General features: G+C 45.0%; 3 protein-coding genes across 3 annotated transcripts; 1 reads left to right on the top strand and 2 right to left on the bottom strand.

Annotated features, from left to right (window-relative positions):
• Positions 1–24269: 24269 nt before the first annotated feature.
• On the bottom strand, positions 24270–27333 carry LOC125524367. Its single transcript, XM_048689426.1, has 5 exons — positions 26346–27333; positions 25395–25452; positions 25201–25284; positions 24978–25119; positions 24270–24848 (listed from the first exon to the last, which is right to left on the bottom strand). Exons 1-5 carry the CDS (start codon positions 26878–26880, stop codon positions 24453–24455), a joined length of 1215 nt encoding a protein of 404 aa, XP_048545383.1. The 5' UTR covers positions 26881–27333; the 3' UTR covers positions 24270–24452.
• A 7520-nt stretch (positions 27334–34853) lies between these two features.
• Positions 34854–40232, bottom strand: LOC125521288. Its single transcript, XM_048686349.1, has 3 exons — positions 39862–40232; positions 38406–38521; positions 34854–38004 (listed from the first exon to the last, which is right to left on the bottom strand). The coding sequence occupies exon 3, from the start codon at positions 37917–37919 to the stop codon at positions 35157–35159; it is 2763 nt and encodes a 920-aa protein (XP_048542306.1). The 5' UTR covers positions 37920–38004; positions 38406–38521; positions 39862–40232; the 3' UTR covers positions 34854–35156.
• Positions 40233–68300: 28068 nt separating this feature from the next.
• Positions 68301–70105, top strand: LOC125524122 (serine carboxypeptidase-like 34). The gene is made up of 4 exons (XM_048689194.1): positions 68301–68583; positions 68708–68815; positions 68920–69015; positions 69123–70105. Exons 1-4 carry the CDS (start codon positions 68301–68303, stop codon positions 70103–70105), a joined length of 1470 nt encoding a protein of 489 aa, XP_048545151.1.
• The last annotated feature ends 1984 nt before the right edge of the window (positions 70106–72089 follow it).

The raw sequence follows: 72089 nt of genomic DNA, 5'->3' as shown, positions 1-72089 counted from the left end.
GTTCAATATCGGGAGCATAAGTATGCTTACGGATTGGAGGGATAAGATTTTACGCTTCATGAATTGGTGCAGCTACTCGCTTGTTTTGATTGTCATAATGGGCTTGATAGTGAGACAAGTCTGCTTCTTCAGCCAATTGACAAGCTAGCGGACGCGCCTCCCGGTTTATTGCTCGCAGATCCGCTTCACCAAACTCTGACCCATCTTCCTTCAGGCTGGGATAGCCCTGAGCTGCTTCAATAGGATCAAAATCCGGCACCCAAGCTTTTGCCTGGATTAAGGCATTGATCACACCGGTTCGAGCAGCAGATTTCTTCAGTTCTTCAACCCGGGCAGGAAGCACCGACAGTTTCATCAGAGTGTCTTGAATCAAAGTGGGCGCCGGTTTGTTGTGGGATGTAGTACAGATGATACGTTGTGCACCAGTGTATAGTTGTTCGATCAACGTATAAGCGGCTTTCAATTTCTTCCGCACATCTGACCCCAAGTGACCAATGCGTGTCCCTGAAATATCATCAAGGGTTAACAAACCGGCAGCTCTGTAAGAAGGCAGAATCAATTCAGAAGTCAAACTGGCTTACCAAAGATAGCAGTGGTCATGGCATGCACGTGCCGCTTTATGCTGGTCAGTTCATCCGCCACCGGTTTTAGGGCAGCCTCGGCATCCTCTGCTCGTTTGATTAAAGCAGATTTTTCAGTGGCCCAATCCGCCCGCTCTTTCTTGAAACCCTCCTTAAGCTGTTCCATGGCGCTTAAAGCGCTGGTTAATTCCTCTTTTGCTTTGGAGGTTTCAGCTTGTTGGGATTTCACATTTTCTTGGAGATCAGTGACTTGGCTTTCTTTCGTCTTCAGCTCAGCCTGCATGCAGACAGTTATATGATTCAGCAAAACGGTACAAGGATTGAAGTACCAACCACATAACAAGTTATGCACTTGGCACTTGGGGGCTAATGCATATTCGATCTTCATCTTTCAATTGCTTACAAAGTCCCAAGATCAATACAAGTATTCAACTTGGCACTTGGGGGCTAATGGCTATTTGCTCGTATATATATTCTGATGCGGCGATCTCAATTACTTAAAGTCCCGGTTTAACTACGCTAAGTTGAACCGGCCCTTGGGGACTACAACAGCGAATTTCAAAGCATTAAGATTTATATTAGTAAAGTCCCGGTTTGAAAGAAGATTAGAAACCGGCCCTCGGGGGCTAGGAGTGTCAACAAGAATTGAAATATACAAGCAGGAAAGAGCATATGGAAGTTACCTCATATTTATCTTTCATCATATTAACCAGACCGGCTTCATAGTCACGACTGGTATACAGCCGGCTCAGGTAGCCGGAATGGATATCTTGGGCGTTCAGAGCAGCGTAAGTTGCCAGATCAGCATTCCACTTGCCTTTGCCAAAGGCAGCAAATTCTTCCTTGGCAGAATGTTTGGACAAAGCGATAGGATTGCTTGGCTCTGTATGGCCAATGCCAGTAATGACAACCTCGTCATCCTTAGTATCGCCGGTTTGCACTGGGGCTGTTGTCTTGTCAGTAGGCTTTGCTGGACCGGTGGATTTCTCAATCCGAATGGAGCTTGTGGGCTGATTGACAGGACTTGAGGTATCAATAGGTCTCTCTTCAGCAATAAGATCGTCGTCTTGCTGCGGTGGATCATTGGGTATATCCTCAGGAATAGCCGCTTCAAGATCTGGTGTCTTGCCTGGTTCAAGGACGGCATCTTCTTCGGCCGCTTTGTCCAGGCGAGCTTTCTTGCTTGGCCTAGGTTTGGCCCTGAAAGGAATAACAAAATCAAATACAGCATATGTTCCAAGGCGATGTGCTGCAAATATTATGGTAAGTATAGCTTACCCAAGCACCGTTTTGAGCGGTGGCAGCTGAGTAGCCGATGACTCGCCAGAGGATGAGTGGGAAGTAACCTGGTAATCGGAGTCAGATGGATTAAGAGGTTGACGAAAGCAACCCGCTTTAGGACAAGCATTGACAAGCAAATTAGAGACCTCTGAGCGGCGTTTCCGAACCAGACTGTTCGGTAAACCGGCGGAGGTAACTACCTGGCCGCTATGCCGAGTGGTGTGACGAGCTTCGTGCTGTTGGGTCTTCATAAGAAATTTGGGATCCAAATAAGCAAGAGGATGAGAAAATTTAACTTTCCGGTTTGCCTGACGGATTTTTAGTGAAGGCAAAGGTTCTGAATCGGAAGAGAGAATAATTACCTCTGCAGCATCAGCGTGGCTGGCTTCGGCATCATCCTGACAAATATCATCATCAATAAGACACATGAAAAATAACCCAAGTGAGTCAAGCCCTACCTCAAGGTCCAGATTATCCACATCATCATCACGAGCCGGATTAGAGGATGCAGTGGTTCTTTTCCTGTGGGCAGTCTTCTTCACAGCTTTAGTCTTTTGCCGGGTTGCTCTTTCTGGTTTGTCTGGTTTTTTCTGGTTTCTCCTGCGGCAGTTTCTTGCTCCAAAACGGATCATTCCCCTGGTTACACAGACACTGATATTAAACAATGACCAGATATATCAATAACAGATTCAGCAAAAAGAAAAATCAAAGTCTTACAGCTGGCGGTTTGTTGGTGGCACAGAAGGGAAGCAGGCCGTTTTTAGCACAGATGTGTTCCGGTTCATTTAGCATCTTATTCACAGCCTCTGTGATTTCTTCATCGGTGATCTGGATGTTGGAATGTCGCAATGGGTCATCAACACTGCCAGTATACTCGCACATCAAACGGAGCGCTGACTAAGAGGCAGTATGCTCCATGATATCCAACAGCGAGCGAGATCAACCCCTGTTAAACCGTTGGCCATAAAGGCTCTGAGCTTCGACAGTTGAGGAGCATATTTGCTTCTCTCCTGGGCAGTCAACCTTTGCGGAAAGGGGTGTGTATTGCTGAGCCGCTCCGGACGAAAGCCAGGCAAGGGATTCTCACCAGCAGGGGAGGTGTCTTTGCAATAGAACCATGTCTGATTCCACTCTTTGGGGTGGCTGTGCAGTTTGGCGTGAGGGTATGTGACCTCTTTCCTTTTCTGAATCGCCACGCCACCCAACTCCGTATTAGAGCCGTCAGTAAACTCAGTACGGCGGTTTAGATGGAAAAGGTCTCTGAACAATTCCACTGTGGGCTCCTCTTGAAAGAACGCCTCACAGAGCACTTGAAAGTGACACATATTTGTAACAGAGTTGGGGCCAGTGTCTTGTGGATGGAGTTGGAAATCGGCTAAAACATCCCGGTAAAATTTAGAACCGGGCGGCTTAAAGCCCCGGGCTAAGTGATCTACGAAAACAACGACCTCTCCTTCTTGAGGTGTGGGAGGGCATTCTTTGCCAGGAGCCCTCCAATGGATGGTATCTTTGCTGCCTAAAGCACCGATCAGGACTAAATCGTCCAGTTGAGCCTCTGTGACGCGAGAAGGAACCCAATTGCACTCATATACTTGCTTGGCCATGATGAAATCTACAAGGTAGAAGATCCCGGTTCAAAAATGCATTGATCAAGGTACATTGGTATGTGCAATGTTAAACCGGAGTTTTATGAAGCAACAACATCTGACGGTTCAACAAGGGGACTAATGGTATATATCGGTTTGGCAATTTTTTCTACAAGGTTAAACCACCTAATCTAAGCATTGGAACAGCTGAGATTGCGGATGGATAAGTATGCAGAAACAGATTTCACAAGATTTCTCTACAGCGTTGGATCTGAAGCAAGTTCAGAAAATAAGAAAAATATTCAAAAGCTCAAAGTAGAACAGTATTGAATCAATGGGCAGAAATATATGCGAGATCTATGGTCTTGGGCATGAAACTAAAGGCGGATACTAAAAGCTACCGCTACACAGAGCAGGGGTCCACAGATGCATCCAGGAGCTAGTATATGAACAGGAACAGGTGATGAACACTGCAAGAACACGAAACCCTAGAACAGATCTGTGTTGAGAAGAGCAGAAGGTTTACCAGAGTTGAGGAAGACGCGGAAGGTTGCCGCGGTGCTCTGGTTCGTTCAGGTTGATGCAGCGGCCAAGGTTGGTGCAGAAGTTGACGGCGGCGGCGGAGCTCTGAGGCTGGCGACGCGAGGAAGACGAAGAAGAAAGGCACGAAGGGGAGGAAAGAAATGACCCTTCGGTCCTATTTATAAGGCAAAAAGACATGTGTCAGGCGCGACAATCAAGGGGCCACGAAACGGAACTGTCGCCTTGATTCCCGCAGATCTATTAAACAAGGAAGCATAATGGATAGCTTCGGTATGACAGGTGACATCACTCCGGTTTACAGCAATCAGAGAAGATGACATCATGGCGGTTTACACTAATCATGAGAAGATGTTGAAGATGAAGTTTTTGCTAAAGGATTGACATGAACCCGTTCAAATCAATCTGGGGCCTAATGTTGGGGATATTACTGCTGGGCGTAAACCGGCCTATCTGGGCCGGGTTAACTTCGTCAGTAGTTAAGTATGTTAAAGCCCAAGAAGGCAGATGAGGGCTCAAGGCCCATGGTCAGTTCAAGGCCTATAGCCGTAAACCGGCATTGGTAGTTAACTTGTATTGTAAGTTAGGAATAAGTAGAGACCGAACCAAACACATCTATGAGCCGGTATGGGGACTCTATGAACCGACGGGCGTCACCCGTGTATATAAGGGGACGACCCGGTGGCGGTTCAAGGACAACAGACAACAACTCGAGACTTAGGCGAAGCTTGTTTGCTCCCTAGTCATCGAAACCCCATCAATTCCATCACAACTAGACGTAGGCTTTTACCTTCATCAAAGGGGCCGAACTAGTATAAACTCTCTTGCGTCCCTGTGTCCACTTTAACCCCTTCAAGCTAACCCGTTGCGATGGCTCCACGACTAAGTCCTTTCTCTAGGACATCTGCCATGACAAAACCACGACAGGCGGGCAGTCCCTTTAACCAAGTACGGGTCGTCCCATCCAGCATCATGGTGAAGTACTTAGCACATGCGGTATCGTTGACCTCCAACAGCTCCATGGCCATCTCGTAACTCTCAATCCACACCTCAAGGGGTAAGTCGGCTGTGTAGTTAGGCACCTTACGAGGTCCTTTGAAATCCTTGGGCAGGCGCTCATTACGCAGAGCCGGCACTAAACATGGTACACCCGTGCTTCTAGAGGTCATGCCTACTTCCACCGAAGTTGTTGGATAAACCGGAGATGGTTGATGAGCCGCGTACTGAGCCGCCAGCTCAGCCTCCCGATGTGCTCTATCCTGATCCATCAGGGCCAGAGTATCACGGGGCGGGTCATGTCCATGGGGCGGGTCATGTCCACGGGGTGGGTTACAACGCTGCTCACTGCTTGACACCGTCGGGGAGTCCATGTGTCTGATATAACTCCGGCTTGGGTGAGGGGTTGAATGGATCCTCTCACGACTGTAAGAATAAGCCTCCTACTGTACCAATGCTGTTTGAAGAAGCTCTCTGGCCCTCCGCGTTTCAACCGCAGCTGGAGACTCGCCTTCAACTACGAGAGCCGCCAATCGCGATGCTGTGGCGATCATGTTATCCAAAGGGTTAGAATAGTGACCCGGTGGTGTCGGCACATGTTGTGGCGGGATATTGTTCTGATGAGGCAGGTCCGTGACGCGTGGTTGAGCCGGCGCTCCATCCCAGGCGCGGCTACTGCCCGGTTTACCCCTGGCGGGTCACTGGTCCTCGCACCAGGTGTGTTGAAGAGGTTCCTTGCCTCGTAAACCGGAGGCAGATGACTTTGGTGCCTTCTCCAAAAGACCTCGTTTGAAGCATTCTGATACAACGAGAGCCGGAAGGAATCGGCCTGGATTCGTTGCGCCTAAGCATCCAGAACGGCTCGTTCCGCAGTCATCCTTGCGTCCTCCGCTGCCAGATCTTCCTTGGCCTGAGCTATCTCATCTCGTAGTTTTGCAACTTCCGCATTATGCTGAGTTTGATTTGCCGGGTTAACCTCTGTCGTCAACAATGCTGTCAAAGCATCTAATAAGTCGGACAAGACCTGAGCCGGTTGGCGCGCAGGGCCTCCTGCCTCGGCCGCCGTTGCTGCTGCTGACCCGGAAACCGTTGTCGTTGCAGTCGAAGAATTCAGTCCTGGCTGTGTACCAGCCATGAAAATTGCGACCCTATTCGGCGGATCATAGGGGTCCGGAATACTGTCGCCATCGGAATAGCCCCCAAGCCGGCTGTCTTGCAGCTGATACATTGAATTAGTCTCGCATGTGGACGATTCACCATGAGAGTAGATGGTCGTCTCACCGCCAGACACGGATCCTTCCTCAAACTCCGCCCCATGGATGAACCCAATGAAGGTGCGCTTCATGGCGGGTTGAACTCGGGCGGGTCGCGCATGCTGAGCCATCTCGATGATGTCGGTGCAGATGTCCGGCTCAGGGCCCGGTTCGTCGATCTTGCCGGTGAAGACATGAATTCGGCCAAAGGGGACCCGGTACCCGTACTCAATTGATCCGGCCTCGGGGCCCCAGCCTGCATCGTCGATGTAGAGCTTGCCGTGATGACTCTTGGTCAACCGGCCCACAGCGTATCCCTTGATCCCTTAGAAGTTGCCCTCCAAGAACTCGAAACCACTATGCGAGAGTCCCACGATGGGCGCCAACTGTCGTGGAATTGTCACGCAGATGACCTAGTGTGAGGACTTAGTCGTGGAGCCATCACACTAGGTTAGCTTAAAGGGGTTAAACGGGACAAATGACATAGGAGTTTATACTGGTTCGGCCCCTTGCGGTGAAGGTAAAGGCCTAATCCAGTTTGAGTTGGTATTGCTTATGCCTCGATTACCAGGGAGCGAATATGCTTGACCTAGCTTTTGATCTCTCTTGTTTCTTACCCTAAGCCGTTGCTGGGTCGTCCCTTTATATACTCAGGTTAACGCCCAGTAGCTTACAGAGTCCCGGCCGGTTCGTAACAACGTGTCCGGCTCGGTGACCAAATACACATGCCTTACAATACAAGTCATACATATATGGCGGTTTACCCCTTATGGGCCTTAAGTCATCTTTGGGCTTCGGGCCCTTATCGGGTCTCCTTCATGAACCGCCATATTCAACACCTTCATGGGCTTCATCTTGATGAACCGCCATTGGGATAACCCGGCCCCTCCTGGGCAGGTCATACCCAATAGTCATATCCCCAACACCGTCGCCACGCCGTCGTGCTGACGGAACTCTCCCTCGACCCTCTACTGGATCAAGAGCTCGAGGGACGTCATCGAGCTAAAGTGTGCTGAACACGGAGGTGCCATACGTTCGGTACTTGGATCGGTTGGATCGTGAAGACATTCGACTACATCAACCGCGTTACCTAACGCTTCCGCTTTCGGTCTACAAGGGTACGTGGACACACTCTCCCCTCTCGTTGCTATGCTTCTCCTAGATAGATCTTGCCTGATCGTAGGAAATTTTTTGAATTACTACGTTCCCCAATAGTGGCATCCGAGCCAGGTCTATGCGTAGATGATATGCATGAGTAGAACACAAAGAGTTGTGGGCGAAAATAGTCATACTGCTTACCACCAACGTCTTACCTTGATTCGGCGGTATTGTTGGATGAAGCGGCCTGAACCGACATTACATGACCGCGTTCACGAGAATGGTTCTACCGACGTGCTTTGCACACAGGTGGCTGGCGGGTGTCTGTTTCTCCAACTTCAGTTGAATCGAGTTTGACTATGGCCGGTCCTTGTTGAAGGTTAAAACAGCGCACTTGACAAAAAATTGTTGTGGTTTTGATGCGTAAGTAAGAACGGTTCTTACTAGAAGCCCGTAGCAGCCACGTAAAACTTGCAACAACAAAGTAGAGGACATCTAACTTGTTTTTGCAGGGCATGTTGTGATGTGATATGGTCAAGACATGATGTGATGTATGTTATTGTATGAGATGATCATGTTTTGTAAAAGTTATCGGCAACTGTCCGGAGCCATATGGTTGTCGCTTTATTGTATGAAATGCAATCGCCATGTAATTGCTTTTACTTTATCACTATGCGGTAGCGATAGTTGTAGAAGCAATAGTTGGCGAGACGACAATGATGCTACGATGGAGATCAAGGTGCCAAGCCGGTGACAATGGAGATCATGACAGTGCTTTGGAGATGGAGATCAATGGCACAAGATGATGATGGCCATATCATGTCACATATTTTGATTGCATGTGATGTTTATCTTTTATGCATCTTATTTTGCTTAGTACGGCGGTAGCATTATAAGATGATCCCTCACTAAAATTCAAGGTATAAGTGTTCTCCCTGAGTATGCACCATTGCTACAGTTCGTCGTGCCGAGACACCACGTGATGATCGGGTGTGATAAGCTCTACATTCACATACAATGGGTGCAAGCCAGTTTTGCACGTGCAGAATACTCGGGTTAAACTTGACGAGCCTAGCATATGCAGATATGGCCTCAGAACACTGAGACCGAAAGGTCAGACATGAATCATAGAGTAGATATGATCAACATACATATGTTCACCATTGAAAACTACTCCATCTCACGTGATGATCGGACATGGTTTAGTTGATATGGATCACATGATCATTTAGATGACTAGAGGGATGTCTATCTAAGTGAGAGTTCTTAAGTAATATGATTAATTAAACTTTAATTTATCATGAACTTAGTCTTGATAGCATTTTCAAATTATGTTGTAGATCAATAGCTCGCGATGATGTAGCTCCCTGTTTATTTTTGAGATGTTCCTAGAGAAAACTAAGTTGAAAGATGATAGTAGCAATGATGCGGACTGGGTCCGTGATCTGAGGATTATCCTCATTTCTGCACAGAAGTATTATGTCCTTGATGCACCGCTAGGTGACAGACCTGTTGCAGGAGCAGATACAAACGTTATGAACGTTTTGCAAGCTCGATATGATGACTACTTGATAGTTTAGTGCGTCATGCTTTATGGCTTAGAACCGGGACTTCAAAGACGTTTTGAACACCACGGAGCATATAAGATGTTCCAAGAGTTGAGATTGGTATTTCAGACTCATGCCCGTGTCGAGACGTATGAGACCTCTGACAAATACTTTGCCTACAATATGGAGGAGAATAGCTCAGGTAGTGAGCATGTGCTCAGAATGTCTGGGTACTACAATCACTTGAATCAAGTGGGAGTTAATCTTGCAGATAAGATGGGCTTTTGGAATCACTGCCATTTGTGGCACTACCGTTTGATAATGATAGTGCAACATATTTGTGGCACTGCCGTTTAGGTCATATTGGTGTAAAGCGCATGGAGAAACTCCATGTTGATGGGCTTTTGGAATCACTTGATTATGAATCACTTGATGCTTGCGAACCATGCCTCATGGGCAAGATGACTAAGACTCCGTTCTCCGGAACAATGGAGCGAGCAACTGACTTATTGGAAATAATACATAGTGATGTATGCAGTCCGATGAGTGTTGAGGCTTGCGGTGGGTATCGTTATTTTCTGACCTTCACAAATGATTTGAGCAAATATGGGTATATCTTCTTGATGAAACATAAGTCTGAAACATTTGAAAAGTTCAAAGAATTTCAGAGTGAAGTAGAGAATCATCGTAACAAGAAAATAAAGTTTCTACGATCTGATCACAGAGGCGAATATTTGAGTTACGAGTTTGGCCTTCATTTAAAACAACGTGGAATAGTTTCACAACTCACGCCACCTAGAACACCACAGCATAATGGTATGTCCGAACGTCGTAACCATACTTTATTAGATATGGTGCGATCTATGATGTCTCTTACCGATTTACCACTATAATTTTGGGGTTATGCATTAGAGACAGCTGCATTCACGTTAAATAGGGCACCATCTAAATCCATTGAGATGACACTGTATGAATTGTGGTTTGGCAAAGAAACTCGTTTCTTAAAGTTTGGGGTTGCGATGCTTATGTGAAAAAGCTTCAGCCTGATAAGCTCGAACCCAAATCGGAGAAGTGCATCTTCATAGGATACCCAAAAGAAACTGTTGGGTACACCTTCTACCATAGATCCGAAGGCAAGATATTTGTTGCTAAGAGTGGATCCTTTCTAGAGAAGGAGTTTCTCTCGAAATAAGTGAGTGAGAGGAAAGTACAACTTGATGAGGTAATTGTACCTTCTCTTGAATTGGAAAGTAGTTCATCACAGAAAACCGTTCCCGTGATGCCTACACCAATTAGTGAGGAAGCTAATGATGATGATCAAGAAACTTCAGATCAAGTTACTACCTAACCTCGTAAGTCAACCAGAGCATGTTCTGCACCAGAGTGGTACAGTAATCCTGTTCTGGAAATCATGTTACTAGACCATGACGAATCTACGAACTATGAGGAAGCGATGATGAGCCCAGATTCCGCAAATTTGCTTGAGGCGATGAAATCTGAGATAGGATCCATGTATGAGAACAAAGTATGGACTTTGGTTGACTTACCCGATGATCGGCAAGTCATAGAGAATAAATGGATCTTCAAGAGGAAGACGGATGCTGATATTAGTGTTACTATCTACAAAGCTATACTTGTCGAAAAAGGTTTTTGACAAGTTCAAGGTGTTGACTACGATGAGATTTTCTCACTCATAGTGATGCTTAAGTCTGTCCGAATCATGTTAGCAATTGCCACATTTTATGAAATATGTCAAATGGATGTCAAAACTGCATTCCTTAATGGATTTCTTAAAAAAGAGTTGTATATGATGCAACAAGAAGGTTTTGTCAATCCTAAAACTGCTAACAAAATGCGCAAGCTCCAGCGATCCATCTATGGAATGGTGCAAGCATCTCGGAGTTGGAATATACGCTTTGATGAGTTGATCAAAGCATATAATTTTATATAGACTTGTGGTGAAGCCTATATTTATAAGAAAGTGACTGGGAGCACTATAGCCTTTCTGATAAGTATATGTGAATGACATATTGTTGATCGGAAATGATGTAGAATTTTTTGGAAAGAATAAAGGAGTTTTTCAAAGAAAGACCTCGGTGAAGCTGCTTACATATTGAGCATCAAGATCTATATAGATAGATCAAGACGCTTGATAAGTTTTTTCAAATGAGTACATACCTTGACAAGATTTTGACGTAGTTTAAAATGGAACAGTCAAAGAAGGAGTTCTTGCATGTGTTGCAAGGTGTGAACTTGAGTAAAGACTCAAAACCCGACCACGGCAGAAAATAGAAAGAGAATGAAAAGTCATTCCCTATGCCTCAGTCATATGTTCTATAAAGTATGATATGCTGTGTACCAGACCTATTATGTACTCACCATGAGTTTGGCAAGAGGGTACAATAGTGATCCAGGAATGGATCACTAGACAGCGGTCAAAATTATCCTTAGTGGAATAAGGCTATGTTTCTCGGTTATGGAGGTGACAAAAAGTTCGTCGTAAAGGGTTATGTCGATGCAAGCTTTGACACTGATCCGGATGACTCTAAATCTCAATCTAGATACATATTGAAAGTGGGAGCAATTAGCTAGAGTAGCTCCGTGCAGAGCATTGTAGACATAGAAATTTGCAAAATACATACGGATCTGAATGTGGCAGACCCATTGACTAAACTTCTCTCACAAGCAAAACATGATCACACCTTAGTACTCTTTGGGTGTTAATCACATGGCGATGTGAACTAGATTATTGACTCTAGTAAACCCTTTGAGTGTTGGTCACATAGCGATGTGAACTATAGAGTGTTAAATCACATGACGATGTGAACTATTGGTGTTAAATCACATGGTGATGTGAACTAGATTATTGACTCTAGTGCAAGTGGGAGACTGAAGGAAATATGCCCTAGAGGCAATAATAAAGATGTTATTTATATTTCCTTATATCATGATAAATGTTTATCATTGATGCTAGAATTGCATTAACCGAAAACTTGGTACATGTGTGAATACATAGACAAAACAAAGTGTCCCTAGTATGCCTCTACTTGACTAGCTCGTTAATCAAAGATGGTTAAATTTCCTGACCATAGACATGTGTTGTCATTTGATGAACGGGATCACATCATTAGGAGAATGATGTGATGGACAAGACCCATCCGTTAGCTTAGCATGTTGATCGTTCAGTTTTGTTGCTATTGCTTTCTTCATGACTTATACATATTCCTTTGACTATGAGATTATGCAACTCCCGAATACCGGAGGAACACCTTGTGTGCTATCAAACGTCACAACGTAACTGGGTGATTATAAAGATGCTCTACAGGTGTCTCCGAAGGTGTTTGTTGAGTTGGCATAGATCGAGATTAGGATTTGTCACTCCGTGTATCAGAGAGGTATCTCTGGGCCCTCTCGGTAATGCACATCATTATAAGCCTTGCAACCAATGTGACTAATGAGCTAGTTACGGGATGTTGCATTACAGAACGAGTAAAGAGACTTGCCGGTAACGAGATTGAACTAGGTATGATGATACCGACGATCGAATCTCGGGCAAGTAACATACCGATGACAAAGGGAATAACGTATGTTGTTATGCAGTTTGACCGATAAAGATCTTCGTAGAATATGTAGGAACCAATATGAGCATCCAGGTTCCGGTATTGGTTATTGACCGGAGATGTGTCTCGGTCATGTCTACATAGTTCTTGAACCCGTAGGGTCCGCGCGCTTAACGTTCGATGACGATTTGCATTATGAGTTTTGTGTTTTCGAAGTTTGTTCGGAGTCCCGGATGAGATTACAGACATGACGAGGAGTCTTGAAATGGTCGATGGGTAAAGATTGATATGTTGGACGAAGGTATTCGGACACCGAAAAGGTTTCGGGACGTTCCGGATATTTATCGGGGAACCGAGGGGCTATCGGAACCCCCCGGGCAAGTTATGGGCCTTAATGGGCCATAAGGAAGTAGGAGGGGGCAGCCCGCAGGGTGACGCCCCCCCCCCCCAAGGGAGTCCGAATTGGACAAAGGGGAGGGGGCGCGGCCCCCTCTTTCCTCTCCCTCTCCCTCTCCTTCACTCTTTCCCCCTCTTGGAATAGGAAAGGGATTCCAACTAAGATTGGGAATCCTAGTTGGACTCCCCCTTGGGGCGCCCCTTCATGGCCGCCGGCCTCCTCCCTCTCCTCCTTTATATACGGGGGCGGGGGCACCTCAAAGGTACATCAATTGTTCTTTAGCCGTGTGCGGTGCCCCCCTCCACAGTTTACCACCTCGGTCATATTGTCGTAGTGGTTAGGCGAAGCCCTGCGTGGATCACATCATCAACACTGTCGCCACGCCGTCGTGCTGATGGAACTCTCCCTCAACCCTCTAATGGATCAACAGCTCGAGGGACGTCATCGAGCTGAACGTGTGTTGAACACGAAGGTGAGGTACGTTCGGTACTTGGATCGGTTGGATTATAAAGACGTTCGACTACATCAACCGCGTTAACTAATGCTTCCGCTTTCGGTCTACGAGGGTACGTGGACACACTCTCTCCTCTTGTTGTTATGCTTCTCCTAGATAGATCTTGCGTGATCGTAGGAAAAAATTTGAATTACTACGTTCCACAACAATTACATCATCATGCCCACACCCGTTGTCCTCTCTAGCCTTTATCTTGCCAGCTCCCAGGTGGCTGGGTCGAACCTGGAGCTGGGCTTGCGCCTTCTCTTGGGCCGCGTCGTGCCTGTAGCAGTAGTTGGGCTCCCAGGTGTAGTAGTGCTTGAGAGGCATCGACAAAACGAGTGGGTTGCTCACAGTAAACATGCTCCTCAAGGTGACCATGAAGAAAGGCGTTGGAGACATCCATCTGATGAACTAGCTAGCCACAGGAGACCGCCAGCTAGAGGACAGTGCGGATCGTGCCCGGTTTGACAACCGGTGCAAACATCTCAGTGAAGTCAACTCCAATGCGCTGCCGAAACCCACGGACCACCCAGCGAGCCTTATAGCGCTCAAGAGTGCCATCCGAGCAGGTCTTATGACGAAAAACCCACTTGCCACTCATGGCGTTGGCGCGAAGAGGCCGGGGAACCAGTGTCCAAGTACGGTTCCGCTGCAGAGTATCAAACTCTTTCTGCATCGTAGCAAGCCAGTGAGGATCACGTAGGTCTGCTCTGGCGGATGCGGGAATCGGTGATGGCTCAGTGGTGGAGGCAGCGAGAAGATACTCGTCGCTGGAGTACCGCAGGCTCAGGCGAAGGACGCCGGCCCTAGCCCGAGTGAGAGGGCGAGACGGCAACTCCGGGACCACGGATGGCGTAGGCGGTGAAGATGACGCGCGGGGAGAGGGGGGCCTCACCAGAGGCCGAAGAGGCGGCCCCGCCCGAGGGGGAAGCCGCACCCGAGCGAGCGTCCGAGGTGGAGCCCGAGGGGGCGCCCGAGGCCGAAGCAGTCGGCGAGTCGGCCGTGGAGGCGGGCGACTCCTAGGCGCCAGACGGAGTCGGCAAGGGCGTCAAGGGCATCGAGGGTGTTGGAGTTGTGTCGTATATAGTGTACAAGGTAGGTTACAGTTGGACTCTGAGTAGTATTGTGTTTAGATAGGATATGGAGTCGTGTCCTGGTAGGACACTTGAATTTTAGGCCTCTCATATATAGCGAGGCTAGACACATGATGTAACATATGCCAACATAATAGCACAGGAACGCAGGGGAAGCCGGCGGCATGTGCCGGCGTCTAGGGCGACCGGGTGCAGTATGGTAGCAGTGTCATGAGGAGGAGTGTTCATAGTCAGGCCAACTCCACCGGCGACCCTATCATGTCCGCCCCCGTCCGTTTGGGGTAAAAGGGACAAACGAGACGGCCCAGCGCGCGGCCGCAAACGGACTTTTGTCCGCTTTGTGTCCGCTTTCGACCCATCTGTGGCTCAAGTTTGCGCCGCTTTTGGGATGAAACGGACACCACGCGAACGCGCGGGTCGTCTGCGCGTGTCCTCCCCTGGCCCGCCCATCGGTGGCACAACGCAGGCCTTTTTCTATCCGCTCCCTCCCTCCGGCTGCACCCCCTCCACTCTTCCCCACTCTTCCCCTCGCCGCCGCCGCTGCCACTGCAGCCGTGCAGTTCGGACGCGAGCTCGCCCAACCCCTTCCCCTCGCCGCCGCCGAGCTACCCAACCACGGCCACCTGGTTTGCGCACCCGCCGGCCGGTTTTGGGGCGGATCCGGTCGGTCTTGAGCTCGGCCGGCTGTGGGAGGCCGGGCCGCGCCATGGACTGGCCGGGCACCTCACCGGAAGGCCCTGGCAGGGCCGCAAGGCCACATGCAGGCAGTGGCTCCTCCTCTAGCCGCTCGGATCTGCACCGTCGGTGGTCCGCCGGCAGATACACGAATGGCGGCCGGTCGGGCTCGGTGCTTAGCCAAAAGCTCGCCGGCGCACCGTTGCCACTCATTAAGTGCGACCACTGCCCAAGGATGGTCGTGCGCCGCGTGTCTACAACGCCGGAACATCCCAGATGGGTGTTCATCAAGTGCTTAAACGATGGGGTATGCGCTTTTTAGCTTCGGTTTGTACTCTAGATTTGACTAGTTGTGCTAACTTCAAATTTTGTTGTGTAGAATGAATGCAAGTTTTGGTATTGAGAAGAAGAGTACATCAATATATTGATAGAGCGAAATTTAGTATATGTTCGTGCACTTTTAGCTAGCATAGAGGCTGTAAATGAGACAAGTGCACTTGTTGCTAGATTAGAGGCTAGACACGAGACTAGGTGTGAGGAGGAAGCAACATCGACTTCTGGCTTGAAGAAGAAAGGAGGACGCCAGATCGAGCCTTCTCCTCCACAGATCAACAACGAGTGCATCGAGAAGGCCCTAACCCAACTCAAGGGAGCAGTTATGGAAGTTGGGTATCTTCTAAAATGTATTTTTGTGGTTCTTGTTTTCTTTGATCTTACTTTACTAGTCAAAATGTGATGATGTATTTTTCATGTTGCAAAAATGAATGATGAAATAAAGTTAAGGACTTGCAAAGAAATAATACACGAACAGGATGCGGCCGGGATGCGTCCGCGCGCTGGGCGCACGGCCACCGCATCCCAAGACACGCCCGGACACGACCCCAAATTCCTACCCAAACGGACAGAATCCGGACAAAACGGACGTCCGTTTGGGGTCACGCGGTGGAGTTAGCCTCAGGCCCCGGGATGTAGCCATATCGGTGAATCTCGTTAACAAATCTCGTTGTCGTCTTTGTGTGATTGCGATGATCTAGAGGAGGTGAAAGATATCGTCGTGGAGTTCTGCTAGGAGCGATAAGCAGATCGTGTCGACGGTTGTAATCTCTGTGTGGCGATCATGGAGCAGCAGCGATCCAGGCTGATATCGGCAAGTTTTGTAAGCGTGCGGCGCGTGTAACTGCAACGGTGAGCGCGACTCAGAGCGAGACGCGCGCTGGCGGCGGTCGGGCAGCACGAGCGACTGCTCGATTCGGAACAACGGGCGAGCGAAACCGCGCAGGCTGCAGACAGGCAAGCGATCGGACAGAGATATGTTTTGGAGCAAAAGAGGACCGGGTCCTCGTATGTGTGACGCGGACGGAGGCAGCCAGATCGATTCAGCGGAAGAAAAAAACATCCATCAGGGAGCTTGGGCATTGGAAAAGCAACGGTTTGCATCGGGTCAGTGCGCGTGGCAGCGGGTAGAACAGCGAGGCAGCAGTACGAGAGGTCTTGGCTAAGCATCACTAGCGGGTAGTGCGCGGTGGCACGCCGCGCCATATGGACTAATCAGCTATTTTTAGTTATTTCGTAATTTTTGGTAAGTCATCCCAAATTTGATTGTGGTAAATTACTTCATACAATGGATGGTACATCAAGTTGGTACATAGGTAGGAGAAATTGTGGCAAAGTAGTTTATACAGGGAAACGGTTCATCTAGTTGGTACATACATTGAAGATTTATAGTACGTAGTAATATAGTGGGTACTGGGCGCATAGAGATGTTGATCCTCAGGCTGGATTTGTCTATGTAATGTAGTGGTAAAGAGACGAAGCTAGTTGTTTTGCTCTTGTTTGTGGTGGTTTGTTTCGAGTGTAAAAAAATGTTCAGTACTTGGATGCATGTCTTGGCTTTCGACGGATCGGCAAGATATCTTGAAATTGGAGACAAACTTTCTCGAGGATCCTTGTTCGTGTTGATTTGTCTTGCTGAAAACTTGTTTTTTGTTGTTTCTGTATTTCTAACTCTTCATCCTTGGTCCTGCTCTATTCTTACGCGGTCGAGTAGCGCCAGTACATTATCTTCAAAGCATTGTAGTTGTGGTCATCGATGATTATATTGTGAAGGCACGCCGCGCCATACTGATTGTTGTGTGTTGATTTTCTTTTTGAAGTTTCTAAAGTTCTGTGCCCAATCTACTCCAGTATGAAATTTTATAGGAAATACTAAGAAATGTACCCGTGGTGAAGAAAATATAGTCTGAACTAAAATCCATCTAAAAACCTTTTTTCTATGCATAGAATTTTTATTTTTATTTTTGCCGCGGATACGGTGTTACAAATCCTCTTCCCAAGACTGTGCCCCTACCATCTGCAGAATGCGCTACAATGGGCTCTGCCCAACACTACCAAATTTATAAAGAGATGGTCCAAGAAATGGCCCCAATTCTTTTTAGTTATGTCTAGTAATTAATGAACATATTGGTATTAAACTAAGGAAAAGAAACCGTCTGAATCCCCTTTATAATCCCAGAGACAAAAAGTGCAGCAGGTTACAATTACACACGAGTTGAGCAAATTAGGAAGTAGGTTTTACTGTCTTCTATGACATCTCCCTACAAAAGAGATGCAGATGATTAAGGAAAGAATGACACGGGAACTGGAAGCCCTCCACTGTTTTTCTTAAAGACACTTGCTCACCAAAAGGAGATTCAGACAATATACAATTGTGCGCAGTTTACCATTTGGCACTACCTCAGAAATGTAGTAACTACTCCATCCATAATCCATCTAATTTTCCTGCATTTCCTCCATGATTAGATCAGACCAAAGAAAACTACACTTGGCAAGATTGAACTTTCTCTTGACCGGCACCGAAATTTAGTGCCAAGATGGAGGTTTGGTTTCCATGGCGAAGAATGGTTCTAGGTTAGTTAAGCCCCTAAACCTGTAGAGAAAACATATCAGTGCTCTAGTCACAAATGCAAAACTGATAGAAAGATAGCTCACATTATTACCCAGAGAATTGCCTAGTGAATGGTGCCATACATTCGGTATTGAACATGAAAATGCTAACAATCAGCTCACACGATTCTCTTTCCGTCCTGCCGATCATTCACTTCAATTATCCACACTGAAGTTAAAAGAGCAACTCCTCCAAAAAAAAGGATCCAATTGACAAAGAAGAATCAATTAGGTAATCTGGATAAACGGAGAGACACCACTGCAACTCAACCAGTGAAGTTCAGCTACTGCCTCAAGATGCAACTTGTTCCATCAGGTTTTCTGCTGACTTCACGCCAACATTAACATCACCCTTATCTAATGAACTCTCTGAATTTGAGGCCTTGAGAACATTTGGGTTCTTGAAGTCCTCCATGATGTATACGCTCATTCAGAAAGCTGCTTCACAGATGCCTCAAATGTAGCAACCTAGGCATGTGTACAATAACAACCTGCCTCTCAAACTATTCATAAGAAAGCACTATGAGATGCAGAGTCACCGAGTGGAAGGCAAAACAAAATCCGACAGTGCATAGAAATTTCAAATTATTCATAAGAAAGCACTATATATAGATAAATTAAACAAAAATTCAGCAAACATATAACTTCATTCTCAAGTTTGTATCCCTGTCAATTTGATTTCTACTCCAAGGCATTAAAACAAACAACTAATGTGCATGGAAAGAGATGTGACAATTTTTTGTACAACCACACTTCAGAACATCAGCTCGAGGCGTGAATACAAACAAAAGAAGCACAATAAAAAGAAGAGAATTAGGGAGAGAGAATAATTTCTGAAATATCAATTTCTAGCTAGAGAATCGGAGGGGCGGGAGAGAGACCATACACATCAGCCACACCGACCTCGACATTGCCTGCTCCGCAACGTCCAACCTTCTCTGTCGGCGTGGTCAGCATGCCGTCTTCTGTGAGTTGCACCTGCTTTTCTTCAGGCAAGGAAGGGGAGGCCGCCCGGCAGTGGTGCGCGAGGTAGAACTCGCCCGGTGAGACAGCCAGTTGCTGGACCGAAGCAGCCGGCTAGAGCATGGCCCCGTGCTAAGTGAGAGACGGCCAACAAAGGAGGAGGATCAACATCAGGTGGTAGCCCCGCGGAGCGTCCCCTCCGCGGCTGCGCCATCGGTGGCCCCCTGTCCTCAACATTCGTGGCGGCTTCCGTGGCGGTCCATGAGCATACGCCGAGACGCCGAGGTGGACGACCACGATGTGCGCCGCGGGCCATCTTGTTCTTCGCATGCCTCCGCGCCAGTGGCGCTGTGCCAACGCCCTGCCGCCAAACTGGATGCGCGAGCTACGCGCCCTGCCCCCGCACCTAACGCCTGAGCAGCATCCCTCCCAACCAAAGCTGCTCTCGCAGTAGCCCAGAGCACCAGGCTGTGCCCTTCCCATTCCGGCGTAGTACCCTCCATCACAGCGCCGCCTAACCCTCTCGCAAGGGCCCACGACGACGGCGACGGGAACGACACGCCGTCACGGCGTAGACGCACTACTTCCATACTCCTGCGTGCGACGGCACGTCAGCCACGCGAAGAGGAGATGGGGGTCCTACATGGGAGTTGGGAGGGAGATATGGGGGCCTGGTGGTGGCATACAGCCCGCGGCAAGGTGAGGAGTGGGAGCCGCTCTAGTTTGGTAGCCGGGAGATGGAGAGGTGAGGTCGCCGGAGCGAGCGCTTTTATACACGGTGAGCGGCGCGAAGGGAGACTTCGAGAGAGATCACAAAGGCCAGCTACTAACATAAACCGATTTAAAAACTGAAACGTGGCGATGAAAGAAACAACCAGTCAAAATCACATAGTAACGTGGCCACATGCATGAGCCATGCATAGGCGCGTGGAACAACACCAATCCACATACCTCTAGAACGGCCACGTGAATTCAACCATCCCAGCTCACAGTGAATCAAACTTTTTTCAAAAAGAATAGGAACCTTCCAGGAGACCACACAAACTTTTTTCAAAAAGAATAGGAACCTTCCAGGAGACCACACAGCACACGCGTCAATAAACAAGAGCACACATCATGTCAATGTCAACAGTAAACAAAACGTGACCGCAGAAAAATAAACTCGATGGCATCCTAGGAGGCCATCACGCACGCGCGTCAATCAAAGAAACATGGTAAAAAAAATTCTGGAAAAACCAGAAAAATCTTAGACTTCTTAGTGTGGAGTAGAGTAGCTCCCGTGAGTTGCAAGTTCCATCAATTTTCAAGCTAGTGTTTTGCTACTTGTACACGGGAAGGGTACTGGAGACTTTGGGCTTTGCTAGACATACACGGGCTGCAGGGCAACGCGTCTGATAGCAGCTTGGTTAATTTTTCATGAGTCAGCCGTACAAAGAACCAGGGCATCAACAGATACTAAGTTTGAGGTAGAGAAGTTCAACATGACTGAAAACCTTGGGCTATGGCAGACAAGGGATAGATTTGTTGGCACGGTATGGATGCTTGAAGGCGTTGCGGAAAGTCATGTCAGTTAAGATGGAATTATCATGTCATGGACGAAAATTCACGGAAGACGATTTGGGAACCTTGAGCGTGTCGTACAGTCGAACGAGTTCGGCTGGGTCGGACTAGGCAGTCTGACGGATCGACGTGAGTCGATTGGTACAGAAGACGGTGGTGAGATCGACGACGACAACATAGAAGCGTGTTGCTGATGGTGACCGACTTCTGGGGCGTGGAAACACGTGGCACAGGTCTGGGGGCTTGTGTGGCTTCGACAAGAGTATGACGTGGGGTTGATTCAAGACGGTGCACATGAGAGCTTGGAATCGACGGGGCGCGGGGTGGCACGTACAACCACCATGAAGTCATGTTGAAGGTGGAGCTGAAGTCTCACGGAAGACTTCACTTGGTGCCGATTGAGGGGCTACGGCGTAAGTCGACAGAGAGTCGAAGCTTATTCAGCATGAAAAGCGAGTGACATGTAATTCGGACTGGAGCTCAGTGGTCTGATGGAAGCGTGAGACTCGTCATCGGTCGGTGAAAGATCGCTGGTACTCTGCAGTGGGGGTTGAATAGTGTGGGTTCGCGACCCTTGAGACTCGACCTAGACAGTGGAGGCTCGACGCGGTAATAGCGGTGAGGCGTGCGGTATGCACGGGACATGGAGACGGGCCAGGGCTCTGATGGTCATACATGTGGTGAGACAACTGCAAATTTGACTCGGGATGACCACAAGCAACGGTGAAATTCTTTCAAATTTCAGACAGACGGTCAAGAAAGGAGTGGTGATGTTGAGTTTAGGTAACTCTTATGTGTGACACCCAATATGTGAGTTGTTCACTTTCACGCAGGTCAGTGTTCAGTGTGTGATGGCGATGGACGGATACACTGGAAGTTGGGAGTACAAACTAAAGTAACAAGGAACTTAATTTTGCTCGAGGGTTGACTGTGGTCAAAAAAAGAAGAGACTATAAGTTGCAGTTGAACTCCGGTTAGTATTGTGTTTAGATAGGAATATGGAGTCGTGTCCTAGTAGGACACTTGTATCCTAAGCCTCTCATGTATAATAAAGCCAGACACACGATGTAACCTATGTCTAACATAATAGCACAGGAGTACAGGAGAAGCCTATAGTTCAAGTTATATCAATTGCAATCTCCCTTATTGTTGTCTCATGAAGAACCCTTCAGAATCCTCCCACCTTTACTCGATCCAGATGGGTGCCCTGGTGATTGTGTTTGTGGATGAAGCAACGAGCCAGAGTTCAAAATCCTATTGCAGGGCGGCAACTTTGAAGAGCAACTACCTTGTTTTACGACCTAGGACGTCAACAAGCAGAGCTGCTCGCAACAAGCTTCGTGAACAGAAAACTCCATAGGGAAGAGGGTGAACCGACTGTTATAACGGGAGCCTCGCCAACACCGTGTGCCTGTAGTTTCATGTCACCTTGCGCCTACTGCATCACAGAAGAAGACGTACCGATACATTGCACTGATTATGTCGCATTGGGAAAAGCCTACCCACTAACATGTTGGTTCTCTCCAATCTCTCACCTAAATGTTGTGATTATACTAGTACTAGTGAATGACACCATTCTAGAGAAATCTCTCACCTAAATGACTGATTTCTGGCTAACTAGCGGTAGTTGACACGAAATCTGGTGGCAAATGAAATCAGTTGGGGATATATATAGAGGCAGACTTCCCTGCAACGATCAATACTATCACACACATAAGCGTGAGCGGATAGAAATTTGAGGTGCATAGAGCATGACCAGCTATGAGAAAATAGCCATCCTAACTTTGTCGCAGATGTTTATCCAGTTCAGGTCCAACCCGAGAGAAAAGACACCTTATAAACATGCCTTGAATATGCACAATGCATGAGAGAACAAAATAGTTGATCTCATCTACATCACCGCATTGGTCTGAACAATTGAAATTATGTAAAATGAATAATGTATGATACAAGGTACCGGCTGGAAAAATGTGATGGTCCAGAACAAATGGAAGGGCACTTTTGTTGTGGTTTAAAGCTCTTGTAAGTTCTATATAAGATATGTAGGATAACTCTCTGCATGCCCAGCAGTTAAGTCCATGGAGTATATGGAATGTTCAACTGTAGTTGTACAAAGGTTTCCTTGAGAAAAATATCAATTCAAATTTGAGAGATGGGAGGAAACCAGAATATAAGAACCAAAGCTCCCCAATTTCTTGATCTTTTGTTTTAGGTGGGAAACATGAATTGCTAGGAAACCACAGCCTTGAGAGTTAGAAGTGGATATGAGCTGTTTGAAACCATGCCTTGGAGTTACTTTATAGTTACTTTGACCCATGTCATAGTTTGCAATTAGAATAAATAAGTTATTCATTAGATCTTGTAATAACTTGTAGTTGTAAAATTTAAGTTAATTTCTTGTGTGTAATCCCAAAGCAGGTTAATTTTCAGCAATAGGGCTGCTAGAAGTGGCAAAGAAAGATAACAGAGATATCAGTTGGCTTGAGAGCTAACAATCGTCGGGTAGCCCACGACCAAAGGCCACAAAATGAAAGGAGGCCATAGTAGAACACATCTACCGGTCAAAAATGCGCTGAGCAGGGAGGCCTGTCGGAGTGTGGATGCTTGTGCTTGTAACTGTGTGTAGCTAAAATCCTTCTGATGTTGCATAGTTGTAGTGTGAAACTTTGTTGGGTTTTGTTAAGTAGTTGTAGCTAGCAGCGAGCAATTGCATGTCAAGAATGATAAGTTCATGCTTGTAGAATATTAAATGAATACGATGGTTTGAAAACTTCTAAACGGGCGGACATGCCAAATTATATTGTGAGTTATTAAATTCCATGTACACAACAAAAATGTGCCCAAAAAAGGGCAATCCACAAGTATGCGGCGCGTTTCTGACAAAAGTTTTGGTACAAACTTTCACCATCCTCCACCCTAGATAGAATGTTATTACCCGCTAAATAGATTGACAGACAAGCCCAAAAGTATTGGTACAAACTGTGCACCATCCACCAAAGAAAAGAAACGTTGCAAAGTTAGAAGCTACTTGAAACAAGAGACCAGTTTCTTACACCTCCACACCGGAGCTCATGTGGGTAGTTACTTTAGCAAATAAGGCCGAATCAGGCCTGGAAAGGGCTGGAGGCTGTCCACTGATGGGCCAAAGCTTTCAACCGATTTCTGGTTGTTTCTGACGAAACAGACCTGCATTTCCGTTTGTCTGATGTTCTTATCATGATGAGATGCCTGGTTTGGTGGAGATGGTCCATGCCACGCGTTGCCTTACATATGCACGGCTTGAGTATCCAGTATTATTTCTCATCCCCTTTTTATCCTATTCTAGGAGTTTTTTGTTAGATACAACTGGATATAACATAATCAAGTTATACCGCTGCATATTCATCCTGCAGCTGCAACTCTGCTGTGAAGATGCATCCTGTATTTTCTCATGTTTAAAATAGTTTACAGGTCCTTGGCATGAACCAGACAGACCGACCAAGTATAGTTGTTGCTGTCCTCACACGGAGGCAGCCTTCCTGCAGTTCAGCATATGCATAACTGCCTCTGCTGTTAGGTGACTGGGCCTCACAGGCAATTTCAGGTCGATCCATCTGCTTGCTTCAATGTGCCCTCAAGCAAGCGCCACAGGGAATGCAGGTAATGATGCAGAATGCAGCCCCCACATCATAGCATGAGAAGGTTTTCACAACTTCTGCATCATCACAAAAGATAATGGTCCTTCGCCCCGGTAGTAATATATACTCACAGACCGAGTCGCATTACTGACACAAATGATCTATACACAATCCCTAGACTCATTTCAAGGGGCAACCTAGCACAAAATCTACAGAGGTAACACAACCACAATGCCGGCTCACAACGCCGCTGCTCCTCGTAACGCTACGAAATGGTGAGCGTGTCGATCGCCGTCGACGGGTCCGAGTTTACGGTCATCTCCTCCCCGTGGGCTTTTGTTCTCGGCTCCTCCGTTTTTCGTTCTGCCTCTGTCTTCACCCTGTCGGCGTCGCTCGTGCCAAGGGTTGGAGACGGCTTGCATTCTTTGAAACGGAAGCAACTGACCAGGTGATCATTGGTTAGCCCTGCTGCCTGCATGAAGGAATATATGACTGTTGGGCCCACGCCTCGGAGTCCCCTTCGCACCATGTCCTTGCTCATCATGTCTGCCTTGGGGCTCTTGACAGGGACTTGCCTTGGATATCGGATTTTGCTTACTATCGGTTTGTGGTTCAGAAAACCCCAGCAGTATTGACTGAAGGATCCAAATTCATCTGCAATCTGCATGGGCATTTTGTTTGAAAAAATTTTGCATCAGTATAAATAAGCCATGTAACAAACAAGTTCCCAGACAAAAGACATAGATCACAGCTAGCATCAGTTAATGGTGATGCAGCAGCGATTCCGAACCTTAACTATCTGGCGAGCGTTTTCGAGGACTGCTCGCAGCTTTTGCTCTGACAAAAGGGACCTGGCAATGCTTCCTGGCGCTACCAGCTTCTTTTCATTTATATTGGAAACAGCAATCAGATCGAAGTTCGTGAAAATTTCTCTAGAATATATGGCACAAACATCAGGAAACAAACTATACATACAATTACATTATTTACTTGTAACGTTAGAGAACCAATACCTGAAAATTTGTCTCTTCTTGAGAATTTCAGGCCATGATAGTTCTGCTAATGCACCAGATAATACAAGTAGCTCGAACAATCTCCTGTGGAATTCATGGTTATTATTACAGATACTGAACTGTTCATTTTATTGTAAGTTTGCACAATATAAATAATAAAGATGAAGGGATACACTAATTCACATTTTGCGTACCTGTCGTCGTGAACTGGAACCCCCCATTCCTCATCATGGAAAGTGACATAGTGAGGATCTGATCAGATAATGAATGGGCAGCAGAAGTTTGACAGGTCAGCTTTCTTCATGACAAATGATTCAGAGAGTAAGAATACTTCATCCGTAAGGCAAATGAAAAGCACTGGGCAACCATACTACCATATCATGTGACAGCACAATATCAAGAATTGCTACTGAAGCTATGGTTTTCTTGGGGTATAGTTGAAGCAAAGCATACTTATATCCCTTATTTTTGTTTTTGTTTTTCTTGTTGGTAAAGCACCCTTTTCACGGCCATTTTTACAGTTCCAACTGATGAGCAAATGATTACGACATGTTTCTGTAGAAGGATGACTAACAGTGCGCACGTTCTGCAGGTCAGTAGAAATGGGTTCTCAGGGCAGTGGCTGTGCAACAGTAACACACTAATATCTCTGTTGAAAACTCGAATTGTTCACACTTCACACAGTTAGTCAAAAGTACGGTACATTTAACAAATTGCATACCCAGCTCTGTTTGGAACTTGAAGCAATAATGGTAAGATGATCAGATGCTAATGCTGAGGATCACCCAATCCCTTCAAGCAAGTAAGAACAGAAAGGAAATCTGAAGGAGAACATGCTCACTGTGTCCAATAACTAGTGTCTAAAGCTCTCAACAAAAAGGAACACTAGTATACAAGCTGTAACTTAGATAGTCAAATTGTGATCTTTTGGTCCAGAAGTCTGCATTTAGTTTCCAAAACAGAGCTTTTGCGCATCTTCACGAAAATTTATGAATAAGTATCCTGAGTGACTGAAAATTTCAACACATGATTGGACACTGAATTTTTCAGTGTTTCTAGCAAGAATTCTGAACAAGCACAAATTGCATAGGTATACTACATAAATGATCAAATAAACAAGGAGCCATCAGGAAGCAAGAACTCACCGGTGGTCGGAGTCACCCAGGCGCACCTCCTCTTCCCTTGGACGGCCTCCCGCGTCACCAGAGCGACATCGGCATGCTTCTCCACCGCCTTACACGCAGCCTTCCCACGCTTGGGCGCGGCCGGCTGGGACCAGCTCCTCTCCGTCCTTCCGCCGGAGGCCCGGCCGCGGAGAGAATCCACGGAGGCCTCCGAGGAGCAGGACGCGTCGAGGACCACCGCCGGCGCATCGTGCGGCTTCCTCAGCGGGGTCCGCCTCGGCGACGGCAATGGGGGCGAGCCCCCCTTCGTCGCGCCGCCAGCGGTGGCGGCCGCCTCCTCCTTCTTCGCGCCCTGCTCCTCACCCCCCTTGGCTGCCGCGGCGGCCGGAGGCTTCTCCGGCGTGGCCGCCGTCGCCTTCCGCAGCGGCTTGGGAGAAGGCTTCCGCGCAGCCGCCGGGGCCTTGTTGCCCGCCGGCACCAGCACCGGCCTCGCGTCCGCCTCCGGCGCCGCGATGTTGAGCGACCTGACCCTCGGCGCCCCCGCCATGGAAGCCATTCTCGCCCGGCCCGATCTCCCGGCCCCAAATTTCAAACTTTTCGCCAATTTCTCTCCACGGGGGGCGAGCCCGACCAAAGCAGGGGACAGCAACACGCAACAATCTCTGCGCCGCCCCCCAAAACCTCTCCTGCCCCAAGACCAAGAATCTTTTTCTTATCCTCCTTAGTCCTTATTACTCTAATCTTAAATCAAAGCGAGCTCCGAGCCAAGAACTCTGCTCCCAGGCATGGTCTGGCCCGGCATTGGGCGAACGGCGAGCGCGAGAAGACGGGGCCACGGAGGAAAGGGCCGATGGTGCCTCGCGGACGGGGTGGGGAAGCCCGGCTTGAGAGATGAGAGGCCCTCGCTGTGGGTGGTGGTGGGGGCGAGAGACGCGCGCAGGCTCCTGGTTCTGCTTCTGTTTGCTGCTCCGAGGAGTGGAATCCAAGGAGAAGGGAGAGTACGGGCGCCCAGGGGTCGGAATTGTACGAGAGCGACACTACATTTTTTAGGGCTATTATAAATGGAAAAGGTTCATTTTAAACCCTGAACTCTGGTGAAATGAACTCTCAAGTCGAAATTCAGGTCGATTGCACTCTAAACTATGCAATTCCGGTTCAAATCAAACCTTGACATCGTTTGAGGCTATACCTGCCCATCCCTCCGGCCGGGCCGGGCCGGGCCTAGCCAAGCCTGACGCAAAAACCCAGACCCAGGCCTGGCCCAGCCCAGGCATCGGACCTAGAAAATCAGGCCTCAGACCGGGCCCCTTCAGTAAAGCACGAAAACGGCGGGCCCAGGCCTGGCCTGGGAACAGCGTCGGGCTGGGCCGGGTCGTTTGGTATTTCCTAGTAAGATGACCACGAATTTAAGAAAAAATTAAAAACGAAAAATAAAAAATGTAAAAAGAATAGAAAAAGAAAAGAAAAAAGAAACAGGGAGAAAGTGAACAATAATGTGCTGCCCTGGTGGTTACTTCCGTCGACCAACAGCAGCAGGTCTTGGGTTCAAGTCATCACCCAACGTGCTCTTTTTTGCAGTTTTAAAGAATAAAAAATATGCATGTTTTAAAAGAATGAAGAAAAACTAAAACGGGGCCATCCTATGACATGTCGACGATCCTGGTTTGCCAAACGACGCCAGGGTTCAGTTTAGACCGCGATTGCATAGTTCAGGATTAAATCGACCGGGATTTCCTGGTTTGCCAAACGACGCCAGGGTTTAGTTTAGACCGCGATTGCATAGTTCAGAATTAAATCGACCGGGATTTCAGACTTGAGGGTTTGTTTCGCCAAACCTCTATAAGTTCAGGGTTTAAAATGAACGTTTTTCATTATAAATCGGTACTGCACCCCTAAAACGATTTTGCAGAAACTCGAAGGTCCGATAGAACAAATCCGCTATAGTTCGTACTGTAAGTTTTTAAAACAAGTTCACGCTACACATTCATCAACCCAACTGGAGATCATACCCCCGTCACTGCGGGAGAGGCGGTCACGCTCACTGCTCATAGCCTGCTTCGACCTCCATGGCGCAATGGCAGGCCAGCTGGAGTTGTCGGCTTCTGCATCATGGTGGCGACTTGCCATGGCCACCACGCCTGCGAGCACCGCCGGCCATGGAACCGCGAGAAAGGAAAAGAAACACGCGCCTAATTGCTCGTCGGAGAAAGGAAAGGAGACGGCGGAGGGGGCGGATTGCGGCAGAACTTATCCAGTATGTGAACCCTGAAACGCCCCAACCTCGTACATATAGCGGCGGACGGGCAGATTTTGCATGTATAATTTAAATGGGCCGGCGGACTTGTTCGGGCCGCAAAATGTGAAAAACCTATAAGACTGTTGGAATTATACCGGCAGGGAAGGATATAGCACATTTGCTAGAGTTGCTCTTAGGGCATCTCCAACTCTCACCCCCAAACTATCTGCCCGCCGACCGATGCGGAACGGTCCACGGAGACTGTCGCGGCCTTGTGGGAGCCGGCCATTCAAAGCTACCCACAAATATCTGGTTACATTTTAAATGAAATTTAAATAAAGTAAACAAATTTGATTTAATTTTAAAAAATCCAACGGTTTTCATTGAAACTTGGATAATTTTCACATAAAACCAGACGTCCGGTGAACTAAAAACCCAAACCGAAGAAAAAAAACTAAGCTACCATATACTCTTGAAGGTGATCTTGTACGTCATGTCGGGCCGATCGGCGGCACCCCTGTCGTCTTCGTCGTTGTCGGAGTGGTCACCATGCGCAAGATGGGGTGAGGAGGACCCCGAAGAAGGGGCAGGACACCCACGAAGGGGCACCAGTCGCTCATTGGCTGTTTGGTGAAGCCTCGGGAAGAATCCTTGTCATTTTGAAGTTTTCGCAATTCACCCCTCAATTCTCTATCAGCGTCGGGGTTGAAATGTGCACTTCTTCTTTTTTAGAAATTCAAGTTTCTCAATATTTTAGGGATGCGCCATATGCCCATATGAACTCTGAAATAATTTTGTTTGTATGAACTCGTAGTTGATGGAGAGGTCAGGACTGAGGAGTATATAAAAATCTATTTGTTCGTATAGTTATTGGTCTTTGCAAGATGGTGAATGGTGCAGCTCCGAGGCTACAGTACACCTATTTGGTCAGGCACAGGGAATACGTTTTTTTTTTTTTGAGCGGTAGCACAGCGAATACGTGAGGTCTTGTTTCACAAAAATCCATCTCGCTTCGCAGCGGACATCTTATCTGGCACGACGTTGTTTGTAAAGCCCAAAGCGAGAGAAACAACGGCCCACGCAGGTCGCCACATATTTCATTCCACCGGCAGGGCGCAGCGCTCCCCCTCGTTTCGTTTAGTCCCACCTCGACTACCGAGAGAGCAAACGACCAGCTTAAATACCACGCTCCGCACGAAGAAACGCCGAGTTCAGTAGCGCGAGCTTGTAACCCGAGCGGGGGCTTTAAGGTGGTGTGGATGTTGCCGTAGCGCTGTGGGCCTGGTCCGGTCGTGCTACCGCTGGCCCGCCCGTTCCAAGTTGAGTAGTGGACCGCTGGGGCCTGTGCGAAAGCTGGGCCTCACGGGCCATAATGTGGCAGGCACAGCGTTAGGCTGGTTTCACAGAGCAGCGACAACTGCCCGCTTCCAACGGTGGAAGGATAACGGGCTGCTGCACAACTGGGCCGCTTGGGCCTCGCAGCCTACTCCAACAAACCACCACCTTTTTTTTCCTCACCTGTTTTGCTCTCACAAAATGTGGTCTTCTTTTTAGGATAAAACGAAATATTCTCACTTGGTCGGTCGAGAAGTGCTTACATTCTAGTTGAACTTTTTTCCCATAAATAGTAGAGGCCAAAAAATATAGAATGATTGGTGCAGGACCATATCAAGTTATTAACTCATCTATATGGATACAAAAGCAAAATAGTATGCAACCTAGTGCGTTAGTGAAAATGTGGTGATTTTTCATTTGCTAATTACACCAACTTTTTAAGATTTTTTTTTGTGCTTGTACATCTTGATCAGGATTAGTAGTTCATTTGGATATCTCTTTGCTAATTGCTCAAAAGTGCTGCTGCTCACCCTGGAAGCTTTTGAATTTTTCTATTTTTGTTCACATGGAAGCTCTTAACAAGCAGCCGATCAGCGCCTGAGACATGTGCCGTCATCATCATTGTACATCAACTTATCATGGACTGCTGGTTGGCCCGCTTGACACAGACGCTGTCAGAGTTAGGGGTTCGTATGATTGTATGAACAACCCCAAGCTAGGCAGAATATATACCATCCTCTGTTTTGAGTTCCAACTTCCAAATAGCGTTTCCAGTTATACATCTAATTTCGTCGAAACTTGGTACGTACCACAATGCTACTCTTTTTTGTGGAGCATGCCACGACATCCTATAGGCAAAACACATATGCTTTGCTCTGCGATCTCTACTACAACTAGTACCACTACCTGATGCTATGTATGCCTCTTCCTATCTCAAAAAAAGAAGATATATACTTCAAAATGTTACGTTGATCGATGTTTCCTTCGGGGGCTACATACCTTGGGTGTACTACATCTCTATAATACTAATGCTACAATTGTTACCGATCTGAATGTCCAGACAATTTCTTGCCTCCGTGTGTCAACTCCTTTCAGGAGTGCATGCATCCTTCAAATTTCTTTCTTGCAGGTAAAGTTCCTGCAACAAGACTCTGCTCAGGACGGCTCCGCACCGGATTCTGCAACTAATCATCATGCTGCTGAATGCTGATCAAGTACAGTTCTCGTTAAGCTTCAGGTCGGTCTTCTACGTTCCAACTTCAAAGATGCTCTGGCGAGGCTGCATCCATCCAGTTCAGATGATGACACCTCAGCTCAGATTCAATCTTTACCAGACTTCTCTGTCTTTGATCTTTATTGCACGAAGTGTCACAGGACACCGGGGTTCAGATGACATATATAAACGGGTCCAGCATGTTCTCATTATCTGCAGTAACCTCGGATGTTTCTACTGCGCTGTCAAACTGACCATACCTGAAAGAAAGAACGTATGGAATGTTCATGCTCTTAATCGTGTACACATAAATGTCCTTTGACGAGAAAATAGAGCGGTAGAGAGATTTCCGCACCCAGCAAACCAGAAATAAGGAAAACAGAAAGAGGGATTCATAGAAAACAGTGGTTTGTCCAATATTATGTTAACTAGCAAAGGGCGTGCACATCATCTAATTGCTATGTAAAAAAAAAGCATCCCTACAGTATCAGTTTGCATTGACTACAGAAGTTATACAAGGCTGGCTTGTGTTGCACGGACCAGCATGCCCACCAGAGTCGAGCACAAAATTAACACGTATGGATTCTGTGTGGAATACCAATGTGGAATATGATAAAGCCGAGTCAGGGAACGCATTGAGGTTTCCAGTTTCAAGATAATCTCTAGAGTATCTATGTAGGTAAGCCCCACATATTAGAAGAAAAGAAAATGCTATTTCCTCCTAAGAACATATTCAAACACAAAACGAAAGAAGCCAAGTTGTTCGAAATCCTTTCATTTAATTAGCCAGCCCCGCCTTTTTCTATGCTCTGATTTCAGAGGCCTTATTTAGCTTGGGTACCCCTTTTAATTGAATTTCTATTTTAGAAAATGGGCTTTACCAAATTTTTAATGACTCTGAGGTTCAACCCAATCCATCTTTTCTTTCTTTTTCCTTCCGATACTAAAAAAAGATTGAAAAGGATCAAATTTTGTCATATCACAAAGAAATCTATCCCTCCCATAGCAATAACTAGAATTAAAAAAAAGGGAATGACAAAGCATCTGGGAATAAATGATTAATTTCTATCAATAAACCTGCTAAAGCACCAAACCATAGAGTACTTAGCACGGGTGCTACAGAGAGATATGTTCTTAAGTTGCCGTAAATTAGAAGTTGGTTAGGACACAGTATTTTGTTCCCTTGGATAATTACCCAAAAACATGGTCTACTTTTCTAAAGAGAAGGGAGATGATCTACAAAGAAGAATCAACTTAACACAAAAAATCAAACAAAGAGCAAACTTCCGAGTCCCATAGCCCTTGAAGGCAAATGATGAAGCTGGTTTACAAACATAAGGTTTTTCTGAAAGTGCCTGAATATATTCTTGCCATTTCCCATTTTCAAAATAGACAGAGCATCAGAGAATCAAAGAGCTTTTGATTACATAATTGCAGGAACTAACACAAATTATGAGGGGGTATTAGCTGAAGGAAAGACAACAGAATGACACCAAAAGAGGGCAGCGATTAAACTCACTTGTGTAAACTGAGGGCCTGCTTGAGATAGTGATACAAGATACAGCAAGCTTTCCACAAACAGGGAGTTCTTTAGATAATATGTCCAAGGACTTTGGAGTAACAGGCAAACTATCTACCAAACCTGCAGGGAATAAGATCATGAATGGTTAAGGCATGGACGTCCAGCCAATTGCTAACACTACGAGAAAATTACGGATCAAAAAAGCAACATGGCAGTGCATGAGTGCTAAGTGCTACAACAGAAGCCAGTCACTTGTATATTGAAACGCAACTACAGGAATCAAAGGAAAAAATATACCTCAATGCTATTTGGTATATTGCTTCAAGATCTTTTTTCTTTTGCGCAAAATAACGCTGCATAGTAGCAAACCCAAAAGAGGAGGTTCAAGAACTGACAGCTGCTAGAGAATAGTGTTATAGTGATCAAAGGTGCAAATGTGATACTCTTCTATAACAATTTCATCAGGTCAGAAAGTCGTTATGCATTTCATTCCATTATCCACTTTTGGTCAGCAGATCTTTAGATCCAATCTCAGTTTACCTCATGAAAGTCAAAGTTCCTACTACTATGTTTGATGAATAAGGATAGTTTTAAATAATCTATCTCGAAATGAAACATCATCCTCTGTTTGATGACATCTTCTGTGGCCCGTCCATGCAAGTTGCTTCCATTGTTATTTGTTAGTATCAGATATGTCCATACAAGTTGCTTCTATTGTTAGTATCACTGTATATAAGGCGTCCTGCCTTGGACGCTTAGGCGGCAAGGCGCCCTGGCAGCGCCTTGACATTATGCCCGCATTAAGCGCTTAGGAATCAAAGCGGTTGGTGCAGGCCTTAGGTCGCCTTACCGGCTTTATAAACAATGGTTAGTATAAAAAATTAACAATGGCAGTATTATGATTTGCAAATGGCTCACAAGGGCCCTGTAGATTACCTTTAGACAGAAGGCAGCAGTATGAGAAAAAACAAACAAAGAAAAAAATATTTTAATGACATTTGGGAAGTGCAAAAGTGCAAGTATCAGAATCACTTGGTGAGCTGGTGGTGTAGATGGCCACTTGAAAATAAATTATTTTCACAGCCTTGATGAAATTTGGTAGCATTAGTGACATTTCAGTTATTTCCTATGAAGGAGTACTTAGTATTTTATATGTTCGTTGTGTGTATTTTTCAAGAGAGCCAACTTACTTAAGCAGTACACTCACTTTTTTCTTCTTAAGGATTTACATGAACAGAATTACCGAACTTTGTCAGTTTCTTGTAAAAATGGTCGGGAGTGCATGTCCTTTAAGTAGAATAGAATGGTAGAGATATTTTCACACAAAGGAATTAGAAATAAAGAAGACAAGAAGGGCAGTTCATACAGAACAATAGTCTTTCAATTAAATTTAAGGGCCAAGAAGGTAATCATCTAGTTATCATGCCCAACAAAGATTATGTTAATTAGCAGAGGGCAGATACAGTGTCCAATTGTTATGTAAAACATCCTCCATACACAGCGGATCACTTTGCTTTGACTAAAAAAGTTAATTAAACACAGTTGGCTGGTTGAACTACTGAACCAATTCAGAGGAGGTTTTCAGGGTAGTCGACAACTATTCTGAAAGGTTTAAAATCAGGTCCATCTTTCCAAAAATCAAGGATGTATAAATTTCATTATATGCATATTATTTGTGTTAAACTTATCTTCTCATTTGTTTAAGTGTGTGCATTTGATCAAAAATCTGGAATGCATAGGTGGATGCACCTAAGAGAAGGGGGCAATTTCGCTCATCATTTTGATATTTTGTACAGTACATATCAAACAGGGATTGTACATATGTGTAGTCTAGTTGATCAATACAGGAAAAATATTTTTTTAAGGTTATTATTGCTGACCTGATCTCAAGGGTTCAGTTGATTCTTTCCCTGATAAGTTGCAGCTGGCTCCTTCATAGGAAATTAGAAGTTTTGCCACCAGTTTGGTCTTTTCAAGTTAAATGCATGATCTATGCGCAATAGGCAGCTAAAATGTGGAGAGAGTAAACCATGTGAACAACTCATAAGAAAGATACTAAATTGTTCCATCATGCAAAGAAACAAATATATGAGTGAAGACAAGGGAGGAAAGTTATAGCAAAAAAAGAGCATATGCTATGCTACTAGCACGATAACACAAAAAATATGTCAAAAGAGAACCGCTATATACAACTGATGATAGAACTAAAGAAAGAACACAGCATAAAAGAGTTTATTTCATCCATTAATTATAACTTTCAAGATAACAATGATGTACACAATTCAGCTTTGGCTATATTAGGTTAACAAAAAGAAGTTGTGCTCACAGGAACTAAATCTACATGTTGTACCAAAGCAATGATATCCAGAAGCCTGCGTGTCTGAAAACCACTCATAGCTGAAACATAGTCAGTTTCACGCATCTTCCATTTTCCATGTGCGGAACTTCTTCCATATTGTGCAAGGCCCCAGGCAGATCGAACATTGAATTAACCGAAGAAATACAACTGCAACTAACATTGGACGCTCAGTGCCGGGGGTAGATATCCCAACCTGAGTCAGGTTCTTTCCGCTTCGATACCAACCCAGTACCAGAGCTGCCACCTTGTGATGTACTTCTCATACGTTCATCAAGAAAGACGGTATGACCTTGGAATGGCACAGGCCAATAGCCGCCAGCTTCCCTTCGTGCGCCTTCAGATGAGAGAGCATAGTTGAAATCCATGCTTGCATTCATGTAGCCAAATTCACTAGGCACAGGTTGAATTGTTCTGCTGGTGAAAGATGGATGAGAAATGCCAACACCTAGGCCCGGCAATGGAGGCACCACTGCTGCACCCCTAGCATCAACCATGTAAGGAGCACCTCCAGGTGCATAGAGAGGAGGAGGCAAAGGCATGGCAGCAGGTTGAGAAGGATAGCCGAAAACACTGAAATCAGGAGGCGTGTGTGCATATGACTGCGTTGACCTCACAGGGAGACTAGATTCCATACTTGGCCCCAGAAAGTTATACTGGTTTGGGCTGCGGTGCTCCTTCTGTCCAAGTGCAACTCTCTTGCCCATAATCATGACTTCAGAATGGTCTGATGTATTGTTCGTGGAAGTCTTGACATAGGACTCCCCCTTGCCTCGGGAAGAGGCATCAAAGAAGGATACATTGTCATTCAAGTCAAAGTTCTTTGCAGTAGGTTGCCTTGAAGATGAAGAGGAAGAGGGCTGGCTCCATCTGCCATGACATTGTTCATGACTCCAGAATGATGGTACAGCAGGTGAGGTGGTAGCAGCTTCCTCCTCTTCACATGGGTTATTAAGGTCAAGTTCAAGCCCCGTACTAGCACCATCAGCTCCAGAGATATCCTTGGGAGCTATGTCGGAAGAACGAAGCCAGAAGGCTGTTGAAAGTGACTCACCAGCAATAGTATTTTCACTTTCATCTACATTCAAGTCAAACATCACATTTCTTGTTTTCTGTGAAGAGGCTGACATTGACTTCTCTCTGTCAGGAGTACGCGGAACAGAAGCTGGCCGAAAAGCACTGGTTGCAGCAGAGCCTTTCCACCCCAGTGCACCTTCGAATTGGAGGCGAGCTGGAAATACAAGTGAGCCTCTAGAAGCAGCCACAGCTATAGGAGTTGATAAATTTACAGAATTATTAGCACTGGACTTTGGATGATAATCGGTTTCCTCATGGTACTGATTTGCATTAAGATCAAAGTCTACCATATCCACACCCTGTGTGTTCTTTCTGCTATTAATAGGACCGCTGTCATCTGTGATGCCCACACCATCCTCCTTAAGAGACGAGGAATTTCCTGAATCCACCACCGTAGTGGAGGATTTATTCTCATTTGATTCATGAACAGGGGGTTCAGTGTGCTGCCTTGCTTCCACATGAGGACTATCTACATTTTCGGAACTAATGTCAGGAGAACTGCAATAGTCTCCCCTGTAGTCAATTACTTCCCGCTCCACCTCAATTGCAACGAGACGTGCTACTTCCAGTGCATCAGTATCATCATACTCTGTCGATGGTGGTGACTTCTCTCCCTCTACTGCATTCAACTTTGTCTCTGCTGCCTTTGAGGAATCCCCAAAGCTCTTCGCAGATCTCGTCAACCAAAATTCACTGCCAGTGTCTTTATCATCTGTACCTGATGATGATGTAGGCCCTTCTTCTTTGCCCATGCTGTCCTCCGACGAATATTGCAAACTACCGCTTGCATTTGCAAGATGGTTCAAAGCTTCAATTGCATTATTATCAGAGCACGACTGACCTGCTGCAAAGGAATTGCCTTTTTTGATATCCAAGCTACTTGAAACATTTTGGTCCCCCAAATCAATTTTGATACTGTCAAATGAGTTCTCTGAGTTGACATTCTCAAGAGACTTGGCATCTATGGTCGAACCTATTACTTGAGTAACATGCCCAGTGTCACTCTTTAGGTTGAGAGTATCTGACAACTTGCAATTGGTGACTAAACCTACGTCATTGGAGGAAGAAGTCTCCTCGGTAACAGACGCATTCGGTAGGCCGCCCTGAGATGCAAGAGATGAAACTGAGGAGTTCACCTGCACTAAAACCTCATGTCCATCCGAGGAATTTGGGGATGCTGGCATTGGAGGCTGCTTTGTCATGTCTGTGTTATTATTGATAAGGGACAGATCCTGCAAAGGAACAACCGAGGAAGTTAATGTATCATGGTTTGATTTAGCTTCTGCAGTTGCAGCTTCATTTGCTCCGCCGTGTTTATTATTTTCCATTTCCTGGCTAGCTTCTGGGGGCTTAAGATCAGCAGCCTGGTACGCTTCTTTTGCATCTATTTGTCGGTCATTTTCCCCATAATTTGGTGCACTGCTCCATTTCTGGCAAAGTAATCTTGCCTTTTGACTGATCTCTGTATTTTCATGAGAAAGTAGCTGATGAACAGTGGGAATTAAACCACAAGGAGCTTTATGTATATCATCAACTGATAGCCGCTCCAATGCAGTTAATATTTCATTTATCAAACCTTCTGCTGAACTGCTGACTTCCTTGCTGCAGTTTTGAGCATCCTGAAGCCACTGATTGAGATAACCAATACCATTTAGCTGAACAAAATGCTGAAGACATTCTTCATTGTTGGTAGATCCAAGTGTTTTTGCAGCTGTTGAACACTGCCTTATGAAATCAGCTGTACTAAAATCAGCAGCATCTCTCAGCTTTTGGATCTCAGAAACCAGCTCTGCTATTCTTGCCGTAGTTGAAATGCCATCCTTCATCTCAGTCAGAGTAAAGAAATCCTCAAGCATTGTGTGTCCTGCTCTTATCTCCCTGCAGTAGTGTCAGACTAAATCCTATTTAGTCAGAGATTCACCTTCAGAGTTCCTAATTTCCCTGAAATATATAAAGCAGGGTGGTCAACAGAAGTAGCACAGGTATCAATCATAACATAGACAATACAAAGCATGCCATGACAATTAGCAACAGCCTTCATCAATCTCTACGAATATTTAAAAGCAGCCAAGACATCACTAGTATATTAGATAGTAACAAAATACTTAAATCGTCATGTGATCACCTAATCAATGGTTTACAACTATATTTAGTCTATTTTGAAAATAAACTAAACATAATCGATTCCATGCATGGTAAGAACTAAGAAGACACTACTATTGTTTCACTCCACGCTAACTAATCCTCCGTATTGATTTACAGATTATGCTGATGTTAATTCTGCTCGCCTGCCATGGATGTAATTAAAGAATTCACCAATATAACTTGTAAGAGCTATATACCTGCACCATTGGGGGAAGCATCAAGGCGCTTAAAATACTGCAAGCAAAAGGTTGATCCTGTCTCTCACAGACTTCCCGGCTATTTTCCAGCTCCAGAAGAGTGTGAGCTTATAGTTCTGTATGCACAATATCAGAGTGAGCAACGAGCTGTTCCTTGCGTGGTAATAATAATAAACAATTTAAGACGATAAAGCTCAATTCCCAAACAGCAGCAGTAGTATCTAATAATAATAATAATAATAATAATGACAGTTGAGAATCAGCTGCTGTTCAAAGGAACTTGGTTGATTTTTTGTATAGGTAAAGAACATATGCTTCTCTCAGGAAAGGAGAATGAGGAGGAAACCTTCCACACTTTGAAGCACCTACCTGCAATTTTTGGGGAAATTCAAACAGCACGCTGACTAGGAAGTAGGAACTACTCCCTCCGTTCACTATCAGAAGACGTTCTAACTTTTTTCTGAATAGACACATTTAAGTGTGTTTGTTTACTCATATCAGTCCATATGTACTACCTCCGTCTGGGTTTTTGGTCCGGCTGACCGAAACACCAGTACCAAGGCAACTGCATGCACACGTTTAGGCAGTAATTAAGTGCACCGATTTATGTTGCTACATGCATGTGTTTAACCGTAATTGGCTGGATACCCTTTTGGCCATAACTGGCTGGCCTCCTGCGCGCATGCAGGCGTCCTTTCCCACGTGTGGATCACGGCAGCTTGGCTCGTACCCGGCCAATGGGATAGGTCAAGCCACCATTAATTGTGCATGGGAAATATCACACGAGCTACAATTAACGGACGTGCTTCCGTTGCTCAGCGGACCAAAAATCCCGGACGGAGGTAGCAATCCATATTGAAATATCCAAAACACCTTATATTTGTGAACGGAGGGAGTACTAAAGTTTTTTCATCCAATCCATCCATCCATGGAGTGCACTAACTAGTCTAGGCCACAGAAAATGACCACCTAGCACGTTACAACTAAACCATAGTGGCCAATCCCATTAAGTAGAAATTTAGCTACCGTTAGAAACCATAGAACAGAAGCACGATCCATAGCAAACTACAAAATACAGCAAAGACAGCTCTACATGATCTATAGTTAACCACAGAACAGAAGTACACTCGGAAGCTCTAGGAACCTAGTAACAAATGGCATCAATAGCTAATAGAACCACGGCCAGCAGTAATACATGGAAGCTCATGGACACAACCATTACTTACAACCAGAAACTCTAGGAACACCTAGAAATGGAGGCCAGAGGACCATGTCGCTAATAGAAAACCACAGCCAGCGGTAATACAAACACGCTAGCCCAGGAACTGGCCAACCATTCGACGGCCATAGGAACTACTCGTAGTAACCAAGCAATGGCCCCATAATCAGCCACGGCTCACTGGCCGTGTCACCCATAGCACGAGAGCGAGAAGGGGAGGAAGAACCGAGGGATTACCGAGAGACTGAGACGAAGTGGGAACGACCACCGCCACCGCCGTGGGACCGGAAGGAGTCGTAGCCGAGGAAGCCCGCACCGAGTAGCCGAGGCGGGGGCGCCGGAGCTCGGGAGGAGGAGCGGAAGACAGCCACCGCACCACCGCGCCGGCGAGCTAGGGTTTGCCTCGGGGGCGCGCGCGGGGGTGGGAGGCCGGGGCGGAGGCGGCGAATCGGTGGAGGGGGCCGAGGGGGGGCCGGGCCGGTAAGCCGCAGCGCGGGGAGGCGCCGGAGCTGGCCGGAATCGGCCGGCGACGGCGGCGGCAGAGGGGGGATCGGGACGGGAGGAGCGTGCGCCGCGTGCGGGGGGGGGGGGGGGGGGGGGGGGGGGGGGGGGGGGGGGGGGGGGGGGGGGGGGGGGGGGGGGGGGGGGGGGGGGGGGGGGGGGGGAGAGCGAGAGGTGGGAAGGGGAGAGAAGAGGAGAGAGGCGTGGCCGTGTTGGGCTAAGCCAGCCCGATTAGTTGGTGTGCGCTGCCCAAAACCCACGCGTGTGTGTTTGTGTGACCAACTTGGCTCCTCCCACCACCTTGACGTGTGATCCTCCAAAAAGCCCGAATGGAAACCAAAAAAAAAAGCCCGAATGAGTGCCGTCTTGCATCATCAGATCCATATACACATTCATCTGCCGACCTGTGAGATCAACTCTGATATGTTTCACGAAACGGTCCAAATTTCATGATAACTGTCCACATATATAAATATGAATGAAAAAACATATTTTAGTAGATTCGGCAAATCTGCCTCAACCCTCAAGATCATGGAGTGTGCTTTAAAAATAGGGTTGTAGTCTAGCCTTTATATTTGGAGGTTGACGTGGTTGTTTTGGACGACAATCCAAAACCAACCGCGGTGGCGGGAGGGACACTTCAGCCCCGTCTTCCTCCCTCAATTAATGTTGATGTCGCATGTACCACTCACTCAGGCGGTTTTCGTTGATAAAGTTAGCTATCATTAATGGCAAAGCGACAGCATAAACTATGGAGCGCACTCCAAAACTGGTTTGGAGGTTGTCGCTTTGCTGAATCTGCTAGATTTGCTCCGTGTTGATATAAAGTTGTGTGTGGCCCCTCTAAGCCCTTAGCTGTAGTGCCATGTCCTGGCAGTTGTAGGTGGAACGACTGATAGTCCCATCACCTGGAAAGTTGTCATGCATGCCCTTGATAAGCTAGTATGGGCCCTCGTGTCACCGATGGTGGTGGTGTGATCGTGCTTGCATGCGTTGGTAGTAGGCATGGCCAGTGTGTTGAAGGGTGGCTTATGGGTGGTACTAGCACAAGCTCGAATTGCAAAGCTTGGTGACTGACATAGCAAACACAAAGTACTAGAAAAACAAATAATGGACTGAGAAAAGCACATCGTGAACTTGACCAGGTGATGTCAGGCCCCATGATCGATTGCAACTGACCAAATACACAGGAAGAGCTTTCCATATCTTGTCAAGTAGCTTTGGGAGCAAGAGGAAGCACATTGGGTGCAGAGGGCTAGAGCCAAGTGGCTTCGCATGGAGACAGGCACATTGAATTTCTTTAGGCTTATAGTTTGTAATATAGGATTTTAGTGGACCCAAGATCCAAATTGAGTTTAAAGGCAACCTCCACTATCCAGAGGGGTGCATACAAATAGAGAGTGATGAATTATATCTCAAGATCCGCAATCAAATCCCCAGGTTTTCTTAGTTTTCCATCCTTTGATTCTTGTGAGAGGGAGATCCTACAGGTTCCTAGGAGAGTTGATCGAATATCTTTTGAGGTGTTCATCCAAGTGATTTTTGCTTTGCTTCTTACTATTGAAGGTTGTGCATCTCCTATGCGCTTAGGAGTCAATTGAGAGCCTTTAGAAAGGTAAACCTTGATTTCACCTTTGTGGTATGAAGGCATGGTGAGATAGGTGGCCAATAGGCTTAGTGGGCTACTTTTGGGTGACCTTGCCGAGACCTCTATGACTTAGGACTTTATGCCTGAACCTTCACCATAGAGGAGTATCATTGCACCAATTATCTGAATACCGGGAAAATATCGTCACATTTGTCGTGTTTCGCTCCCACACTCTCTTTACCTTCTCTTTTACTTACTTGCAAGTTTCGCTTCTACACTCTATTTTTGTTGTTGATTTGCATGTGTAGGTTTCTTTTAGGGAACCATGGTAGAAGAGCTTAAAACTTTGCCACTAAAACTGGAGTAGACTTTAACTAAGTCTATCCACTCCCACTAGACCATAACATGGTCACATTCATCCTCACATTATCATTATCATTACAGTTACCGTTACTACGGTTTAAGTGTTACGACTTCATGTGCTCCGGTGGTGCCATCGCTCCTTGTTGATATCAACAAATGACACGTGGAGGTCATGGACTTCTAAACGACATATGTTTATCCACGTAGGACTTAGATCATGTTGCCCAAGCCCTTTAGATAACACACATTGGATGCTCAACAGGTAACCAACCACGTGACTGATATTCAAAGCAAACGAAATTGTCTTACTTAAAAACGTGAAAGGTACTATCGTCCACTCGTCCTTCATCCAACCTCTTGTACAAACGCCCCTCCTTTTCCAATTTTATTTTCCCCTACCATCTCTGTTGTTTCCATCGATTTTCCGTAAAAGCACCCTCAACTGCCCAACTCTCTGGCTCACCATAAAGTTTATGTTTTCTTTGGTAATTCAATAAGTGTTTATAAAAAAAATCCGTTTTTATGCAATCACATTAACAATATAAGGGCACGTTAATCATGGGCTAATCTACTAGAATCTTTATGTCACCACTGCAACACACATGCAAATATCTATTATATATCAAACATGCATTTATTAGTTATACACCATACCAATCCCCCACATCTCCCATGCTCGAGGCGGACTCCTTGCACATGGGACATGAAGGGAAAAATTAAGAGATGAAGTTAAATAAAGAGAAATCATTCTAATATATTATAAATCATCAAGACCAAGTGAATGATTAGCCAGTTTCGGACCTCTGAAATAGGGTTTGAAATGGAAACTGCAAAAAAACCAACTCTAATGTAGGCGGCTCTCTCATGGTGCAGATATCCGGTGGTGTGGCAGATGTGCTTCTCATTCGTGTGGGTCTAGATGAAGCCTCCCCCTATGGATTTTCTTTCTTATTCTTCTCTGGTTCTAGGTTGCTATGTTCGTTTGTGTGTCACTACCTTCATGAATGTTGTTGGGTTTTAAGTGGTACTACTGAGACCTAATGGTACGACCATGGTGTGGTCTTCGTATTTGCCTTCAAAAGAAAGTTACCGATAATACTATTTCCTATAAAATCCTAGTGCTAGAATCCTTCCAATAATAATAGTTAGTTAAGCCAAAAAAGGTAATCATCAGATAAAAAAATACCAAATATGAGCAATGTGAAAACTCCATATGAAAAAAGCGATGCACTCTAGAGACATCACTTCCACACGTAGCCTTAGTTGACCGGGTTTGACTCAGTGAGGTGACGTCACTAGACACGCAGCCGCCATCTATGATGCCATTTGCAAAAAACAACAACATAACTGAAAAATTGTAACATGTCGAATGATGAACAAACATCATAGCATAAAAGGAATAAAGCAAATCAACAAAACACATGGGAACATAAACATAAAAGAGAAAAGAAAAATAGCGATATGCAACGAGGACGGCACACTGGCAACCACTCCATGCGACACACATACAACACTGTCATTCTGCCGTTGTTTTTGACAATGGTTGTTTTGCCCGCTCGCGCCCATAAATAAAATGGCAAGACAAGGTCAACTGAGCACCGAGGGAAGAGAATGGGGGCCAAGTCGAATGATGAACGATTTAGGATGCACCCACCCTGTAAATAAGGCGCAAGGCAATGCCATCCCGTGAGCCGGCGCCCCTCGATGAAGCCTATAAGTTCACCTCAAACCATTTCATCAGTTGGGTATTTTGATTAATCTGGCTAGCTTGATCGGTATTCAGCAACATTGGCTGATGATCCGAATGGCTATACGGGGAATTAGTGTGAACAGCATCAAGTCATCATGTGTCCACTGCGAATTAGCCACTGCTCTATCAAGTCACTCTTCCTTTTTCCCTCGTGGCCATGTAAACGCTTCTCCTTCATAACCGAGGTAATGTAAATCACAAAAACCCAAAAGTATCTCCAAAAGCATTCAAATATGATTGAGGTATAGGATTTCCTTCTTCTTCTCATGATTATACCAAATTTCATTAAAATCCCGAATCACCACCCAGGCAGATTGTGTTGAACATGGAGAGTTTGAAACTATTCCCGTGTTTTATAGTTCTTGTCACAATGAAATCCCCCATACATTTCAGTTAATAATATGTCTCAATTACACCACTGGTGCTAGAACTTGGCACGAAAAATCACTTTAGTTTCAAAACTTACGGCATACACTGAACTGGTACTGCAACTTGGCTTTAACGTGCATATATGGTGCACAACACAATTGTGTGCAGACATGATGCTGACTAGGCGCGCCACGTAGTGCGAGACCCTGCTCTCAGCCAAGTGAATGAAAGAGATAGGACATTTGGTCTGTTATTTTGTGGAAAACCCCTTGAATTATTTTTTGTTTTGAAAAAGCACCTGACGTGAGGTGGTCCATCTGTCAATGACCCAAAATTTATGTATAAAAATGGAGCCCTGGGGGATTCGAGCATGCGACTGCTGCGTGCAGGGTGATGTTGGCGAATCCTATTTGGCGCTTGCGGGCGCCTGAAGCGCCCCAAGCTGGGCCGATCCATATTATTTTCGCAAACTCGCGCATAAGAGGTGTTGCAATCGGCTTTGAACCCGCGACCTCTGTGTTCGAAGGGAAGGGCACTAGCCATTCAGCCATCCCAACCCATTGTGAAAAACATTCATTTTGCTGTTTTTATTTCTTTCTTCAATCGTGGTTTTTCTTCTGGACGTTTCCATTCGGATTTTCATTTTTTGCTTGCTTTTCCCTTTTTCTTCTTTAAATGCGTGGATTCTTAAACAAATCATGAACTCTTTCTTCAAAATTGTTGAACCTTTTTTCCTAAATCCATGAACTTTCATTCAAATTCATGAACATTTTTTTTCAAAATCGATGAACTTTTTTCAAATTTGTGAACTTTAAAAGATTGAATGAACTATTTTGCAAATTTGATGAACTTTTTTTGCAAATTCAATGAACTTTTAAAAAAAATTATGAACCTTTTCAAATTCAATGAATTATTTTTCAAATTGATCAATTTTTTTCATTTTTTTCAAATTAGTTGAACTTTTTAAAAAAAATTGTGAACTTTTCTTAAAGTCGATGAACTTTTTTCAATTTTTGTGTGAACTTTTCTTAAAAATTGATGAACTTTTTTCGAAACCGATGAACTTTTCAAGTAATTTTTAAATTTAAGTTAACGTTTTATTAAAAGCAATAACTAGAACTATTTTCTGTTAATGGACACAAAGATGAGCTTGGTCCGGTGGTTTTTGCGTTAGTGTGTAGACGTGAGTGGTGAGTTTGAACCCCAGCTCTCTCACTGTTGTTTTTTCACATTTCCCTTTGTCACCAGGTAATGGGCTAGATTCAAAACCGGCCCAATCAAGAAACATGCAGGCGCCAAGTTGTCTAACTGGCGCTTCAGCGCCGACTAGGGGCTCCCGGTGATGTGCCTCACCAACGCAATGAGAAACATTTTTAGTTCAAACTCGATAAGTACTTTATACTCCCTTCGTTTCAAAATAAGTGTCTCAAACTTACTAAAGTTAGTACAAAGTTGAGACACTTATTTTGAGACGGAGGGAGTATATCCTTTAAGCCTTAAACGGGCTGGAGACCCTACGGCCCCTTCTGCACCGTTATTTTTTAATTACATAAATTATATGCAAATTAATTGTGTGTTATATATAATATAAGTTGAAAATATTAACACTTTTATATACTACATAATTATTTTATTAAAAGCATGAACATGCTAAATACATATTAGTATTTACTTAAATATATAGAAAATTATATAATTACTTTGACATTTTTATTAAACTTGAAAATTATTACATGCACAATTTTGAAATTTATAATTTACGTATATGGATTAATTTTGAAATAATACGTGAATAATTGTACAATGCATTATTATTACATGTACATATATAATATTTGTAACATAAGATTATATTTTACCTGTATTTTATAAGTTTCTGAAAAGAAAATAATGTTGTTGGTTGGGGTGGTGGCCATGCGCTCATGATGATTACATGTCACTGGTTTAAATCCCATCCAACTATTTTTACAATACATGAATATATGTTTATTAAAGCATGACCACTTTTACAGAGTCCATGAGTATTTTTTTAGAAAACTGTGAACATCTTTAAACTTATATAAGCACTTATTAGAGTATATATAGAAAAAATCTTAAAGCATGGACACTTCTATATACTACACTAATATTTTTTTAAACTATGAACATTTTTAAACTTATATAAGCATTTATTAAAATATATAGAGACATAAAAAAATTCTTCAAGCATGAGTACTTCTATATACTACACTATTATGCTTTATGAAAATAATTATATATTTTTTATTTATAACACAAGATTATAATCTATAAGTTTTTTTTAGAAAATAACAATGCAAAAGGGGCGTAGGTTCTCCAGCCCGCTTATAACTCCTAAATGATATATAACATACATATCGACATGGATTATAAAATGCTTCAGCGGTGCTATACACACGGTGGTCTGGGGACGATTCGTGAACGACAGAATACTAGAGTGAAGTAGACGGCTGGATTTGGTTGTCGTTCCCTTGTCGTGCATGGAGTTTCGTCTGCATAGTAGTTTAAAAAATGCTTCTTGGTGCGTTGGTTAGGCACACTCCCTGCCGCGCTCCAGGTCACGGGTTCGAATGCCCTCCCCACATTATTTGTGGGGTTGCTGACAGATGAAAAAAAATTCTGAGGTGTTTTCTATAAAATAACAGGCCACATGCCCATCTGTTTTGTTTAGTGGCTGACAACGGGTCCCATGCCACGTGGCGTGCCTCGTTAGTACCATATTCGTATACAAACATTATTGCGGCACCGGTTCAATGTATGCCACAAGTTTTGGCACGAAAGTAATTTTCTGTGCCAAGTTTTAGCACCAGTGGTGTAATTGACTCTAATATCCATAGCTTATCTTCCCTTCTTCAACCCTCACATTAAAAATAAGTTGGACGAGTAAAATAATCGACATATCCTCATTTCCTTTCTTCGCATGGTTAATAACCCCCCCCCCCCAATTCATTCTGTCCCTAGGGTTCACAATTTTTTAAGTCCATCTCTAATCTCTTGCATAAACAAATAAGATATTTGCCAAGGTGTGTCTCCGGCAAAAATAGCACCTCGGGGCAATATCGCCGCGGAATATACATAAGTGCATGAACTGCCGGGTCATTTCCTAGGCCCGGGCAGTTCCAAGCCATGATCCTCATGAAGGAAATATGCCCTAGAGGCAATAATAAAGTTATTATTTATTTCCTTATATCATGATAAATATTTATTATTAATGCTAGAATTATATTAACCGGAAACATAATACTTGTGTGAATACATAGACAAACAGAGTGTCACTAGTATGCCTCTACTTGACTAGCTCGTTGATCAAAGATGGTTATGTTTCCTAGCCATAGACATGAGTTGTCATTTGATTAACGAGATCACATCATTAGAAGAATGATGTGATTGACTTGACCCATTCCGTTAGCTTAGCACTCGATCGTTTAGTATGTTGCTATTGCTTTCTTCATGACTTATACATGTTCCTATGACTATGAGATTATGCAACTCCCGTTTACCGGAGGAACACTTTGTGTGCTACCAAACGTCACAACGTAACTGGGTGATTATAAAGGAGCTCTACAGGTGTCTTCGAAGGTATTTGTTGGGTTGGCGTATTTCGAGATTAGGATTTGTCACTCCGATTGTCGGAGAGGTATCTCTGGGCTCACTCGGTAATGCACATCACTTAAGCCTTGCAAGCATTGCAACTAATGAGTTAGTTGCGGGATGATGTATTACGGAACGAGTAAAGAGACTTGCCGGCAACTAGATTGAACTAGGTATTGAGATACCGACGATCGAATCCCGGGCAAGTAACATACCGATGACAAAGGGAACAACGTATGTTGTTATGCGGTCTGACCGATAAAGATCTTCGTAGAATATGTGGGAGCCAATATGAGCATCCATGTTCCGCTATTGGTTATTGACCGGAGACGTGTCTTGTTCATGTCTACATAGTTCTCGAACCCGTAGGGTCCGCACGCTTAAAGTTTCGATGACGGTTATATTATGAGTTTATGAGTTTTGATGTACCGAAGGTTGTTCGGAGTCCCGGATGTGATCACGGACATGGCGAGGAGTCTCGAAATGATCGAGACATGAAGATTGATATACTGGAAGCCTATATTCGGATATCGGAAATGTTCCAGGTGAAATCGGGATTTGACCGGAGTACCGAGGGGTTACCGGAACCCCCCGGGGGCTTAATGGGCCATAGTGGGTCTTAGTGGAGAAGAGGAGAGGCGGCTAGGGCAGGGCCGCACGCCCCTCCCCCTCTAGTCCGAATAGGACAAGGAGAAGGGAGCGGCGCCCCCTTCCTTCCTCTCTCCCTCCTCTTTCCCCCCTTCTCCTAATCCAACAAGGAAGGGAGCGAGTCCTACTCCCGGTGGGAGTAGGACTCCTCCTGGCGCGCCTCCTCCTGGCCGGCCGCACCTCCCCCCTTGCTCCTTTATATATGGGCGCAGGGGGGCACCCCATAGACACAACAATTGATTTGATCTTTTAGCCGTGTGCGGTGCCCCCCTCCACCATAGTCCACCTCGATAATACTGTAGCGGTGCTTAGGCGAACCCTGCCTCGGTAGAACATCATCATCGTCACCACGCCGTCGTGCTGAGGAAACTCTCCCTCAACACTCGGCTGGATCGGAATTCGAGGGACGTCATCGGGCTGAACGTGTGCTGAACTCGGAGGTGACGTACGTTCGGTACTTGATCGGTCGGATCGTGAAGACGTACGACTACATCAACCGCGTTGTGCCAACGCTTCCGCTTTCGGTCTACGAGGCTACGTGGACAACACTCTCCCCTCTCGTTGCTATGCATCACCATGATCTTGCGTGTGCGTAGGAATTTTTTTGAAATTACTACGTTCCCCAACAGTGGTATCAAAGCCTGGTTTTATGCGTAGATGTCATATGCACGAGTAGAACACAAGTGAGTTGTGGGCGATATAAGTCATACTGCTTACCAGCATGTCATACTTTGGTTCGGCGGTATTGTTGGATGAAGCGGCCCGGACCGACATTACGCGTACGCTTACGTGAGACTGGTTCTACCGACGTGCTTTGCACACAGGTGGCTGGCGGGTGTCAGTTTCTCCAACTTTAGTTGAACCGAGTGTGGCTACGCCCGGTCCTTGCGAAGGTTAAAACAACACCAACTTGACAAACTATCGTTGTGGTTTTGATGCGTAGGTAAGAACGGTTCTTGCTCAGCCCGTAGCAGCCACGTAAAACTTGCAACAACAAAGTAGAGGACGTCTAACTTGTTTTTGCAGGGCATGTTGTGATGTGATATGGTCAAAGCATGATGCTAAATTTTATTGTATGAGATGATCATGTTTTGTGATATGGTCAAAGCATGTTGTGATGTGATATAGTCGTGGAAGCATAAGATTGGCGAGACGACAACGATGCTACGATGGAGATCAAGGTGTCGCGCCGGTGACGATGGTGATCATGACGGTGCTTCGGAGATGGAGATCACAAGCACAAGATGATGATGGCCATATCATATCACTTATATTGATTGCATGTGATGTTTATCTTTTATGCATCTTATCTTGCTTTGATTGACGGTAGCATTATAAGATGATCTCTCACTAAATTTCAAGATAAAAGTGTTCTCCTGAGTATGCACCGTTGTCAAAGTTCGTCGTGCCCAGACACCACGTGATGATCAGGTGTGATAAGCTCTACGTCCATCTACAACGGGTGCAAGCCAGTTTTGCACACGCAGAATACTCAGGTTAAACTTGACGAGCCTAGCATATGCAGATATGGCTTCGGAACACTGAGACCGAAAGGTCGAGCATGAATCATATAGTAGATATGATCAACATAAGTGATGTTCACCATTGAAAGCTACTCCATTTCACATGATGATCGGTTATGGTTTAGTTGATATGGATCACGTGATCACTTAGAGGATTAGAGAGATGTCTATCTAAGTGGGAGTTCTTAAGTAATATGATTAATTGAACTTAAATTTATCATGAACTTAGTACCTGATAGTATCTTGCTTGTGTATGTTATTTGTAGATAGATGGCCCGTGCTATTGTTCCGTTAATTTTTAATGCGTTCCTTGAGAAAGCAAAGTTGAAAGATGATGGTAGCAATTACACGGACTGGGTCCATAACTTAAGGATTATCCTCATTGCTGCACAGAAGAATTACGTCCTGGAAGCACCGCTAGGTGCCAAACCTACTGCAGGAGCAACACCGGATGTTATGAATATCTGGCAGAGCAAAGCTGATGACTACTCGATAGTTCAGTATGCCATGCTTTACGGCTTAGAACCGGGACTTCAATGACGTTTTGAACGCCAGGTAGCATATGAGATGTTCCAGGAGTTGAAGTTAATATTTCAAAAGAATGCTCAGATTGAGAGATATGAAGTCTCCTATAAGTTCTACAGCTGCAAGATGGAGGAGAATAGTTCTGTCAGTGAGCATATACTCAAGATGTCTGGGTACTGCAATCACTTGATTCAACTGGGAGTTAATCTTCCGGATGATAGCGTCATTGACAGAATTTTTCAATCACTGCCACCAAGCTACAAAAGCTTCGTGATGAACTATAACATGCAAGGGATGGATAAGACGATTCCCGAGCTCTTCGCAATGCTAAAGGCTGCGGAGGTAGAAATCAAGAAGGAGCATCAAGTGTTGATGGTCAATAAGACCACCAATTTTAAGAAAAAGGGCAAAGGGAAGAAGAAGGGGAACTTCAAGAAGAACAACAAACAAGTTGCTGCTCAAGAGAAGAAACCCAAGTCTGGACCTAAGCCTGAGACTGAGTGCTTCTACTGCAAGCAGACTGGTCACTGGAAGCGGAACTGCCCCAAGTATTTGGCGGATGAGAAGGATGGCAAGGTGAATAAAGGTATATATGATATACATGTTATTGATGTGTACCTTACCAGAGCTCGCAGTAGCACCTGAGTATTTGATACTGGTTCTGTTGGTAATATTCGCAACTCAAAATAGGGACTATGGATTAAGTGAACACTGGCCAAGGACGAGGTGACGATGCGCGTGGGAAACGGTTCCAAAGTCGATGTGATCGCTGTCGGCACGCTACCTCTACATCTACCTTCGAGATTAGTATTAGACCTAAATAATTGTTATTTGGTGCCAGCGTTGAGCATGAACATTATATCTGGATCTTGTTTGATGCGAGACGGTTATTCATTTAAATCAGAGAATAATGGTTGTTCTATTTATATGAGTAATATCTTTTATGGTCATGCACCCTTGAAGAGTGGTCTATTTTTGATGAATCTCGATAGTAGTGATACACATATTCATAATGTTGAAGCCAAAAGATGCAGAGTTGATAATGATAGTGCAAATTATTTGTGGCACTGCCGTTTAGGTCATATCGGTGTAAAGCGCATGAAGAAACTCCATACTGATGGACTTTTGGAACCACTTGATTATGAATCACTTGGTACTTGCGAACCGTGCCTCATGGGCAAGATGACTAAAACGCTATTCTCCGGAACTATGGAGCGAGCAACTGATTTATTGGAGATCATACATACTGATGTATGTGGACCAATGAATATTGAGGCCCGCGGCGGGTATCGTTATTTTCTCACCTTCACAAATGATTTAAGCAGATATGGGTATATCTACTTAATGAAACATAAGTCTGAAACATTTGAAAAGTTTAAAGAATTTTAGAGTGAAGTTGAAAATCATCGCAACAAGAAAATAAAATTTCTACGATCTAATCTGGAGGAGAATATTTGAGTTACGAGTTTGGTCTACATTTGAAACAATGCGGAATAGTTTCGCAACTCACGCCACCCGGAACACCACATCATAATGGTGTGTTCGAACGTCGTAATCGTACTTTACTAGATATGGTGCGATCTATGATGTCTCTTACTGATTTACCGCTATCATTTTGGGGTTATGCTTTAGAGACGACCGCATTCACGTTAAATAGGGCACCATCGAAATCCGTTGAGACGACGCCTTATGAACTGTGATTTGGCAAGAAACCAAAGCTGTCATTTCTTAAAGTTTGGGGCTGTGATGCTTATGTGAAAAAGCTTCAACCTGATAAGCTCGAACCCAAATCGGAGAAATGTGTCTTCATAGGATACCCAAAGGAGACTGTTGGGTAGACCTTCTATAACAGATCCGAAGGCAAGACATTCGTTGCTAAGAATGAATCCTTTCTAGAGAAGGAGTTTCTCTCGAAAGAAGTGAGTGGGAGGAAAGTAGAACTTGATGAGGTAACCATACCTGCTCCCTTATTGGAAAGTAGTTCATCACAGAAACCGGTTCCTGTGATGTCTATACCAATTAGTGAGGAAGTTAATGATGATGATCATGGAACTTCAGATCAAGTTGTTACTGAACCTCGTAGGTCAACCAGAGTAAGATCCGCACCAGAGTGGTACGGTAATCCTGTTCTGGAGGTTATGTTACTAGACCATGACGAACCTACGAACTGTGAAGAAGCGATGGTGAGCCCAGATTCCGCAAAATGGCTTGAGGCCATGAAATCTGAGATGGGATCCATGTATGAGCACAAAGTGTGGACTTTGGTTGACTTGCCCGTTGATCGGCAAGCCATTGAGAATAAATGGATCTTCAAGAAGAAGACTGACGCTGACGGTAATATTACTGTCTATAAAGCTCGACTTGTTGCGAAAGGTTTTCGACAAGTTCAAGGGATTGACTACGATGAGACCTTCTCACCCGTAGCGATTCTTAAGTCTGTCCAAATCATGTTAGCAATTGCCGCATTTTATGATTATGAAATTTGGCAAATGGATGTAAAAACTGCATTCCGGAATGGATTTCTGGAAGAAGAGTTGTATATGATGCAACCGAAAGGTTTTGTCGATCCAAAGGGAGCTAACAAAGTGTGCAAGCTCCAGCGATCCATTTATGGACTGGTGCAAGCCTTTCGGAGTTGGAATAAACGCTTTGATAGTGTGATCAAAGCATTTGGTTTTGTACAGTCTTTTGGAGAAGCATGTATTTACAAGAAAGTGAGTGGGAGCTCTGTAGCATTTCTGATATTATATGTGGATGACATATTGCTGATTGGAAATGATATAGAATTTCTGGATAGCATAAAGGGATACTTGAATAAGAGTTTTTCAATGAAAGACCTCGGTGAAGCTGCTTATATATTGGGCATCAAGATCTATAGAGATAGATCAAGACGCTTAATTGGACTTTCACAAAGTACATACCTTGACAAAGTTTTGAAGAAGTTCAAAATGGATCAAGCAAAGAAAGGGTTCTTGCCTGTGTTACAAGGTGTGAAGTTGAGTAAGACTCAATGCCCGACCACTGCAGAAGATAGAGAGAAGATGAAAGATGTTCCCTATGCTTCAGCCATAGGCTCTATCATGTATGCAAAGCTGTGTACCAGACCTGATGTGTGCCTTGCTATAAGTCTAGCAGGGAGGTATCAAAGTAATCCAGGAGTGGATCACTGGACATCGGTCAAGAACATCCTGAAATACCTGAAAAGGACTAAGGATATGTTTCTCGTTTATGGAGGTGACAAAGAGCTCATTGTAAATGGTTATGTTGATGCAAGCTTTGACACTGATCCGGACGATTCTAAATTGCAAACCGGATACGTGTTTACATTGAACGGTGGAGCTGTCAGTTGGTGCAGTTCTAAACAAAGCGTCGTGGCAGGATCTACGTGTGAAGCAGAGTACATAGCTGCTTCGGAAGCAGAAAATGAAGGAGTCTGGATGAAGTAGTTCATATCCGATCTAGGTGTCATACCTAGTGCATTGGGTCCAATGAAAATCTTTTGTGACAATACTGGAGCAATTGCCTTGGCGAAGGAATCCATATTTCACAAGAGAACCAAGCACATCAAGAGACGCTTCAATTCCATCCGGGATTTAGTCCAGGTGGGAGACATAGAAATTTGCAAGATACATACGGATCTGAATGTTGCAGACCCGTTGACTAAGCCTCTTCCACGAGCAAAACATGATTAACACCAAGACTCCATGTGTGTTAGAATCATTACTGTGTAATCTAGATTATTGACTCTAGTGCAAGTGGGAGACTGAAGGAAATATGCCCTAGAGGCAATAATAAAGTTATTATTTATTTCCTTATATCATGATAAATATTTATTATTCATGCTAGAATTGTATTATCCGGAAACATAATACTTGTGTGAATACATAGACAATCAGAGTGTCACTAGTATGCCTCTACTTGACTAGCTCGTTGATCAAAGATGGTTATGTTTCCTAGCCATAGACATGAGTTGTCATTTGATTAACGGGATCACATCATTAGGAGAATTATGTGATTGACTTGACCATTCCGTTAGCTTAGCACTCGATCGTTTAGTATGTTGCTATTGCTTTCTTCATGACTTATACATGTTCCTATGACTATGAGATTATGCAACTCCCGTTTACCGGAGGAACACTTTGTGTGCTACCAAATGTCACAACGTAACTGGGTGATTATAAAGGTGATCTACAGGTGTCTCCGAAGGTATTTGTTGGGTTGGCGCATTTCGAGATTAGGATTTGTCACTCCGATTATCGGAGAGGTATCTCTGGGCCCACTCGGTAATGCACATCACTTAAGCCTTGCAAGCATTGCAACTAATGAGTTAGTTGCGGGATGATGTATTACGGAATGAGTAAAGAGACTTGCCGGTAATGAGATTAAACTAGGTATTGAGATACCGACGATCGACTCTCGGGCAAGTAACATACCGATGGCAAAGGGAACAACGTATATTGTTATACGGTCTGACCGATAAAGATCTTCGTAGAATATGTGGGAGCCAATATGAGCATCCATGTTCCGCTATTGGTTATTGACCGGAGACGTGTCTCGGTCATTTCTACATAGTTCTCGAACCCATAGGGTCCGCACGCTTAAAGTTTCGATGACGGTTATATTATGAGTTTATGAGTTTTGATGTACCGAAGGTTGTTCGGAGTCCCGGATGTGATCACGGACATGACGAGGAGTCTCGAAATGATTGAGACATGAAGATTGATATATTGGAAGCCTATATTTGAATATCGAAAATGTTCCGGGTGAAATCGGGATTTTACCGGAGTACCGAGGGATTACCGGAACCCCCCGAGGGATTAATGGGCCATAGTGGGCCTTAGTGGAGAAGAGGAGAGGCGGCTAGGGCAGGGCCGCGCGCCCCTCCCCCTCTAGTCCGAATAGGACAAGGAGAAGGGGGCGGCGCCCCCTTCCTTCCTCTCTCCCTCCTCTTTCCCCCTTCTCCTAATCCATCAAGGAAGGGAGGGAGCCCTACTCCCGGTGGGAGTATGACTCCTCCTGGCCGGCCGCACCTCCCCCTTGCTCCTTTATATATGGGGGTAGGGGGGCACCCCATAGACACAACAATTGATTTGATCTTTTAGCCGTGTGCGGTGCCCCCCTCCACCATAGTCCACCTCGATAATACTGTAGCGGTGCTTAGGCGAAGCCCTGCGTCGGTATAACATCATCATCGTCACCTGAAGGAAATATGCCCTAGAGGCAATAATAAAGTTATTATTTATTTCCTTATAATCATGATAAATGTTTATTATTCATGCTAGAATTGTATTAACCGGAAACATAATACATGTGTGAATACATAGACAAACAAAGTGTCACTAGTATGCCTCTACTTGACTAGCTCATTAATCAAAGATGGTTATGTTTCCTGACCATGAACAATGAGTTGTTATTTGATTAACGAGGTCACATCATTAGTTGAATGATCTGACTGACATGACCCATTCCATTAGCTTAGCACCCGATCGTTTAGTATGTTGCTATTGCTTTCTTCATGACTTATACAAGTTCCTATGACTATGAGATTATGCAACTCCCATTTGCCGGAGGAACACTTTGGGTGCTACCAAACGTCACAACGTAACTGGGTGATTATAAAGGAGCATCACAGGTGTCTCCAAAGGTAGATGTTGGGTTGGCGTATTTCAAGATTAGGATTTGTCACTCCGATTGTCGGAGAGGTATCTCTGGGCCCTCTCAGTAATACACATCACATAAGCCTTGCAAGCATTACAACTAATCTGTTAGTTGTGAGATGATGTATTACGGAACGAGTAAAGAGACTTGCCGGTAACGATATTGAACTAGGTATTGGATACCGACGATCGAATCTCGAGCAAGTAACATACCGATGACAAAGGGAACAACGTATGTTGTTATGCGGTCTGACCGATAAAGATCTTCGTAGAATATGTAGGAGCCAATATGGGCATCCAGGTCCCGCTATTGGTTATTGACCGGAGACATGTCTCGGTCATGTCTACATTGTTCTCGAACCCGTAGGGTCCGCACGCTTAAGGTTACGATGACAGTTATATTATGAGTTTATGCATTTTGATGTACATTATTCATGCTAGAATTGTATTAACCGGAAACATAATACATGTGTGAATACATAGACAAACAAAGTGTCACTAGTATGCCTCTACTTGACTAGCTCATTAATCAAAGATGGTTATGTTTCCTGACCATGAACAATGAGTTGTTATTTGATTAACGAGGTCACATCATTAGTTGAATGATCTGACTGACATGACCCATTCCATTAGCTTAGCACCCGATCGTTTAGTATGTTGCTATTGCTTTCTTCATGACTTATACAAGTTCCTATGACTATGAGATTATGCAACTCCCATTTGCCGGAGGAACACTTTGGGTGCTACCAAACGTCACAACGTAACTGGGTGATTATAAAGGAGCATCACAGGTGTCTCCAAAGGTAGATGTTGGGTTGGCGTATTTCAAGATTAGGATTTGTCACTCCGATTGTCGGAGAGGTATCTCTGGGCCCTCTCAGTAATACACATCACATAAGCCTTGCAAGCATTACAACTAATCTGTTAGTTGTGAGATGATGTATTACCGGAACGAGTAAAGAGACTTGCCGGTAACGAGATTGAACTAGGTATTGGATACCGACGATCGAATCTCGAGCAAGTAACATACCGACGACAAAGGGAACAACGTATGTTGTTATGCGGTCTGACCGATAAAGATCTTCGTAGAATATGTAGGAGCCAATATGGGCATCCAGGTCCCGCTATTGGTTATTGACCGGAGACATGTCTCGGTCATGTCTACATTGTTCTCGAACCCGTAGGGTCCGCACGCTTAAGGTTACGATGACAGTTATATTATGAGTTTATGCATTTTGATGTACCGAAGGTTGTTCGGAGTCCCGGATGTGATCATGAACATGACGAGGAGTCTCGAAATGGTCGAGACGTAAAGATTGATATATTGGAAGCCTATGTTTGGATATCGGAAGTGTTCCGGGTGAAATCGGGATTTTACCGGGTTACCGGGAGGTTACCGGAACCCCCCGGGAGCCATATGGGCCTTAATGGGCCTTAGTGGAAAGGAGAAAGGGACAGCCCAAGGTGGCTGCGCACCTCCCCCCTCCCCTAGTCCTATTAGGACTAGGAGAAGGTGGCCAGCCCCCCTCTCTCTTTCCCCCTTTGGGGAATCCTAGTTGGAATAGGATTGGGGGGGAGTCCTACTCCCGGAAGGAGTAGGACTCCTCCTGCGCCCTCCTCCTTGGCCGGCGCCCCCCTTCCCCGTTGGCTCCTTTATATACTGAGGTAGAGACACCCTAGAACACACAAGTTGATCCACGTGATCTATTCCTTAGCCGTGTGCGGTGCCCCCTGCCACCATATTCCTCGATAATACTGTAGCGGAGTTTAGGCGAAGCCCTGCTGCTGTAGTACATCAAAATCGTCACCACGCTGTCGTGCTGACGGAACTCTTCCCCGACACTTTGCTGGATCGGAGTCCGGGGATCGTCATCGAGCTGAACATGTGCTCGAACTCGGAGGTGCCGTAGTTTCGGTGCTTGATCGGTTGGATCGTGAAGACGTACGACTACTTCCTCTATGTCGTGTCATCGCTTCCGCAGTCGGTCTGCGCTGGGTACGTAGACAACACTCTCCCCTCTCGTTGCTATGCATCACATGATCTTGCGTGTGCGTAGGAATTTTTTTGAAATTACTACGAAACCCAACAGTGGCATCCGTGCCTAGGTTATTTATGTTGATGTTATATGCACGAGTAGAACACAAGTGAGTTGTGGACGATATAAGTCATACTGCCTACCAGCATGTCATACTTTGGTTCGGCGGCATTGTTGGACGAGACGACCCGGACCAACCTTACGCGTATGCTTACGCGAGACCGGTTCCCTCGACGTGCTTTGCACATAGATGGCTTGCGGGCGACTGTCTCTCCAAATTTAGTTGAACCAAGTATGGCTACGCCCGGTCCTTGCGAAGGTTAAAACGGAGTCTATTTGACAAACTATCGTTGTGGTTTTGATGCGTAGGTGAGATTGGTTCTTGCTTAAGCCCGTAGCAGCCACGTAAAACATGCAACAACAAAGTAGAGGACGTCTAACTTGTTTTTGCAGGGCATGTTGTGATGTGATATGGTCAAGGCATGATGCTGAATTTTATTGTATGAGATGATCATGTTTTGTAACCGAGTTATCGGCAACTGGCAGGAGCCATATGGTTGTCGCTTTATTGTATGCAATGCAATCGCGATGTAATGCTTTACTTTATTACTAAACGGTAGTGATAGTCGTGGAAGCATAAGATTGGCGAGACGACAACGATACTACGATGGAGATCAAGGTGTCGCGCCGGTGACGATGGTGATCATGACGGTGCTTCGGAGATGGAGATCACAAGCACAAGATGATGATGGCCATATCATATCACTTATATTGATTGCATGTGATGTTTATCTTTTTATGCATCTTATCTTGCTTTGATTGACGGTAGCATTATAAGATGATCTCTCACTAAATTATCAAGAAGTGTTCTCCCTGAGTATGCACCGTTGCCAAAGTTCGTCGTGCCCAGACACCACGTGATGATCGGGTGTGATAAGCTCTACGTCCATCTACAACGGGTGCAAGCCAGTTTTGCACACGCAGAATACTCAGGTTAAACTTGACGAGCCTAGCATATGCAGATATGGCCTCGGAACACGGAGACCGAAAGGTCGAGCGTGAATCATATAGTAGATATGATCAACATAACGATGTTCACCATTGAAAACTACTCCATCTCACGTGATGATCAGTTATGGTTTAGTTGATTTGGATCACGTAATCACTTAGAAGATTAGAGGGATGTCTATCTAAGTGGGAGTTCTTAAGTAATTTGATTAATTGAACTTAAACTTATCATGAACTTAGTACCTGATAGTATCTTGCTTGTTTATGTTGATTGTAGATAGATGGCTCGTGCTGTTGTTCCGTTGAATTTTAATGCGTTCCTTGAGAAAGCAAAGTTGAAAGATGATGGTAGCAATTATACGGACTGGGTCCGTAACTTGAGGATTATCTTCATTGCTGCACAGAAGAATTACGTCCTGGAAGCACCGCTGGGCGCCAGGCCTGCTGCTGGAGCAACACCAAATGTTATGAATGTCTGGCAGAGCAAAGCTGATGACTACTCGATAGTTCAGTGTGCCATGCTTTACGGCTTAGAATTGGGACTTCAACGACATTTTGAACGTCATGGAGCATATGAGATGTTCCAGGAGTTGAAGTTAATATTTCAAGCAAATGCCCGAATTGAGAGATATGAAGTCTCCAATAAGTTCTATAGCTGCAAGATGGAGGAGAACAGTTCTGTTAGTGAGCATATACTCAAAATGTCTGGGTATAATAATCACTTGATTCAATTGGGAGTTAATCTTCTGGATGATTGCGTCATTGACAGAATTCTCCAATCACTGCCACCGAGCTACAAGAGCTTCGTGATGAACTATAATATGCAAGGGATGAACAAGACTATTCCCGAGCTCTTCGCAATGCTGAAAGCTGTGGAGGTAGAAATCAAGAAGGAGCATCAAGTGTTGATGGTTAACAAGACCACTAGTTTCAAGAAAAAGGGCAAAGGGAAGAAGAAGGGGAACTTCAAGAAGAACGGCAAGCAAGTTGCTGCTCAAGAGAAGAAACCCAAGTCTGGACCTAAGCCTGAAACTGAGTGCTTCTACTGCAAGCAGACTGGTCACTGGAAGCAGAACTGCCCCAAGTATTTGGCGGATAAAAAGGATGGCAAGGTGAACAAAGGTATATGTGATATACATGTTATTGATGTGTACCTTAGTAGAGCTCGCAGTAGCACCTGGGTATTTGATACTGGTTCTGTTGCTAATATTTGCAACTCAAAACAGGGACTACGGAATAAGCGGGCACTGGCAAAGGACGAGGTGACGATGCGTGTGGGAAACGGTTCCAAAGTCGATGTGATCACGGTCGGCACGCTACCTCTACATCTACCTTCGGGATTAATATTAGACCTAAATAATTGTTATTTGGTGCCAGCGTTGAGCATGAACATTATATCTGGATCTTGTTTAATGCGAGACGGTTATTCATTTAAATCAGAGAATAATGGTTGTTCCATTTATATGAGTAATATCTTTTATGGTCATGCACCCTTGAAGAGTGGTCTATTCTTATTGAATCTCGATAGTAGTAATACACATATTCATAATGTTGAAGCCAAAAGATGCAGAGTTGATAATGAAAGTGCAACTTATTTGTGGCACTGTCGTTTAGGTCATATCGGTATAAAGCGCATGAAGAAACTCCATACTGATGGACTTTTGGAACCACTTGATTATGAATCACTTGGTACTTGCGAACCGTGCCTCATGGGCAAGATGACTAAAACACCGTTCTCCGGTACTATGGAGAGAGCAACGGATTTGTTGGAAATCATACATACCGATGTATGTGGTCCGATGAATATTGAGGCTCGTGGCGGATATCGTTATTTTCTCACCTTCACAGATGATTTAAGCAGATATGGGTATATCTACTTAATGAAACATAAGTCTGAAACATTTGAAAAGTTCAAAGAATTTCAGAGTGAAGTTGAAAATCATCGTAACAAGAAAATAAAGTTTCTACGATCTGATCGTGGAGGAGAATATTTGAGTTACGAGTTTGGTGTACATTTGAAAAACTGTGGAATAGTTTCGCAACTCACGCCACCCGGAACACCACAGCGTAATGGTGTGTCCGAACGTCGTAATCGTACTTTACTAGATATGGTGCGATCTATGATGTCTCTTACTGATTTACCGCTATCATTTTGGGGTTATGCTCTAGAGACAGCCGCATTCACGTTAAATAGGGCACCATCAAAATCCGTTGAGACGACGCCTTATGAACTGTGGTTTGGCAAGAAACCAAAGTTGTCGTTTCTTAAAGTTTGGGGCTGCGAGGCTTATGTGAAAAAGCTTCAACCTGATAAGCTCGAACCCAAATCGGAGAAATGTGTCTTCATAGGATACCCAAAGGAGACTGTTGGGTACACCTTCTATCACAGATCCGAAGGCAAGATATTCGTTGCTAAGAATGGATCCTTTCTAGAGAAGGAGTTTCTCTCGAAAGAAGTGAGTGGGAGGAAAGTAGAACTTGACGAGGTAACTGTACCTGCTCCCTTACTGGAAAGTAGTACATCACAGAAAACTGTTTCAGTGACACCTACACCAGTTGGTGAGGAAGCTAATGATAATGATCATGAAACTTCAGATCAAGATACTGCTGAACCGCGTAGATCAACCAGAGTAAGATCCGCACCAGAGTGGTACGGTAATCCTGTTCTGGAAGTCATGCTACTAGATCATGATGAACCTACGAACTATGAAGAAGCGATGGTGAGCCCAGATTCCGCAAAATGGCTTGAAGCCATGAAATCTGAGATGGGATCCATGTATGAGAACAAAGTATGGACTTTGGTTGACTTGCCCGATGATCGGCAAGCAATTGAAAATAAATGGATCTTTAAGAAGAAGACTGACGCTGATGGTAATATTACTATCTACTAAGCTCGACTTGTCGCAAAAGATTTTCGGCAAGTTCAAGGGATTGACTACGATGAGACCTTCTCACCCGTAGCGATGCTTAAGTCCGTCCGAATCATGTTAGCGATTGCCGCATTTTATGATTATGAAATTTGGCAGATGGATGTCAAAACTGCATTCCTGAATGGATTTCTGGAAGAAGAGTTGTATATGATGCAACTGGAAGGTTTTGTCGATCCAAAGGGAACTAACAAAGTGTGCAAGCTCCAGCGATCCATTTATGGACTGGTGCAAGCCTCTCGGAGTTGGAATAAACGTTTTGATAGTGTGATCAAAGCATTTGGTTTTATACAGACTTTCAGAGAAGCCTGTATTTACAAGAAAGTGAGTGGGAGCTCTGTAGCATTTCTGATATTATATGTGGATGACATATTGCTGACTGGAAATGATATAGAATTTCTGGATAGCATAAAGGGATACTTGAATAAAAGTTTTTCAATGAAAGACCTCGGTGAAGCTGCTTACATATTAGGCATTAATATCTATAGAGATAGATCAAGACGCTTAATTGGACTTTCACAAAGCACATACCTTGACAAAATTTTGAAGAGATTCAAAATGGATCAAGCAAAGAAAGGGTTTTTGCCTGTGTTACAAGGTGTGAAGTTGAGTAAGACTCAATGCCCGACCACTGCAGAAGATAGAGAGAATATGAAAGATGTTCCCTATGCATCAGCCATAGGATCTATCATGTATGCAATGCTGTGTACCAGACCTGATGTGTGCCTTGCTATAAGTTTAGCAGGGAGGTACCAAAGTAATCCAGGAGTGGATCACTGGACAGCGGTCAAGAACATCCTGAAATACCTGAAAAGGACTAAGGATATGTTTCTCGTATATGGAGGTGACAAAGAGCTCACTGTAAAAGGTTACGTTGATGCAAGCTTTGACACTGATCCGGACGATTCTAAATCGCAAACCGGATACGTGTTTACATTAAACGGTGGAGCTGTCAGTTGGTGCAGTTCTAAACAAAGCGTCGTAGCGGGATCTACATGTGAAGCGGAGTACATAGCTGCTTCGGAAGCAGCGAACGAAGGAGTCTGGATGAAGGAGTTCATATCCGATCTAGGTGTCATACCTAATGCATCGGGACCAATGAAAATCTTTTGTGACAATACTGGTGCAATTGCCTTGGCAAAGGAATCCAGATTTCACAAAAGGACCAAACACATCAAGAGACGCTTCAACTCCATCCGGGATCTAGTCCAGGTGGGAGACATAGAGATTTGCAAGATACATACGGATCTGAATGTTGCAGACCCGTTGACTAAGCCTCTTCCATGAGCAAAACATGATCAGCACCAAGGCTCCATGGGTGTTAGAATCATTACAGTGTAATCTAGATTATTGACTCTAGTGCAAGTGGGAGACTGAAGGAAATATGCCCTAGAGGCAATAATAAAGTTATTATTTATTTCCTTATAATCATGATAAATGTTTATTATTCATGCTAGAATTGTATTAACCGGAAACATAATACATGTGTGAATACATAGACAAACAAAGTGTCACTAGTATGCCTCTACTTGACTAGCTCGTTAATCAAAGATGGTTATGTTTCCTGACCGTGAACAATGAGTTGTTATTTGATTAACGAGGTCACATCATTAGTTGAATGATCTGACTGACATGACCCATTCCATTAGCTTAGCACCCGATCGTTTAGTATGTTGCTATTGCTTTCTTCATGACTTATACAAGTTCCTATGACTATGAGATTATGCAACTCCCGTTTGCCGGAGGAACACTTTGGGTGCTACCAAACGTCACAACGTAACTGGTGATTATAAATGAGCATTACAGGTGTCTCCAAAGGTAGATGTTGGGTTGGCGTATTTCCAGATTAGGATTTGTCACTCCGATTGTCGGAGAGGTATCTCTGGGCCCTCTCGGTAATACACATCACATAAGCCTTGCAAGCATTACAACTAATATGTTAGTTGTGAGATGATGTATTACGGAACGAGTAAAGAGACTTGCCGGTAACGAGATTGAACTAGGTATTGGATACCGACGATCGAATCTCGAGCAAGTAACATACCGACGACAAAGGGAACAACGTATGTTGTTATGCGGTCTGACCGATAAAGATCTTCGTAGAATATGTAGGAGCCAATATGGGCATCCAGGTCCCACTATTGGTTATTGACCGGAGACATGTCTCGGTCATGTCTACATTGTTCTCGAACCCGTAGGGTCCGCACGCTTAAGGTTACGATGACAGTTATATTATGAGTTTATACATTTTGATGTACCGAAGGTTGTTCGGAGTCCCGGATGTGATCATGGGACATGACGAGGAGTCTCGAAATGGTCGAGACGTAAAGATTGATATATTGAAAGCCTATGTTTGGATATCGGAAGTGTTCCGGGTGAAATCGGGATTTTACCGGGTTACCGGGAGGTTACCGGAACCCCCCGGGAGCCATATGGGCCTTAATGGGCCTTAGTGGAAAGGAGAAAGGGACAGCCCAAGGTGGCTGCGCACCTCCCCCCTCCCCTAGTCCTATTAGGACTAGGAGAAGGTGGCCGGCCCCCCTCTCTCTCTTTCCCCCTTTGGGGAATCCTAGTTGGAATAGGATTGGGGGGGAGTCCTACTCCCGGAAGGAGTAGGACTCCTCCTGCGCCCTCCTCCTTGGCCGGCGCCCCCCTTCGCCCTTGGCTCCTTTATATACTGAGGTAGAGACACCCTAGAACACACAAGTTGATCCACGTGATCTATTCCTTAGCCGTGTGCGGTGCCCCCTGCCACCATATTCCTCGATAATACTGTAGCGGAGTTTAGGCGAAGCCCTGCTGCTGTAGTACATCAAAATCGTCACCACGCCGTCGTGCTGATGGAACTCTTCCCCGACACTTTGCTGGATCGGAGTCCGGGGATCGTCATCGAGCTGAACGTGTGCTCGAACTCGGAGGTGCCGTAGTTTCGGTGCTTGATCGGTTGGATCGTGAAGACGTACGACTACTTCCTCTACGTCGTGTCATCGCTTCCGCAGTCGGTCTGCGTTGGGTACGTAGACAACACTCTCCCCTCTCGTTGCTATGCATCACATGATCTTGCGTGTGCGTAGGAAATTTTTTGAAATTACTACGAAACCCAACATCACCACACCGTCGTGCTGACGAAACTCTCCCTCAACACTTGGCTGGATCGGAGTTCGAGGGACGTCATCGGGCTGAACGTGTGCTGAACTCGGAGGTGCCGTACGTTCGGTACTTGATCGGTCGGATCGTGAAGACGTACGACTACATCAACCGCGTTGTGCTAACGCTTCCGCTTTCGGTCTATGAGGGTACGTGGACAACACTCTTCCCTCTCGTTGCTATGCATCACCATGATCTTGCGTGTGCGTAGGAATTTTTTTTGAAATTATTACATTTCCCAACACCTAATTACTCCTGGTGGTCACCTTTGAGAGGTACTACTAATCCATTAAATTGGTCATAAGTCTGTGTGTTGTCCATCGCTTCTCCATTTGCTCATTTGTGCTTCCCATCAAATAGGTCCACTATATTTGCCACCTTAGATGAACCATCAACCGGGACGATAGCCTCCTCCATATTCTTAATTCCTCCAGCTCCGGAATTTTAGCTCAATGCTAGTCGTTTCCTAGCAGATGGGTTGACGTCTGGCATATTAGTATCATCAAGTTTTTCTTCTTCTTCCCTCTTTGAAAAGGAGGTTAAACCCACCGATCTTTGCATTGTTGTGATTCACACATCCATTTCTTTTCAATCTGGTCATCCAACCATCTCTGATTTTAGTTCGGGGCATCCCTATAAGCATTCACAACATTCTATCTCCAACTTACCTGCCCATTCTATTCCAACCATTGTTGCCACCCCCTTCATCATCCCAACAGCTCCCCCTTCCTATCATATTGTTCGGACATTTTAAACCTTATTAGAATTGAGAAGAAGGCCTTGTTTGTTGTTTCAAAGAGGCGATGACTTATTTGTAAGGGTTTTTATCATTTATGCCACTAGTTGTGTCACACTACTTAGTTTGCCAGTAGAAGGCACAAGTGATAAAAATGCCTTCATTTCATAAAGATGTTTGCTCAAAAATGTCATTAGACACCGTTACTATCAGGTCGAACCCGCTGACCATGTTATATGACCAAAATACCTCTAGACCCACATGTCACTCTTTGTATCTCACAATGATAAAGTGTGGGCCCCACTTATCGGGAGTAAGCAAGCGAATAAATTTAGAGGAAAGTAAGAACGTTGTTGGGGATTGAATGGGACCCAATTACTCAAACTTTATCGTAGTGAGATAGAGGGAGAGCTGACATGTTGATCCATGTGTACTTTGGTCATACTAGCAAAAGAGCCCGTGCATTGCAACGGAAGAGAAAACATAACACATGCTTTTAACTCAACAACCATCACTCAAAACCATAATAGGTCCATCTCCTTTATTTTTGCGAGGCATCATATTTGTGTTGCTGCTTATCCTCCTTCTCACCCTCACCGGCAATGGCCTCGGTATTCACACAAAACAATAAATAATGTGTGTTGAATATGGTTAATCCTAATGTGTCTCTCGCTCCGTCTCTCCTCCCTCTCTCTCTCTCTCCCTCTCTCTCTTTCGCTCGCTTTCTCTCACTCTCACGATGAGAAATCTGTTGTTTTTCCCTACAACATTTTTCAGAGGTATGCATGTGTAGTTATCGATGTTTTCTTTTCCGTATATGGTTATAGTGGGGTGTTTGTTTGCAATCCGGATCGCCGCGGGTATGAAAAAAAACGAATCTTGTGCTATAATTTATAAGTTTGCTTCCATAACAATATTTTAGAAATATTTAACAGGTAAAATTAACATCATATTTAGATTCCACACATTTTTCTAATAAAATTTTATATATAATATGTTAAAATCGAAGTTACGATTTAAAAGATACAGATAATTTAGAAAATCATTTGGTTTGACTCAAATATATTCCAAACCATATTTAAAAATACTTAATAGGTAAAAATAATCTCATATTCATATTCTACATATTTTTCTAATCAAATTTCATATATAACATGTTTAAATCGGAGTTACGGTTTAAAAGATATGGATGATTTTAAAAAGCATTTGTTTGACTTAAATATGATCCGTGGATGAATTACCTAAAACATCAGGGGGGGTTTTGAAAAATATAAAATAACGATTCGGGTGTGACTTAAATCCGGACGGCGGGTTGATTTCAAGAAAAGACAGAGACTTTTGTGTAAAATACGAAAATAATGATTCGTTTTAACTTAAAACAGGACCGCGGGTTGAATTCTCTGAAATAGAGGGACTTTCCTAAAAAATGCCATGACGGACGAAAGAAACCCAATTTGCTTTATTATTAGGTAAAGATAACATGCTAAACAGGTTTTGAGGTTACAATATTGGTGTCTAGTGGCATTTTTTAGCATGTGCCTAATAGAGCGACGACATTTTTCAGCAGTGCAAACTCCTAGTGGCAAAACCGACTAGCGGGACACGACTAGTGGTATAAATGATAAAACTCTATTTGTAAAGTTATAAAGTTAGATAGATGCACCTGGACGTACCAAGCCTTTGACGCCATGTTGTTTTTGCCCAAAATGCAACACGACGATGGTAAGAGCGCATTCACTCGTACCTCACGGTCGTCCCATGCTTTTTGAAAAACCCTAGAGCCGTTGCTGATGCTAGAGCGCGCCTGATGACCTTCGTGGGTTTAGGGTCGACATGGCAGGATGACTAAATCTGTTCACCAGAAAGGAGTTCACAAGGAGTAAAAACAAACAGGGAGGAGTTCATATTTTCCTCACTCTCCCGCCCCCTCTCTCCCCTTCTCCAAACTCCAAAACAAAACCCAAGGCGGCATACCTGATGACCATGGAACACGATGATGTGGATTTCACGAAAATAAACAATTTTCTCCGCTTCTCCGTCTTTTGTAACAAACGCACGCAAATCTGTAGCACTCGTCTCCAACAAACAAGCCCTATCCGCGTCGGAAAACCAGAAACAAACCCTATCCCACCCACCCACCTCCAAGAAACCAGCAACAAATCTCCTCCACGATCGCCAGCAGCCAGCTGATCGATCTCGGCCGGGCGCATATATATAGGCGCCCATACACTGTGCATGGACACCAACCCAGTCGACACCAGTAACCCAAGCAGCCGCGCGCCTGCAGCCATGGCCACTTCGCCGTCGAGCAGCTTGCTGCGCGTGCTCCTCCTCGCCGCCGCCGTCGCGGTGGTGGCCGCGAGGCACCACCACCCCGGGTTCGAGAAGATCTTCGAGGTGCAGGAGGCGGACCGGGTGGAGATGCTGCCGGGGCAGACGGAGCAGGTGGGCTTCCGGCACTACTCCGGCTACGTCACGGTGAACGAGACCCACGGCCGCGCCCTCTTCTACTGGCTCTTCGAGGCCACCCACGACGTCGCCAAGAAGCCCCTCGTCCTCTGGCTCAACGGAGGTAGATTAAATATTACTTTGTTTAGTAGATGCGATCTAGCTAATCAGTGTACACTTAGTTACTCGATCCATTTCATTCCATTGAGTTCCATGCATGAGATGAAACTAATATTGGATAATCTCAGGGCCTGGATGCTCGTCCGTGGGGTATGGAGCGATGATGGAGCTTGGCCCCTTCTTGATCCAGAAGGGAAAGCCCGAGATTGCCTTGAATCCCCACTCATGGAACAAAGGTACGCACTTGTTACATCTATTACCAAGCAAATCATGTAGTAATAATTGTTCATTCCGATTGATTAATCGTGCACCATTGTTCTCTTTGATGACTGTTGAACAGAGGCAAACATGCTGTTCTTGGAGTCCCCTGCCGGCGTGGGCTTCTCCTACACCAACACCACCGCCGATCTCGGCCAGTTTGGCGACAACCTCACTGGTAGGCCAAGATAATTGCCAATTAGTTATAGATCTAATTAATCATCATTCCTTTCATGGCATTAAGAGGTATGACAATTAATCGGATCTCATCTTGCTTTGTGACAGCCCATGACGCATACTCTTTCCTCGTGAACTGGCTGGACAAGTTCCCTCAGTTCAAGGGCCACGACCTGTACATCGCCGGCGAGAGCTACGCCGGGCACTACGTCCCCCAGCTCGCCGAGAAGATCGTCCACATGAACAAGAAGGCGTCGCGGGCTCACAAGGTCAACCTCAAGGGGATCCTGATCGGCAACGCCGCCATCGACGCCAGCTCCGACGACCGCGGCCTGGTCGACTACGCCTGGGACCACGCGGTGGTCTCGGATGGGATCTACACCGCCGTCAAGAACAACTGCAAGTTCCCCGACGACGGCATGGAGAGCGACGCCTGCGACAACGCATGGAACGACTTCTTCAACGCCATGAACGACATCGACCTTTACAGCCTCTACCCCCCCGCCTGCACCAAATCTATGGTCAACTCCACCAACTCCTCCCCCCGCCGCCGCTCCAAGCTCGCCGGCACCGGCACGCCGCTGGGGAAGCTGCACCGCGGCGGCAGGCCCTACTACAACGCCTACGACCCCTGCGGGGACTACCACATCCTCGACTACCTGAACCGCGCCGACGTGCAGAAGGCGCTGCACGCCAACGTCTCCGGCGCAATCCCGTACCGCTGGGAGCCGTGCAGCGACGCGCTGACCAACTGGACGGACGCGCCGGCGTCGACCCTGCCGGCCATCGGCAAGCTGGTGAAGGACGGGATCCGGGTGTGGGTCTTCAGCGGCGACACCGACGACCGCGTGCCGGTGACCTCGACGCGGCTCGCGCTGAAGAAGCTCGGGCTCGCGACGAAGAAGGGGTGGAGGGAGTGGTTCACCAGCGACCAGGTGGGCGGGTACACGGTGGTCTACGACGGGCTCACCTTCGTCACCGTGCGCGGCGCCGGACACATGGTGCCCATGATCACGCCGGTGCAGGCCAGGCAGGTCTTCGCGCACTTCCTCACCGGCGAGGAGCTCTCCGCCAAGGCCATCGTCGCTTAGTTAGTTCGTTCATTAGCACCCACTGCGTGCTTAGAGATCGTTTGATTTATCAGTTAGCTAGGTTCGATTCCTAGTTCAGATTAGAGCTCAAAACTTGTGAGCTGAAAATTAGTTCGAGTTTTTTTCTCTCTCCAAAAAGAGCTCATCACCTGTTGAGCTTTTCCCACTTAATTAATAGGACATGTGATCTCCTTGGTTAGTTCTTGCGTTTGATCTTGCGTTTCAATGTGCTTACCTAGTTGCGTGCAATTCGGCCAAAGCCTAAAATTTAAAAAAAAACTGTACAATTTCAGGTTTCGAAATGCCATAACTATCCAATCGCATACTTCAAACCTAGAGTTGCGCTAGAATTTTTTTTACGTGCAAATGTAGTTTCAAAAGGTGCAGCTGCAACAAAATTGCACATCTCTTAATCCTAAAGTTGTTTAAAATGAGTATATACGCAACTACAAAATGCTATAATGATAATAATAATTATTAAATCCTTGCAAATACTGATATAAATACTTCTTTTCGCTAGTCCATTAACACAGTGTAGGAAGGTGAGCGCAAAGTTTTCATCTTATTCCATAAGCATAGCTAGAACTTACTCTCATTCCACGCAAGAGTTGTCACTTAAAAAGTTGATTTAGTTCGCTACAAAAAAAAAGTGTATACATTTGTAATGCATTTCCAAGTACTCCCTCTGATCTATATCACTTGTTGCTCAAACGACAAGTAATATTGATTGGAGTGATTAATAATATTTTTTCAGTAAGAGTGTATTAATTATTTTGTTGATGACTTTTATATGGCTTAAGAATCTCCACTAGCAGAGAGAACTCCACACAGGAATATAAATTAGTTTAAGTATATTAATTATTTTATTGGTGACTTTTATATGGATTAACACGCTCCATTACCAAAGAGAAATCTGCATACAATGTATGGTGATATTCTGGTAAACGGTATATCGATGCGTATTGCACAGGGCGGGGTTTTTAACCCTGATTCTGAGAAAAAAAGTAATCGTATACCAAGAAATTTTGTTTATCACTCAATCTTAAAAATGGTTGTATATAAAGAAATTTGTTCATTACTCAAAAGAGAGTGGTTTTTAGCTCCCGGGTGCGTATGCACCCTCTACGAGCAGTAAAATCAAAAAAATCTAAAACTTTGCGACATCAAAGATGATCGAACTTTGTAGATGCTTGCAAGTTTTTATGCCAAAAAAACCATTCGAGGAGCTCTACACATGAAAAAGATTTCAGTGCTTGAAGTTTTGAGCACTTTTAGCATTGAAATCTGAAATTCGTTTGTACACCTTTCTCTACATGATATTTTGGCATGAAAACTTGCAAGAACCTATAAAGTTTGACCATCTTTGATGTTGCAAAGTTTCAGATTTTTTTGATTTTCTTTCTGTTCTTTTGAATTTACTGTTCATAGAGGGTGCCTAGGTACCCAGGAGCTATCACACCTTTCTGTTACCCAAAATCTTGGGTTCTAATCCAATCTGAATGTTTTTGGCGACGCACCTACATGTACAGTCTGACCCATACCCGAATGGACACCCAACATTATAGTGTCAAAAATGATCTTATATTTTGTGACAGAGGAGTAGTTCCCTCCTTGAATCATGTGGTCATCGCAGTGATCTACCAACGATCTTGGTGGTGCTCCCGAGTGAATTTGGTGAGGAGTAGTTGGTCACCCAAGTCCATCACCTCTGAACATCGACACTTCTCGAAATCTGCCTTGAGCACCCATGCAAATTTATCATTACTTCTATTGGCCGGACGATGTGACCAGGTGGTGGTTCATGGTGTATTTGGATGAAAGGCAGCATTGTTGTTTTCATTTCATTAAGAGGAGTGAAGAATATAAGATCAAGGGATTACATCAGGCAATCACATACATCAGAGAAAAGCTACATCAAGACGACAATAGGGCAAGGACCAAAAATAAGCAGGAAACAGAGGGCCATCCTCTTAAGTCTCGTCAC

The sequence above is a fragment of the Triticum urartu genome, chromosome 7 (genome assembly GCF_003073215.2).
Source record: "Triticum urartu cultivar G1812 chromosome 7, Tu2.1, whole genome shotgun sequence".
NCBI lineage: Eukaryota > Viridiplantae > Streptophyta > Magnoliopsida > Poales > Poaceae > Triticum > Triticum urartu.
Note: the sequence above shows the minus strand (reverse complement) of the source record. Positions and strands in the feature narration are given on the sequence as shown.

Bases quoted from the DNA above. Each gene is read 5' to 3' on its own strand.
- LOC125524122 (XM_048689194.1), top strand. From the start codon at position 68,301: ATGGCCACTTCGCCGTCGAGCAGCTTGCTGCGCGTGCTCCTCCTCGCC. The intron at 68,584-68,707 runs GTAGATTAAATA...GGATAATCTCAG, and splicing joins CGTCCTCTGGCTCAACGGAG to GGCCTGGATGCTCGTCCGTG. The intron at 68,816-68,919 runs GTACGCACTTGT...ACTGTTGAACAG, and splicing joins TCCCCACTCATGGAACAAAG to AGGCAAACATGCTGTTCTTG.
- LOC125521288 (XM_048686349.1), bottom strand. From the start codon at position 37,919: ATGCTTGAGGATTTCTTTACTCTGACTGAGATGAAGGATGGCATTTCA.
- LOC125524367 (XM_048689426.1), bottom strand. From the start codon at position 26,880: ATGGCTTCCATGGCGGGGGCGCCGAGGGTCAGGTCGCTCAACATCGCG. The intron at 25,453-26,345 runs GTGAGTTCTTGC...TTATCTGATCAG, and splicing joins CTGGGTGACTCCGACCACCG to ATCCTCACTATGTCACTTTC. The intron at 25,120-25,200 runs GTATTGGTTCTC...CATATATTCTAG, and splicing joins AAGAAGAGACAAATTTTCAG to AGAAATTTTCACGAACTTCG.